Consider the following 72,089-nt stretch of genomic DNA (forward strand, 5'->3'; position numbering starts at 1 on the left):
TAAATAATATACAATTATATTATAATAAATAATAAATAATATACAAAATTATTCTGAAATTTTTTAAAAAGAAATTACATATGAATGCTAGAAACGAACAAAGAAAAATCAGAAAACCAAAGCTTTTTTCATCGACAACTGTGTATTTGTAACAAAATTAGCACAATTGCTAAAATGACTCATCTTTCATGTAAATAAATTCGTTTTTTTCTTTTCATGTAAATAGTATATCTTTTTTATTAAAAGATCAAAAGGAAGCAAAAAATAAATTAGATTCACTGAATGAAAAATCGTCATCAAAACGATCGAAATTCAATTTATTATGATGATAATGATATTTTTCGAGATAACAGAAGTAGTTTGTTTTTCAATCGATTGGATTGACGTGCACAATTGGTAATTTGATTTCTTGAACTTTTGAATCATTCTTTGTGGATCAATTCCAATACCGGGAGTAAGAAATTTGCGTCATTTGATTTGCGTAATTTGCAAAAATTCTGAAACTTGATACCATTTACGTATAATACGACGAAACAGAATAACTGTAAAAGTTTTTTTTATTTTTAAAACTTATTTGATTGATGAATCATGTTGTATTTTATTTTCTGAGAACGAACATTTTTTACTTTAAATAATTAAAATATATTATCATCAATTTTTATTAAATATCTAATTAAAGAGAATTTTTTTTATTTTTTTTTTGATTTTTTGTGATAAAAATAGAAAATGCAAGAAAAAAGAAATTTTTATTCATTAAAATAGCTATCCTTACTTAGTTTAATACAAGAAAAGATTATAAATAATTATCGATTTTTGCTGGATACTATAATTTTCTTCCTTAAATGTGACAAATAAATAAATTTACAAATGATTGTGATTCAAGTTTATTTTTATACGAAAAATCTTCATTTTTTTTTTACGTGGATACACGTAGATACGTGAGTTTATATACTTTTTCTATATAAGTATTCATAAGGGACGTAATAAGCTGGAGTGTACTAATTACGCTTCCTGTCGCTTCTATTATTCTTTTCTATTCGTTAATTTAATGACAGACGCGTAATAAGCATGTATAGATATGAATTACTCTTGTATATTAATTAAAGTCAAAGGTCTATTATGTCTACTATGTGTGTAACCTATGAGTTTTTTTTTATATATCTTGACATTTAGAAGTTCTATAAAGTTTATTAAAGAATATCATTGTCTTAAGCTATTTTAATCATTTTATGTATTTTATGGTTATTATTAATATACTATATCAGGATTTATCTTTTATATATACATTTAGATAATATTATAAATAAATTATATAGGAATAAAACTAATACAGTCTATTAAAATTAAGCAGCTAATTTTTTAAAAATTTGATATTAAAGGTTTCATATATTTTGATTAAAATTAAGAATTTTTCAAAAAGAGATCTATCAAATTATTTGGAATTGAAGAATTTAAAATTAATCCTTTAGGATCAGAATTTAAAATAAAATCAAATGCTGGATTCATTATTATGTTTCAATATAATTTGAATAATTTGAATAACTGAAGTAAATGATCTACTTCTACTGATTTAGATTTTTTTGGAAAAAAAAAAAAGAAAGAAAAGATTTGATATTGGATCATTAATGATGATATTTGATAGAACTAGATTTTATAATACATGATCTGTTAAAAATTTTAATCTTTTATGCTGAATACTTCGTATATAGACTTTTAAATTAAAAACAACTAGATAATAAATATATTATATTTTTCTATAAAATAATTCTTAAATTTTAATAATATTTTATTCTTGTAAATATTTTATTTACAAAAACATTTTAAAAATATCTTTTTATCTTTCATTATTAATCAATGAAAAATTGTTTTCTTTTTATTTGTAATTAAATTTTTAAAATCTTACCTTTTATCTATTATTTTTTTTTTCAAAAAAAAAAAAAGATGATCTTTATTTACGAGAAAAAAACGACGAAGATCAAGGATCAAGGAACGTATTATTGTATGCAAGTATAGAGTTATTAGATAGTGCTAGTTACAATAGTACGTAAACGAGATTATAACGAAATCTTATTGTCGCGCATATGTAAATTTACAAAGCATGCTTCGTGGAACAGGTATGTTGGGAAATTTCATTACGAACATTAAGCGTATTTTGTACTTCATTGCCTATCTAATCAGAAATATTGTAGCTTTAAATTTTGATACGTATTTATTGTCACGAATTTGGAGTTAACATTTGTTTACGAGTAAGATAAATTGTGATGAAAAAATTATAAAAATTATTAAATTCATTTTTTGAAAGAAATAAAAATATTCAAAATTCATTTTTTGAAAGAAATAAAAATATTCAAATATTCAAATATTATTAGAATTATATTTTGAATATTTGGATAAATACAAAATATATATAGAATATAAATAAAATGATATCACATATCTATAAATAGATTAATGTGCATAAAAATATTAAAAAATCAAAGTAGTTGAATTGCAAATAAATTCTAAATAGATTTGACAAAGAAGTTAAAATAAGAATTCTAAATAGATGAATACCTCTTTCTCGATTCCAATTTCTAATTTTTCGTATGACGTTAATCTTTTATGTTGGCTCCTTTCGATCCGTCATGGCCGATTATTCGTGACAAAAGTAGTTTGACGTCAAAGTTCAAGATTGAGCAATAAGAATTGTGAAATTCCACGGAATTTTCTCTAATTTGTACAAGTACTAAGTTTTATTTGTGTGAGTAATCTAATAGACAGGTATGTAAGTACATTATTGTTCAAAATTTTGGGTTTAAATGTTTATTGGCCAAGAGAATTTGTATATTTTTCCTTAATAATTCCAAATTGTAATATTTGAATTTAAAATTATAAAAGAAAAATCTATAATCTACAATTTATATATTTTTATCGGTTTACTAACAATATTAATCAATCACTATATCATAAAAATATGTTAAAATACTTTCTTCGATTTCTGTATCTGTGTATACATCAGCACTTGATGCGCTTGTACGATGTAAAATCCACTTGAAGAGTTTACAATACAGCTTGTGCACTCAATCTTGAGAAAATAATTATGAAAAAAAAAAACGAAATACGAAATATTTATTATATTCTACTTACTTATATACTACTTCAATAAAATAATAATCCTTTCATATTATTCTTTTTTAATTCTTTATAAATTAAATAAAAATTTCTAAAAATAGGAATTGTAGCATGATTATTATAATTTTTCTAATTTCCTAATAAATTATAAAATTCAATTTAGAATTTCTTCTGAATTAATAATGTTTTGTAGAATAGATTAATACTTATTTACAAGGAATTAGGATTAAGAAATTATATGCATTAAAAAATGAATATGATTTTAGTCAAAAAAAAAAATAAAAAAAATTATCTATTTACAAAAATATACAAGTATTATATTATATCTATCTACAAAAATATTATCAAGTATTAGTCTTCTTTGCACTATTCAATACTTATCTATTTTTCAAATCATTAAAAATAAATGAAATGATCAAATTATTTTGTTCATTTTGCATATCCTATTTTAGAAATTAGACTCAGCTTATTTTTTTCTTCAATTTACTATATTTTAATTTAATATAATTAATTTATTTATTACATTACTACATTATAATTTAATATACTTAATTTATTTAATCCATATTATTATAATGTGTTAATTGTAAAAAAAGCTAAATAATTTCAGAAGTTCTGATGCAGCAACTCGTATTCTACAATATTTTTCAATTTTCAAAATTTTAACGTCAGCAAAGAAGGAAACTAATCAAGCATACCAAGAGGAATTCCAATGTGCATCGATTCTATGCTTCAACAATCGAGAATATTAATTCGATCGATCGGTCAGTTGACACGTCTGTGTAAATTCGTCCGTGTATAAGTGGAATGATTTATATCTGTATACATGTTTGTCCATATACATGGCCACGTGTAACGTGACAGGTTTGTTCTTGGACTATTACTATGCACCGATCGTTACGACGTATGACATTATAGTGGTATCACGTGAGAGCATTCGTGAAGAGATGCGATCTCGAGAACCTCGAGCATGCACCGGAGTTCGATCCACTTCGAGTTAAGGGGATTGTACGAGGGAAACCGAGACGAAACCTTTCTGTACCTCGAGTACGAAAAGGTTTCACCAAGCCTGACGGTGATTTATTTAATTCGAATTCCAGGAGCAACATCTTTGAAAAGTTAATCGTTCAATGATTCGAATTAAAATCACTTTTCTTTCTCATCATTCAACATCAGAATCAGAATTCAATCATTTAACATCAGAATTCTATTATGGAATTTTGCTAAGGAAAATGACATGTTGTGATTTTTTTTGATTTATTATTCGTAGTTCGATTATCATGGATATTTTTTTTAATAATGTTGATTAATTAGTTTTTATCGAGTATGATTAACTGTGATTGCTGTTTTAGTGGATTAATAACTTTTTTGTTGAAGCGTTGAATGTATAATGAATATGAAGTATTCATAATAATATACATGGATAATTTAGTAGTTTTATATAAGTCGTAATATAATGTAATAGTATAATAAATTCTTATAATTTTCAAGAAATGGAATAATTGAAGAGTTTTATTTTAAAATTTATATATGTATATGTAGATAGCACATGTCAATTTAAAGGCATTCATTGTAAGTTTATTTTAAGACTGTACGTCTTACTTTGAAGGACGTCGAGGGAGGTTCAGATAAGATTGGGTTCTTCGACTTAAATATTTTTGTAATATTATTATTATTAATTAATATAATTGTCTTTTTTTTCAAGTAAAGCAAAAGATATGTATGTAAATATTAGTAGATAAGGTGGTTGCATGACAATATCTTCTTTAAAACTTGTTGATTTTAACAAGACTTTCGAGAGATGCTTTTAAAATGTTTGTAAAATATTATTAGATATATTTAAAATATTCATAAGGTGTCTTTATGTTATCTGACGAAATTATAGAGAAATTATGATTTTTTATAAATAGAAAGAAATTTTTTTAAATAAAAATATATATTTTATCATGGTTCATGTAGATTGCTACATAAACTACAAAAGAAAAAGTTGGTGTTACACTTTCTAATTTTTACAGAGAACAGTTTCAAAGTTAGATTTATTTTCCTGTACATTTATAATGAAAATGATTATATCATGGAATCTATCAAGGTTTTCACTATTTTATCTTTGACACATTAAAGCAATTCCTTTTATTTATTACGTGACGTAAAAGATAGGAAATCAACAAAAAAAAATTATTTATTCTTTTTCCTATTCTTACTCTCAATTACATTCATATTTATGAAGATATAATTACGAAACATTGAAAGATCATCGAATTTTAAAATTTTAAAAAAACAAGAATATTGTTAAACATATTTAAGAATATTGTTAAACATATTTCATTTTTGGTCTTTGAATATTTTTCTAGCCGACATTTAGAATTTAAATAATATAAAATAGCTTAATTTCTCGATTTAAGTTTGACATTTGTTTCACTTATGTAGGAGTAGCGAAGAATGTGGGTGGTGGTGAACGAATAGGTCACGTTTGCTTGATAATTTTTAAAGCAATAAGTTATATCGTTAAGAAAAAAGCGTCAATGTGTGATAATTTATGTTTTATGTTGATTATGCAAATTGACGGATAGTTTGGTTAATTCAAAATAAGGAGATATTGCATAAAAGATTCGATTCGTGTATTGTATTCGTTTTAGGAAATCTGTATGAAAAATTTGTATACTTAGTCTTGCTTAATACACATGATCACATAACATATAGTTTTCTACGTTTTTCCTTTGTTAAGCATAAAATATTTGCGCAAATAGAGAGCAGATAAGGCAATTATATAATTTCCATGAATTTTCGAAAGTTTCAAGAATGATGCATGTTATTTTCAATAGTATATGTTTATTGTTATTGTTTTGCTTTTAAATATGCCTGAAAATATATAAAGAGAATATTTAATATTTTAATAAATAAAAAATATAAAAAAAATAATGGAATTTATTTTTTTATTAATACAATTTAATACAAAATTTAATTCTGAGTAAACTTGAATGAGAGTTAATTTTAAAACTAAAAGTAGAAAAAGAAGAAACTAAAAAAAAGAATTAAAGAATTTTTAATTTTTAGAAAATAGAATTTCTTTGATTTGAAATAAATTAAAACAGGTTCTAATTTATTAATTTTAAAGAAAATTAAAATCAATAAGTTTTGAATGGAATTACATTTAATTTTTAGTAATGAGAATAATACTATTTATATATTTTTTTTTTCTTTTTGAATATAAGCATTCTAAAAACTTATAAAGATATAAACAATTTTTATACAACGAAATACTAACCTATATTCTTGAATTATTGATTAAAAAACGAGGAAATATTTTAAATTGTTTCAAAGATAACCTGATTAATCTCGTAAAATGAATCGTTTGTGAAATAATAGTAAATATCTATATTGCTAAAGAAAAAAGATTGACTACGATAAAAAAGAACAATGTTCTCACATACAACAAGCTACTATTTTCATGAGATCTCTGTAAGAGCTTTTCATGCCCTTCGCTGGTTCTCTTTATTGCTATGCAATGTAAAGTATGATAGCTTTTGTAATATGGAATTTACAAGGGCAAGATATTTCTAAAGATGATATCCTATTGTATTCACGGTGCAATTCACATGCGTGCAATAGTTACAACGATAAATAACGAGATTCATTATTTTCATATCATACCTATATAGTGGAATGATATATTACTACTACTGCCATCTGGTTTTCACAAAATTCGTTTTATATTACAATAATAATATTATAATTGCGAAATAATTTCTTGAATATTTATTACTTTCTTTTATTGAGAAACAAATATTATTATGAGAAACAATTATTATGAGAAACAAATAATTATGTTATTTTAATATTAATAATGATTTACATATATACATCGAATAAAAGATATAGTCGCTCAATTGTCATTGATTCATTTTTTAATTTTTTGCAAAATGATTAATTACGGATACTTAAATCGGATACTTAATTGAAATTGAATATTTGTTTAATTCGAATAATGAATTCATGAGTGGATAATTGTTAATTATGAATTATGATGTATAAGATTAAATGATTTATTTAAAAAAAACTTATAACATGAAACTTTAAGTTGTATGTTCTGAAATATCGATTGTGCAAAAAATTAAGGGTTTTGTTATGCCCTCTATGTTTTAAAGCGATAAGTTTAGGAACTATATTCGATTAAACTAGGTTGGTAAAGTCGATAAATTCGATAAATAGAAAAATTTTCTTATATTTTTTTTTTATATTCTTTCTTATATTTTCACATAAATAATATATTAATCAACTTATTAGAATTTTAGCATGATAATTTTACATATCGAATGATGTTATAGTTCGTAACAATGTATTCTGTAAACGTTAATAGATTTATGAAAATGTATATTATAAAGAAAATATAAATTTGAAATTTGAAAATAAAATATTATTTTATTTTATATTATAAAAATATTGGCTTTAATTATTCTTTTAAATTATAATTGTATAATATATATTTATGTTTTAAGTTTTGCTTACTGCGAAAACATTTCATGAAATAAATTAAAATAATTTTTTCAGAAAATTTCTTATTCGTATCTATATTTATACATCCATTAACTAAAAATTAAAACATCAAATGTTTTTTATGATTATAAAGTCAGGATGTTTTGTATTTTTTTAATTAAAAAATTTTTACGATACATATATTTTAATTTTTCGCGCGGTTTGAATTGAAAAAAGTCGTATTACTCCAACCAATAAGAAAGCTGCGTGGTGAACTTGCGCGATGAAACGTCATTCTCCCGCCGAAAATCGTGGCGACTGGACGTGTCAACCGGCTTAAAGTGTGTTATTTATTTGTTCAATAATTCTGTTAGTATTTTTTATAGTTTATAAAATGTTATTAATAGTGTTTAATCAATAATTCATTTAATCATTTATCATATCAAAATTAAATAATTTTTGTGAAATTTTTTGATGTTTCACAATGGTTATCTGGTTACCGGTATTTCGTATTATATAATTCTGAATCAGAATTTAATTCTGTTTTATTTTAATATAATTGTAATTTTATACATTTGTTTTATTGTTTTTTTTATTTATATAAATTATTATTTCATTGTTGAAAGTGATCGAAGAGATAATGGGTTAGCCACGCCATAGCAATTTACGCAGTTGACGAATTTTCTGCAAAAAAATCTGGTAATTTTATTTCTTTTACAAAATTTAAATGTATATAGAGTAGGTTTTTTAATATATTTTTTTATTCATATATTCATTTTTATGAAAATAGTGAATTTATTATAATCATTTAATTTTATTTCGTAAATTATTGAAATACGCATATTTCTTTTCTAAATGAATCCTTCTATGTGAGTCTTATCTATTTATATATTTGTTTCTTTCTGTTGTATGTTATGTTTAGCATCAAAACATTCTTTAGGACATTCCTTTCCAGGAAATTAGAAGTTTGTGTTCATATATGCTCGATATGTTATCGAATTGACAAACAAATCCCCTCTTCATTTTGAAATTATATAGACGAATCGCGGTATAGGGCACCATTTTGTAAATAATATATACGTACTGATGACAATGTGGTGATTTGTTTTTCTTGTTGTTTTTCTTCTTTTTACTGCGTAGTTATTTCTTCTAAAGCTATTTTTTTTTTGTATAATATTTCAATTAAGTTTATAATAATTCAATTAAATTTAATTTTTTTTATTATAGGTTATTAATTGTTGTGTTGAACAAGGCGGTAAAAACTTCATATTTGAAAGGTTTGTGATTGCATGCAATGCGGTCTTTCGAGTCAGTATTTGTTGCGTAATAGTATAAATTTTCAATATTTTTTAGAATATATAAAGTTTTAATTTAATTTAATTAGAATAATCATTTGCGAAATAGTCTGTGTTTGTTTACTGCTTATAAGTGAACGTGTTAATAATCTTTTTTCTTTTTTTTCATTTTTTTCATTTTCAATATTAGAGTTAGTGTATATTAAAAGAATAAATCATTCATCACAAGAGGATCATCCAGCAAAAAGGTAACTTTAATATTTTTTATCCTATTTAAATTTTTATTTTTTTTCCTTATCTAAATTTGTATTCAAAAAAATATTAAAATTAGAAATTTGAAATGTTTATACTTTAAGTTTTTGTTTTAAGATTTTAATTATTATTATTATAATTTTAGAAATTCAATCTTTAATATTATTAATATTATTAAATATAATTTCAATATAATTATTTAAAATATAATTTATAATAATTTCATTTATAATTATTTCAATTTTTTAATTTGCATTTTAAATTATATATGATGTAAAATATAAAATTATATAATGTTTTTATTGCAGATATTTCCTTCTTTTTACATCCTTTGTTTTATTTGATGACAACCTTTTTGATGACTTCTCCTAGGTCCATGATATTTGTAATTGTTCATCGCATCTAATGGTGAGTTGCATGTATTTTTTTTCCTCTGGTTATTTAATTATGTCGTAGGATGAAAGGTCCAAATCGACACGGATGACCAGTTGTATTATTTAAAATTTTCTATGAGCATAATGACCATAGGTATTTATTATACTTGTGAGTAATAACTTTTTCTATGCCTTATTTATTTAGTTAGGATAGGTCTTCTTGTACACGTTTTTAAATTATAATATTAATATATAATATTAATATATATGATTAATTCTGTACTATAAATGTAAATTTATAGTACTAATATGAAATTAGTAATTATTATTAGCAATATTGATAATTAATTTAATTATTGACAATTATAATAATTGCTACAATTATTTATAAAATTAAAGTAAACATGGATATTTATAAGAGATAAATATCAATGACATATTAATAAAATATAAATAATAAATATTGAAATAAATTAATTAAATATTTTATAATAACAAAATCAAATATTGTCTAAAATAATACTTGATACAAATAGTTATAAAATATAATTTCCATAATCATTATAATAAATAATTATTTTCATTTTCTTTTTCATAGTGATATCTTGAACAATTTAATTAAATCTTAGGATAATATATTATATTATATATTATATCTTAATTCTTCTGTATAAAAATTATTTTATTCTTTCCATGCAAAAATGTAAAATTAATGTGCAAGAAGACACTTTGTGACAGGTAGATTTTGGAATTAAAGTAACAAGTTTTTAATTCCTCTTTTTGAAATTATACTTTGATGAAGAAATCGCCTGAGATTATTCCTATTATATTTTTATTAAATTTTAATCTCTTTTCCATAAATATATTGCAGAATGTCAATTTTCTTTATTCATGTTAGAATTTTAATATTTAAATTAATAAAATCATAATAATTTAAAATAAAATGAAAATATATAAAATAAAAAATCATTAGCTCGTTAGATCTAAAGTAATAAACTAATACTCTTTTTAGCTTAGGATTTTCAGATTTAATCCTTTCCATGTCCATTGTCAGGACCTCATTCATATGCCCAGGTGTTATTTGGGTGAGGGAGAGACGATCGGCATGATGATCTTTGTTCATAAACTAATTAAAATTTTTCAGCAACTGATAATGCGTTAGTGTATCGTGCGCGACGTAATTTCCACATTGTACATGTGTGTGTGTGTGTGTATGTGGATAGGTTGTGTGGAATTACGTCGTATTGCGAATTATAAACAGTATAAGAATTATAAATAATAATTTTATAAATCTTATTGTCAAATAATGATATTTAATTTCGTATTATCTATTCTAGTATCTTTATTTCTTTAAAAATTATACATATTTTTCAAAATTATATTATTCGCAATTAAAATTATATACAAGTTTTTATCGCGTTGGTCACGCAATGGTCATTAATCATTGTCAGTCGATTTCAGAAAATTGGTACGTAAAATTAGAGTGTACGAGTAGTGTGCCAAGCTCAGGTGTCGGAGGCGTCCCGGGACGTTTCCCCTAGTGTAGGCTTTTGCGCCCGGGTATTATGCGTGAGAATCGTGGGTGTGCTGGTGTGCCTGTTTTGCCATTTTTTAAATATAGGATTAGGTAGGATAGGTAGTATAATTCTAGTATGTCTGTTAATTATAAGTAGGTAGTGCCGGGCAGGTTGTTACAGTCTCTGATCGGCTAGATGCGTTTTCGCGTGACCTGTTTCAGGGAATAAAATTTGAGAAATCGAGGATGAAGCTGAGACGAATGGAGGACAATGCCATTCGTCTCTGGTTTTGTTCATCGATTTTTCGAATTTCGCGGTCGCGGTTGTGATTTGCTTTCGAAACGAACGTTGCGCTCGAGATTCTGTGCATGTACGAAGAATGATCATTGCGATCGTTGATCGTCCATGTGCAATTAGTTTCCGTGATTTAGTACCTTTTTTTTTCTTTTTTTCTTTGATTTGCGATTAGTGAATCTCGAGCCTAAATTTAAGTTTCAGCGGGCATTGCGCCCGAAGGAGGAAGACTGAAGAGGCCCGACAAACTGTCACGAAGAGGGCTGCAACGAATGGGTTCTCATCTTTTGGATCTTGTCTGGATCCAAAGAATGGGAAGTCATTGTTATTACTTTGTCATTGTGCTCGTTTTAGTAATACGTAGTATATGTTGTATCGTCTTGGCCAATTTGCATGCTGGCCTATCATTTATCCAGTCATCATGGGCAAATCGCGGTTTTGCATTAGTGTTGCCATTGATTAATAACGGGTTGAATTAGAGTTGCGATAAAAGATCGCGTTTGCTATAGCGTTGCGTTGAAAAAAATATCGCGGTTGCTTTTAATTATTTTCATTATGAATTAATATATTTTTTATTTTTTTAAATATAAATTTGAATTTATTCTACATTTATCATATTTCATTAATTTTCTTGTATAGTCTGTATTCCTCTTCAGCTTTCAACGAAATGGATTACATCTCATCATCAGATAAATATTCTAATTTTTTTATTAGGTTAGGTTGGGTAGATTATAATAGGGTAGGTTGTAAAAAACATAGGATTTATAAACGATGTTTTGTTCTTCATTTTATTAAAAAAAATCTCGCCTTTCCTATTCTGTTTCCAAACCAATAGTTTTCCTATTTTTTAAGGCAATATGATCATCCTGTCATCCTTAACTTCCTCATTGTAAGCAAATACTTGATACTTGATAGCTACGTGATTTTATTCACTTGTTATCATTGATATATCCTGATTTGCATTTTTCTCTTGTCACATATGGTTTATCTCGTATCAAATTTTTTTAAAATTGTGTGTCGTCAATGTGAATGTAGATATGGTTATAAAGAGAATTTGTTATAAATGTTTAATATCAAAATGTTTAATTTTTATATAGGTAGGGAAAAGAGTTTTTTTAGAATAAGTAAAATATTAATGTTATATTTTTAATTTAAGTTTGTTTCAAGATTTTTTTACAGGGGAAGAAGATTTTGTATGATATTGATTAAAGAAAACGTTTTTAAAATTAACATGTACATGTACAATCAAGATACTACTTTATTAAATAAAGTAGTACATTGTAGAAAAGTAGATACTGTAGATAAATAGATGGATGTAGTGCTATTTTGGGAAGCTTATTTGGCTTATTTTTTTCTTTTTTTTTTTTTTTGCCCATGCTTTTTCTATCAATCATTTTTCATTTTCATGCCGATGGAAATGTAAAATATTGATAGAAAGTCTCTTGATTTAAATTTTATTTTCAAGTTTAGTCTTCCGTGCCCGTTTTTTTTACGGTTCCTTTTATTGCTTGTGTTGCAGAACGATGAAAAGTTTGAACGTTTTGCAAACATAATTTTCTATTGAAATCTAATTTTTTACATTCAAAAAATATTTTACATATAAATTAATGCTTCATATAACTTAACGAAATATATGCTCATGCAGATAGATAGAGATAGAGGAATTAGCGCCATCTTTAGAGTGCCGTAAATGAAACACATAGGCAAAGAGAAAAAAATAGTGGCAAAAAGGATAGAGATAAGGTAAGAATTGAACATGAGTACCATCTCTTGAAAGCGACAGACATCTCTTAGAAAGAAATATCTTTCTGAAAGCATTGAAAAGATGGCAACAGTACTTAATTCTTATCCTCTTTGGAGAAAAATCTTCTTCTGTGATTCATTTTCATTTTAGAATTGTTGACTTTTGTGTTACATTCCTTTTTTATGTTTTTATATTTATTTATTATTTATTTATTACAATACAAAATTTTTCTGTTCTTTTAGATTTAGTTAATTTTAATGTTATTTTTTTTAATTTTTAACTTTTTTTAAATTTCCTTAACTTTTAGATTAAATAATTCTTCTATACTGGAAATATTTTTATTCTTTTAGTTTATGAGAAATAGCAATTGAGTTTTATGTTACATTACTTTCTTATATTTGTATATTTATTTATTTTTTGTATACTTTCTTTTTATGTTTTATTTATTATTTATGTATTACAAGATTAAATTCTTTTCTTATATGTTACAACTTTGTTAGATTTAATTAATTATTATGCAATATATAAAAGAATAAACTGTTGCAATATATATAAGCAATGNGTGGGTCTCCAATTCGCAGCAACCTCCAAGCGGTGAGACTTGGGAAATCATTATTATTTAATATACAATATATAATCATGTCATTGTAATATCAATGATTCAATTATATATTTTATAAGAAATAATATGAGCTAATTGGCTGCGAGCGCGATTATAATTTTATATAAATTAAAAATTGTGTTTGGAAAATAACTAATGTTCTTTTTTTAATTCATAAATGTATGAAATTTGCATATAGATTTTTACTTTTTTAATAATTTAATTTTATGTATTTATTTATTTTGTGTCATACTAGATGGCGTAAGGAGTATTATAATCTTTTTTGAAGTCGGTATTTCAGAATATGTTGCACAAAGTTCCGTAAGATGTCACGTTTATTCTCTTTCTCGTGTTCTGCTATTATCTTGCTATTTGCTAACTAACGTTGCAATCTTATTCTATATCAAATCGGTAATGTTGAAAATGACAATAAAATGGAATGAATTTCTAGTTCCCAAGATATGGGACAAAAAATGCATTGTATGTTAGATCTATTCTTTACTTCATCTGTGCTTTTAGGCAATAATATTGTTTATACTTTATTCAAAAATTGTCATGTTGTTTTTTTATAATGTTTATACTAAGATTAAGTTTTATTTTTTTATTAAGTGTTGTTTGCATAGGTAATTGTGAAGAACAATATTGTACTATTGGTAACACAGAAGATTGTGTTGAGGAAAAAAAAGTTAATATTTATAAAGGTAATCATGAACAGAATGTTTAATAATTCTTATTTAATAATTTTCATACATTTTTTCTTTTAGTAGGTTTAAATAAACAATATAGTAAATATTATAATGCAATTGAAGAAGCAGAAAAACATTATAGAATTTGTAATAATATTAACAATAGTTGTTTCAAAAATGTTATTATAAATGATCTAAAACCTTTCAAGGAAAAAGGTATAAGTAAGGATTTAATAGATACTGCAAAAATTAGGTATGATAATAAAATATTAATAAATATAATAGTTTTCTATTTTATAAGAAATTTTTCTCTAAAAATTTTATAGAGGAACTTTTTATCAAATAATACAAGGAAAATTATATAGACAAAGAGATTGTATGTTTCCTTCAAGATGTGCTGGAATAGAATATTTTCTTTTAAAACTTGCTCCTGGATTAACAGATATGGACTTAGTTATAAATGTAAGAGATTATCCTCAATCAAGTAAACATTTTGGAGATCCATTACCTATTTTTTCATTTAGCAAGGTAAATATAATTGTTAAAATCTCTTTTTTAAAAAAGTTCTCTGTTTAGAATTGTTATTTTATAAATTGATACAATTTATCAATAATCATATATTATTATTTTTTGTAGACTTCACAATATTATGATATTACATATCCAGCATGGGCATTTTGGGAAGGTGGGCCTGCAATTTCTTTGTATCCTCGTGGTCTTGGAAGATGGGATGAACATTGTATATCTTTAGATAAAGCTAGTAATAACACATTGTGGGAGAAAAAGGAAAATAAAGTATTTTTTCGAGGTTCTAGAACAAGTTCAGAGCGTGATAATTTAGTATTATTAAGTCGTAAGAAGCCAAATTTAGTAGATGCTCAATATACAAAAAATCAAGCCTGGAAGTCTAATGAAGTAATTTTTAATTATTTATTTAATATTTGGTTTTTATTCTTTTGTGTCATTATATATGCAGGATAATTTTGTATGTTATATGTTTATAGGATACATTATATGCACCTCCAGCTTCTGAAGTTCCTTTAGAAGCACATTGTAAATACAAATACTTATTCAATTATCGTGGTGTTGCAGCATCATTCAGACATAAACATTTATTTTTATGTCGTTCTTTGGTATTCCATGTTGGAAATGAATGGAGTGAATTTTATTATAATGCAATGATTCCTTGGATACACTATATACCTGTGTCTAAAGATGCTAATCAAACAGTATTAGAGTAATTTATTATAGTTTTGTATTGTTGTATTATTTAATAATGTTTATTTAATAATGTTTAATAATGTCTTTTTATAAAAAGTTATTTTCATATATTTTTATATTTGCAGAGAAATAATACAATTTGCTATAGATAATGATGACATTTCAAAAAAAATTGCAAATCATGGGAGAGATTTCATATGGAATAATTTAAAAATATCTGATGTCACACAGTTTTGGAAAAAGCTTCTTAAAAAATATTCTAAACTTTTAAGATATAAAATTTCACTAGATAAAAATTTAATTAAAATTGAAAGGAAGGAAAGATCTTAATAAAATCTATTAAAATAAATATTTTATATAAATAATTTTATATATTTTTTTATTAAAATGTCTATTTGTAAAATATTAACTAATAAAAATAATTCAATAATAATTAGATATTTGCTTAATTCTTAAAATAAGCGTTAGTTAAAACGAATGTATGATTTTTTATTGATATACTGTACAATGTCAGGACGTAGCACAATGGCAAGTTTCAATATGAATCATTTTAATGCCCTGACAAAAGATTTAACACAAACAAAGGCCTTGTACATTACATTATATTATGTATGTTATATTTCTGCATTATATACTTTATAAATTTAAATTAGAATTATCATTCAATTATTATCACAATATAAAATTTTCATATGTATATTTAAAAAAAAAATTTATTTTTTATTATAAATTTATAACAAGTATTAAAAAACTGTACAAGGCTTTTTTGTGCTTTATGCATTCTTAAATCCTAGGTACATTCTTAAGTACTTATTTATTTATAACAAAATTCTGAAAACATTTCTTAGAATGTAAAGAAACATTGTAATGTCATTAATATTACTATAAAAATATATATACATTATGTATTGCAAATATTCTATATATTTTTATTGCAAGATTTAATATTTTTTTCAATTGATTTTATTCAATTTTTAAGTTAAACATTTAAAGAATATAGAATATAAAATATATAGAAAATATTATACATATGTAAAAAATATTTACAATACATAGTATACATACATTTTACAGTGAATGTATACATACTATATGTTGTTGCTTTTTATGTAATTTTGGTTTTAAAGCATAATATAGTGGAACCTCGATTAAGCAGAATCTCGATTATCCGATATCTTCTCTTTGTTTACGAGTACATTTAAAAATAAAAAAAAGTTGTTATCGAAAATTATTTTTAAAAGATTTTGCATTGAGAATGATTATTACTTCGATAATAATTTTCATTCTTAATGTAATTTTTGTTTACAAAAATTAATTTGAAACAAAAAAAATATTAAACAAAATAAATTTAAAACAAAAAATAATTCTCGATAATAATTTTCGAGAATTTTACTCTATGTATTTTGATATCAATTTTGTATCTTTTCAATTTTCAAATTTCTGTTTTTAAAATTATTTGTTCTATTGGATTTTTTTTTGTTTTTTTTTTTAAATTAATCGATAATTATTATACAATCATTATAATTAATATATAACAAATTTAATTATAAATATTCAAAACATAAAACGTAAAAATGAATTCTAAAAAAAAGCAATTTGTATAAAAAATGCATTTTTAATTATTTCCTTGGATTTCTTCGAATTGTTTGTGCCCAAAATTGTTATGATTAATTGAAGTCCTACTATATGAACAATTATTATTTTTAAAATAATAAATTTTTTTTTTTACATGTAATATTAAATCTCACATTTTATAATATAGTCAGGAATGAATGTGTAACTATTATCAACATTATTTATTACAATTCTATTGTGTAATGAAATAAAAATGAAGTAGAAAATTGTTTAAAAGAAAAAGTGTCACATAAATGAAAAAAAAGAAAATTATTATAATAATCGTTGTTAATTAATAAACAATAATAACAACAAATAATAAAAAATTATAAGAGAAAGCTGCATTTTACTACAATATGTATTTTCAAAAATTTTAAGGCACTTGTATGGAAGATAAATATTTTTTTGATGTAATCATTATTATGAATACTATAGATGTTTTCATTGATTTTTAATTTTTAAATCAATTATTTATTATTAACTTATGATTTAAGATTTTAAGATATTTTCATAATTTCTTGTTTCCTTACAAGTATTTATATTTTTGCAGGAAATAATGAAAACTCTATAATATTCATAATATTATCAGTCAACGAATCAATTGACTGTTATTTTTATTTGCTATGTCATGTTACAGCATATTTCAGTTCTGTTTTAAACCTAGTATATGTCCTGCATAGATACACAAAATAAGTGCCTTTAACATTAATGTTTATACAAATCACAATGTACGAATAAAGAATAAATAGGCAGTGTAAAAGGTATGATGACACAATATTGCATGCGACATAAAATATTATGTATAAACATATTTTACACGTTCTTGTTTTTAATTTACATATATACAGCATGTCTTTTAAGATATTTTGAATCGATTCGATTAACAACGAAACATAATATCGTTAAGTAAAAATCACATCTTATAAAACATGCTGCAGAGAATACTTAATAACTAGGATGAAGCAAATATTTGTTTTCAAATTAAATGCTTAATTTGCTTCAATTGGAATGATTGTTTCATGAGAGATTAAAAGTAACAACGAACAAAATCTCAAATCGTTAACTTGTTCATCGATATTGAAAAAAAAAAAAAAGTTACTATCCACGATTCGTGAGCGTCGATTAGCACATTGCCATTTTTTTTTTTGGCACTGTTTCCCTTCGTCTACGATACACTTTGAGGTCACACTTTCCTTCCGTTTTAATTGTCCGTTCAAATATTTTCTATCGGACCTTCGTTGATGATATCAACGCTTTACGATCTCCAACAACTAATTCATCTCTTTTTTTACGTAGTGGCAACAATCTTAGCGATGAATAAGGTCATCAAATTGAGCGGAAGATACCACAATATCGATGACGATGTGAAAACGTTTCCCGCCGCGGAGCCCATATCCTGATTGGAAGACGTAACTAGCTGCTCGTCCGTTTCGCCTGTCGAATTGTTTAAAATTCGTAGGAGGATCGACATTGAAAAAATATGTACAATATTATAAGAGAATCGTCGCCGATTGATGGATGGTTCACTTCAGCACCAAACACGCTTAACACGATTTATCTCGCGTGAAACAGCACTAGTTGAACAATCGTTTCTGTTGTTTGGAACTTATTAGTTACGCCATTAGATCGGCTTTTTCCTGAACGTTTCCCCTCGTGATCTCTGTGTCTCGATTTTTATGATATTTTCGCCTTGAAAATTTCTTGTCCCATTTTGTTGCCTCCTAACTCGAGTTTACGATTCAACGAGATTCCTCGAACGAACAAGTTTTCATTCCCGTCCGTTCACTTTTTCCCGTAACCGTGCGATTCAAAATACAGATTGTTGTCTTCTGGAAAAGTGAGGTTTTTTCAGGTTAATGGAATTTCGTTACTGTTATCGCGAAACATAGTTCCCGTGATCGTTCTTCTCGAAATTTCTCGGCATCGTTATTTATCATCGAAGCATTTGTTAATCTCAAGATTTTTGTGCTTTTATAAATTTTAATTATCATATGTCAATTTTCAAAATTTTTTTTTCAGAATTTAGTTATTTGAGAAAATATGTGAGAATATGTGTGATTTATGTTTGCGTTGTTCATCGTTGTTATCATCGAAGATTATGCGAGAATAAATTATATATATTATAATTTATATATATTATAATTTTAAATAAAAAGTGTGCTTTAACAAAAACAAAAGTGTAAAATAAAGATAAATAACACGAGTCTTGTGGATAGTTACTCATTTTGTTGATTATGATATTATATAATTTTGTAATGTTCTTTTTTTTTTTTTTTATGAATAAATTACGTAAATGTAAAAAAATGTAAATTTATCGAAAAGATCAAACGAAATTGTTGATTTTTTAAATATTTTCGTTATTAAAAGTAAAATCATTTGAAAGAAGAAACAACATGTGATAATTATATATATAGTAGTATCTGTGAGAAAATATATTTCTTTTATGCACAAAAATCTTCAGAAGATAATTAATAAGTACTCTTATTTAAAAATTTAAAAAAATAAGTTAAAATTTAAATTTTTTTTATCAAGCTAGAAATAATTGTTTTTGAATGATCTATTTTTTAAAATATAGAATTTTAATCTTTCAATCAGTTAATATTGTTCATTGAAAAAAGAAAACAACTTATATTTTTCTTTAAAGAGAGATATTACCTTACAATAATTGTAGAGCATTAAGGGGAACATTACTATAGTATAGATATTTAGCAACTTCCACATTTAGACTTTACCAAAACAGAATAAAAGAAAATGAGTGCAGAAAGAAAAGAAAATACAACATGCTCTGTACCAAAATGATTCTGTGTAGAGAAAGATTATTAGAACTAAAAATAGAACGATACTCGTGCAAATAAATTGTATGTAAAAGAGATAAATAAAATATACGTGCATTTTTGTGTGTACGATGTGTTTGTACGTGTACAAAAAAAAAAAAAGAAATGTCAAAAAAGGAAGAAATGAGATAGAGGTACAGGAAATCAAGAATGATTTTATTCATTTGAAAAGGTTAAAAAAAAAGGAAAGACGGGAATAGACAATTTTCTATGATAGATTAAGTTCCAAACAACGTAACCATCCTCCATATAACATAGTTTTTACCATGCACCTGTTTGCTTTATACGTTTGCGCAGAGATTCGTGCATGTGCGCATATTTTATGTGTTTCGTGCTGTGATACATCCTTCATAATTATATGCAAAAAGAAAATTCGTGCAACGCTATCAATGAATGGATATCATCATGCGTCACAGTGATTTTGATTTTACACAGATCTGTCAAATGAACTCTGTTTATACGATTTCGTATTTAAAATTTCACAGGTTTATATTCCGTATCACGCATAACTGATGAACAAATATTTGATTATTTGTTCATCATTGTAAACAGACAATTTGACGCTTAGAGCTGATGTTGACAGATCTGATTTAACTCGGTGAAATATTCTGTTCGTGAAATCATTGAAAGCTCAGTCGAAAGCAATATCAATTGATCGTTCCATATAGTTTTTAAGATTATAAAAAGCTTGAACTTGAAGATAGTATTATTTTTGCTTTACAAGCGATTGAAAATATTAGTGAAATCGAGAAAAAAAAAAAAAAACGTGCAGAAGCGAAATTCATATCTGATGAAAGAGACCATGGTGCGAATTATTTTCGTAAGTGAGCATTAGGAATATGATATACCTATGAATGTTTAAATTTGGAACAAGAACAGTGTGCGACGTATAAAATAGGTAGATAAAAAAAGAATAAAAAGCTACATAACATAACTATAAATAAACTATAAATAATTCGTAGATAAAATGCGATCACGTGAATAAGCAACAAAAAAAAAATACGAAAAAGAGAAATTTAATAGATATGGAAAGCTTGTGTTGTAATATTTATTATTTCCATCAAACTGAATCTGATGATGGTGACAGACGTTTTACATTATTTCTGTCACGTTAATCAGCATATCGAATGGAAAATTTCTATTCTTTCTTTGGTTTCTCTTTTTGTTTTGAATTTTTTTGCAGACACGTAAAACTTCATTTTTTCTGCCTGGCTAATAAATACTCTGGGCTTCGACAAGCATGTGAATATAATTTCGCGAATGATTCACTTGTATAATAATTTATTTGGAGAATAAGGATTATAGGATATGTATTTATGCGTAAGGACATAGCCTTAGGAAAACTTTCAGTGTTGTGGCAGAATTTGCAAATCGTATATTATTATTTTTCTTAATTTCCGTTCTATGTAATTTATTTAAAAAAGGTAATATTTCGATGCGATATTTAATTTGAATTTAAATAAATAAATTTAATTTTATTTTGGCAATTTGATAGAATTTTTAATTTTCAATCATGAAAGATTCCATGGAAGTTATCCTAAGGCTGATGAGGATAAAATCAAATGATAATTTTGCACATTGACAAAAATAAAGTAATCCAATTTTCAAAAATTAAACTGATATACATCAGATCGGTACATATACTGAAAAAAAATATTTGTTATAATAAAAATTGATTTTTCTTAAAGATTAATTAAAAATCTAAGCAATTTTATTTGCTTAAAGCTTTTAAAATGTCATTATTGTATAAAATAATAAAATATTGTATAATTTAATAACTTACAATTATATTAATATTTTTGTTGATGTGCAATTTAGATAATGGATTAATAAAAATGGATGAATAATGATGTATTAAAGCGATTTTATGTATTTGTTAGTAAATTAATATGCTGCATGGCATAATTGAAGATCCAATGATATTGATAATTCAATTATTTTTCGATTTCAATGTTAATATCTTCCACCATGAAATATCCCAAATTAAGATGACCACCATGTTTATAAATATTATACTCATCAAAGAATTTTGTGCAAGCTACATTATATCATTATTAATCATGTTGCGTTATAATGATCAATAGAACTCAAAATTTAATTATAATCATTTAATATCATTATATTTAAGTCATAATTTATGCTATGAGCGTGACTTTGTATTATAAGGCAATGAATTGAAACATAAATTACAAAATGTGTGGCATGTTGTATTAAAATTGGAGTAGCATGTGTAATAATAATTTTGGTCTCTTGTGGAAGAGCTGTTGAGAAAAGATTGTTTTTTATTTTACTTTAAACTATAATTTTCTAATATCTGTTTAACTTCTGTTTCGGATAAAATTTTATTTTAAATTATCAGATAACCCGATTATTATTGCATGCACAAATTTCTTCGATGATTATAAAAGCCCTAGGTATGTAATAGCCAGGTGTTCGAGACACCAAATACTGTATCCTCGCCTTTTCTGTATTCATATTTTACTTATTATCACTTAAAATTCGATTTTTCGTAGTGAGGTGAGATAAGTTCGAAGTTTCAAGTATCCACTTTTAGACAAATCACAGTACAATCTTAGCAATAATTTTGGAATACAAAAATTAAAAATATTTAAAAAGAATCTAAATACAAAATATTCTATATTTAAAATTTTCCTTATAAAAATAAAATATAATGAAATATAAATATTGCATTATATTAATATTTAGATATCTATATTTAATATTACTTTAAATGTATATTTTATGTACATAATATATGATAATACTCTGATTATAAAAAAAAGTGGATATGAAACTGCTATGAAACTGTATTATGGCGAGAAGTAAGAATCTGGTCTGACTCGAATGAAGCTTTAATACCTGCATCTAATATGATGTCTCCGACGTCGTTATTGTCACCATCAACGGAGTCCAGAATGAAGAAATTTCCGTCATTCAGAAACGTATTTATAGAATTTTCAGGAAACCATAGGCATTCGTTGCCATTACATTGGTTATTGAACCATCGAATGATTGAACCATTACCTAACGTTCCCTTATTGGCTGATCTACATCCGAACCACCAGTAAGCTGTCGACCTAGGGAATGCTGGATCAGCAACGTCCACCTAAACAGTATTTGAAACAATTTAATCGAAGGTACTTTTTTTTATTTTTAATTATTTATTTTATTTAGAAATAATTCTTAGGTTAACATGATCCAAAAGTTTTGATAATTTATTTTTCAATTATTCTGAATGTGTTAGTTTTATCATGTTGAGTTATGATTTCTATATCCCTCTTTTTTTTCACTCCTCCTTTTTACCTTTTATTAAAAACAATTTTCAATCTTTTTATCGTATAGTATAAAATTTTTTATTAGAAATTTAGAAAAAAAACAAAAATCATAAAATGTGAATGATCCAATTTGATTACTCACGGAAAACGTTCTATCGTTGAATCGATAATAAGCATCCCCTTTGAAGAAATACGTGTAACCACGATAGACTATCGAAGCATCAAGATTATCGGGGAGCCCTTCCCAATTCGAGATCAGTTTGGGATAAGTGTTCTTCACAGGTGGTTTCTGGGATGGATCAAACCTCCAGAATTTGCTGCCTTTGTAGAAGTAGAGTTTGCCATTTCCGGTCCAAACGGTCACAGTGTCGATGTTATCCGGAATTCCTGTAAAACCTTCGCTGATTTCTTTCGGATAGTCTCCATCCATTTTTTTACCTACGTATCTCCAATATTTCGAGCCCTGCAACAATATCATTTATTTCTTCTTTTATGTTTTATTTATATTCTCTGTTTTATTCTTGGTCTTATGTCTAAGATAACAGAGAAATTATCTAGTGAAAAATGATAGTTATATCAGTTATTGGTTTTTCACCTTGAAGAAGTAAGTCTTCCCATTTTTGTACGTGAACGCAGCGTCTATGTTCCCTGGCAATCCTTTCCATGAGTGTGAAATGAGCTTGGGATAGCCCACTGCTACACCATCCGAAGTTAATCTCCAGTAACGATCACCTGTAGTTCATTTAATCATTTATTACAAAATAAATGAACATTAGGATTTAGAAATTTTCTCGATATATTTTTTTTAGAATATAGATTTTTTGTATTTGGCCTCTCTGCTTATTATGATTTACTCATTTTTTTTTTCTATTGGAATTCAGAAATGGCATTGGAATTCATACAAAATTTAATTTTTCCCATTATTTATGATTTTTCGTGTAAATAATGAGATAACATTTCTATATAATAAGAAAAAGTTGAAGATAGAGTCATTTCAATGAATAAAATAAAATTTAGATAAATATAATTCTATTTTATAAATATATTAATGATCTTTAAACTTTATATATATATATATATAAAAAGATTATATTTCGTTTGTTATCATACCAATTCTGGCATATATACGTACCTTTGAACACGTACATATGTCCCTCCGCAGAATTGAACATGGTATCGACCTTTGAATTCGTACATAGTTCTGAATCCTCTTCGCTAGGTGATGCAGTGGTAGTTGGTTTTGGCCCGCTCGGAATTCCACCGTTATTTGACGTTTTCGTTCCATACAGTGCCTAAACCACACGAAAAATTCAAATTTAAACTCTTCTACTTTTTCATTATGCTATTTACAATTCATATATTTCTTCTCAACCAACCTTTCCATTCCAAAATGTATTATAAATGTATTCTTCTATTTTTTTTTCTCAAATTGAAGAAATTCTATCATTCTTCGTTTATGAAAAGTTGATTTTCATAACAAATGGATTTTGTATTACGATATTTACCTGGATACCCTGAATGTCGTCCTCGTCTAACCGGAAATAAGGTTCATAGCCGCGATAAAAGGGTGCCATTAAAGCAGATTTAACGTCGCTATGGCTCAGACCGAGAGAATGGCCAAACTCGTGAGCAGCTACTTGAAACAGATTCGTTCCACGGAAACTGTCGATGGTCCATTGTTCTGCGTCGTCGAAATGGGCATCACCGCCGTATACGGGGAAGTAAGCGTGAGCCAAAGTGCCACCAGGTCCATCGAAAGGATCTCCATCTCCGTGTTCGCCTTTCTCGAATCTAATTTCGATATGGACCTAATAAAAGTGGATCAAAAATTGTTATAATCTATAAAAAATTATTCCAACATCGAAGGATCTATAAGAATGTCAATTTTATTGAAATCTCTTGTTTTTTTAGACATTTCAATTTATTTTATGTAAATAATAAGACATTTTTTGATGTCTTATTACATAAAAATATCAATTTGATTAGCTTTTTATTTTTAAAATAAATCAATCCAAATTATAATTATCTTCATGATATTTAATATTATTTATGGATTATAACAATTTTATTGAATTTTATTGAATTCTATTGAATATTTATTTTTCAATTATTATAATTTTATAAGAAATTATTTCAACGTAAATCTCATTGATGTTAAAGTATTGCGATTAATATCGCACATAGTTTCATGAAAAATAAGCAATGATAAAATCATGTAAAATCATCATTGGTAACAATGTTTGCTATCATTTTCTAGGTTATCAGATTTTTAGCTATAAGTTTTTTATAAGATCATTTTTTTTTGTTTTTTTATTTCTTTTTCACTTCACGATTGTGAAATATCTCGACAAATATTATTCGCCTCACCTGGCCTGACTTCTTTTGGACGAAAACGAGATCCGTGTATTCCGACCATACTTTGAACGCCTTGTTCAACTCGGCATCAACTTTGTGTTGTGGCAAATTTCGCGGATATTTGCTGATCTTGTATGATAATTTCTTCACACGCCATCTAGAACCTGTAAATAAAATATTTCTTTTCTTTTTTTTCGATTTTTCTATCAACTATACCATTACATTAAAAATTCTGATTTATAATTATGAAAATTATAAATGCATAATATATATTTTCAGTTTGATAATAGTGCAGATATCGATCTAAAATTTGTTTTAAATTTCAAGATTAAATTAAATTTCTAAATAATGTAAGTATAAAATTAATAATGGAAAAAGAGGAGTGAATGATTGGATGTGCAACAAGTTTTCTTAGGATATCTATATAATTGAAAATAATAAAAACTTATGATTAACTTTTGAAAAATTAATTTGGTATCTACCATAAATATCTACCATAGTGATCTTCGATCGTTATTTAATATATATTTGCAAAGAAGATCTTGGCAGCTCTGTAATGTCTTTTTATGTAACGGTATTCTATGTGGTAATCATTTCACTACCGTTTTATTTGTCTCTTGTGCAACGATTTATTTTTAAATATAAGCATTCGTTTTGAATAAGATTTCAGTATGAAGTTTACATCGAAACGTTTCATTGATTTTCATCTATCTAGAAAGAATCATTGGAACGTGATTTTCCAGTGGGAATTTATTAGTAATCCATTTTTCCAATCAAGTATATTGATTCACCCCTTAATCACGACAACGTGTCTGAAACACGCATCGATGAACTTTGTACTTCTATATATCTAAGTTCTTTCATAGATCTTCTTTATGTTCTTATCTTATTTGCTATTAGAAGCAATTATGAAATGTATCACACTTTCATCACAAATGTGTTAGTGAGTTATCATTTTGAAAAATTGCAGAAATAATATTGTCTCGATCATTAAAAGTATTTAACAAAACAATCTATTGTTATAAAACAATTGTCATGAAAAAAGAGAAACAATCTTCTAGGAATCATTGAAAGTTAATTCTTTTTTAATTTCATATAATTATTGATAAATTTGATCAATATAACAATATATGTCATTATATCCAAAAATCTGCAATATTTCAAATATTTTCGAATTGTAATAAGCAACGATAAAAAAAAAAATAATCCATAAATTACAGAAGAAGCTCATTGTCAAATACATAGCCTTGTCATCACATCACCGATCTATTATCTTTGTCAAACATCACATCTAACAGCAAGGTCGATCAATTAAATACCTCCATCATTAAAGAGCGAAACTCGTCCAAGCTTATATCCTTCTTTGAATAAATGGATAGATTAAAAGTAGAGAAAATTTTAGATATTAAAAAAAAAAAAAAAAAAAAAAAAAAAATACTAATATTTCAATCTTTCATTCTTAAATATTTCATTCTTCTATTTTAATTTATTTCAAATTTCCTCCACATTTAATCTCTAATCTATTCGATTACCAAAACAAATTTCTTCGAACAATAAACTCTTCACAATCTAGTTTTGAAACGGTCCAATTTTCAGGCCTGATAAATTTCTATCATCATTTTGATCGTGATCGATCTAATGGGTCCAGGAGATCTGTTACGCGATAAAAATCCATAGGATACACGCATCGGTGATCTTGTCGCCACGAGTTCACTGAAACGAGGCACGTTTGTACGAGGTTCAAAGTCATGGTTAGGATCGATCGAATCTCGATAATTTTTAGGTAAATTGTATCCTTTACGTGTGATTGAATAAGTCAGAATCAAAGAGTGGATTATTTTCTTGCGAGAAGAAAGAGTTAATGAAAAGAAAATGAAAAGAAGTGTCTTATGGGTTATAGTTGATTGGATAACTGAAATCATGATTTTATGGAATTTTAAATTGTTAGAATGGTGGACAATAGAATGTTTGGACATATTATTGATTAATGATATATGGTATATTATTTTAATTTTATTGTATTTGTATGACATGCAAAATTCTATTGTATTTATTGGATTTTTTAAAATATTTTAATAAAAGGTAAATTTTTTTTTCTTGTAGGGATTTATATGTTAATTTTGAAGAAAATATAAATTGTTAAATTAACTTTATAAAAAATTAAATTTTACATCCGATATTTGGTTAATTGCATCGAAATTTTAATTATAAATTGAAAAATAAAGATTCATTTAATAAGTCGCATAAAAAACCTTCTCAGAATTGTATTTAGAACAATTTTGATGGATAAAAAATGCATTTAGAGTATCCAACAAAAGGCTACAGGTGCATATATATTTCATTTGAGGTGACTGATTCTATAATAAGGATAATGTGACAGGAAGTTAGAAGTAACATTGAATTGCGAATACGTTCCACTACTCGAATAATTACACGAATTTTTAATAATTGTTTCACTTATTTTGTGTAATAACTTTAAATGCAAATTTTAATTGTTTTGAATTCTGGTATCTTTGATAAATTTTTTTTAAATAAATTTATTTTAGAATATATGATCACTAAATTAATATATATTATTCAATTTTGGTATGTATTTGTCGAATGTGATTACAACTGAGATTTTGGATTTTATTACATGATTCGATTAGATAATTCGATTGTTGTATGTCATAAGATATTTTGATGAAGTTTGATTAGATTAGAATGATTAAATTCATGATTATTTTATAATCTATTTTTCTTTTCTTTGTAAAAGGAAGTTTTTTTTTTACTTTTCTATTTTTTTATTTTTCAATTCGGATATTTTTATCAATTGAAATTGATACGTTAAGTGAGTGAAAATTTTTGAATTGATAAAAGGATATTCATAGGCTTAAATTTTTCCATTTTATGGAATTAAATTGTAATTTGATTTACCTTGAAGAGCGTATCGTTTCGATCTTCCAAAGCCAGGACCAACTTTATCTTTAACACCACACCTTGGCAATGTCATTACTTTATATGTTTCTTCGTCGATATCACCTAAAAAAAAAAAACAATTTTTTCAATAATAATTACAAATATACAAATTTTTAACGTTACTTATAATTTAATTTTATCTTTAAATTTCTTTAATTTAAAAAAAAAATTATTTATCCACAATATAATATCTTATTAATTTTCATCCATTCATAACACATCGGATGATATTCTTTCATTAAAATTTTCCATTAATATTTCATTGATCTTAATATTCTAATATGCTCATTTCAATATATAATTTTCATTTTCTTATTAACCTAATGGAAGGCAATCTTTTTTAACTCATCGAATACATTTCTTTCATAATTCGTTTCCTATGAAATTCAGTTTATTGTAGGACTCGTAAAGTATTATCGATTCCTAAAACCATATTACTCGCTCTATTTACAATCATTCATGTGTGCGTTTCCTTGTATCGCGGTACATATGCATCAAGCGAACACATACATGCATAATAATGCAAAGTACATGATAAGTTAAATTATTCGTACATTCTAATTCTAAGTCCAATCTTAAGATGATCGATACTATGATTATAATCTATGCGATAATAAACTTATATTAAGTTCGAATAATTAATATCCATAATTGAAAAAAAATTGATCTCAATTGTAAGGATTCTTTTGTTTAAATTGATTTTATTTGAAATAAATAATTCGATTCGATTTTTAAATTTTAGTTTGAAAAGTCAATTGTAGATCTTTGTCTAGGATTTTAGATCTCTAAAGATCCACAGATCACAGTTTAAGAATTACGTATCGGTATAATTATCTCGATCTCGATCGTATGTAATCAATATTTTATTCGAAACGGTTTGAAAACGTTTGATTCGAGTTTTAGTTGTCACGCGATTGTGGAATTATTATTAATACTTTTCTACCTGGAAATTGTGATGTATTAACGATCGTGTAAAAATCGATTCAAATACGGTTACGAGCTATCGAGTTGTTCGATATTGATGTGAGCGTGTTTAGAATAGATTGAAGATGTACTGGAAATATCTTTGTTAAGTTATTGCATGATAAATGTCAGTTTTCTAGGTTTTGAATTTCAAATAATATTTTACATATTCTAGTTTTCTAAATATAGATTTCGAATATATTTTTTAATCCATAAATTTATTAAATAGATTTTTATAACTTATTATACAGATTTAAATTATTTAATAGATATGTATCGAGATATTTCTTTTTATGAAAATTTTTATAATTTTCAGAAAGAAGTTTCAATTTATTATTTTCTTCTTTGAATAAGTAATACATTCGATAATCTAAAAATGAATTTATTAACAATAAAAGAATATAATTGCTTTTTCTTTTTTGAAAAAATGGATATTTAATTAACAATTCATGAAAAGATTTATATGCTCAAAAGTATTTATTCGCAATAATTTTAATTGAATTAAAAAAAAAAAATTGAATTTACACAATATGTGTAAATGTTAAATATCCTTCATAAAATTAGAGCAATTATATTTATACTTTTTTCGAAGTGGATAATGCGTGGATTTCGAGTTATTTTTCTTTCAATACAAATTTGATCAAATTGATTCAATTGGCAAGAATTCCATATTTTTATAAAACTGAAGTCAGCAATGTTATATAATTGCAAGTGTGATTCTTTACTTTGCGATGAAAAAATTTTAATTTCAAAACAAATTATATAATAATCATTAATGCAGTTGATAAAATATTTTTCTTTCATCGGTTCAAAGTTTCAGCTTGAAATTAACTTATTCTTTTCATTGTGTATTTATTACATGATAAGTGAATATATTATTAACTGCATTTATTTTCCGTTTTATCGTTGATTATTAGTGTTATCACATCTGATTTAGCTTAATGATTTATATAACATTAATTTTTCTTTATTATAACATTCAGTATTTTTTTTTTCTTTTTTATTATCTAGATAATCGTAGATATTTTGAAACACAATTTTTAATAATTAGTTTTTGATGATGAAATTTTAATAGATACTTTTTTGTTACAGAAATATTAATATTTTTCATTAAAAACTAATGTTTGTAATAGAAAAATAAAAAGTATAATACATTATTGTATTATATTGAAATTTACTGACAAAACAATAGTGTAATTAGAAAAGTATTCGATATGACGATCATTTATGATACAATAGCTATAATTATAACTAGAGAGACTAGAATACGGTTGTTTTTTTGTACATTTTACATATTGCGTATACTAATTATAATATTTATCATTCTCAACACGTAACTAGTGCTGCATTATTGCAAGCTTTTCTTTCTTCTTGATAATTCAGTTTCAATTATGAAATGATAGATCGATCATAGAGATTAGCAAATGATCAAATCATTTTCAACCCATTTTTGTTCTTTATAAATTAATTTAACGAATATCAGGTGAATGAATAATTAAATAATTAAAATCAATTCATAATCCTACTAGATATTGAAAAATATCTTATGTATATATAATTCAAAATATAAATAATATATAAAGTATCGTTAGTTAACATTTTTTCTTTTTTTTCACGATGTTTTTTTTTAACCATTAATAAAGAGATTTCTTGCAAAAATTCGAAAACATACGATTGTGCAATAATTTCACAAATTCATGAGATTTGTCACTTTTGTTGAACAACTTTTTACGAAATATCTTCTTCCTCTTTCTAACATATTTCTTACGTGTGCACGAGTTGATTCACCGTGTTCAATATATAAGCACAAGGTTGATTATGTTAAGTATACATATAGTAAGAAATTCTAGTTTGATAGTGGCAGATGATTGCTGTCGATAAATACCGTTTCATCTCAAATAAATACCGCTATATAGGATGCAATTTAATAGTTAGATCATTCTTCCGTTCACCTTCGTTTTTTTATCCATATCCATCAATCCAGTACTGTTTTCAAAAATTAAATTTTTAATCATGATCTTTCAATAATATTTTGAAATCATAATTTTCTAATCATGTAACTTATTTAGATTAAATTGTAATTTATTTTCGCTAATCTTTATTTTATTAAATATCCATTTCAAAAATGGAAAATTTTCTTCGTTCGTATATGATTTATTTTATTTGTTATCGTGTCCTAAACTGGATACAAATGAATTATTACGAATGATCGAAGTGAAATCATTTCTCTACAGGAAATATGAGGTGACTTTTACCACGATTTCATAATAATCGACAAATTCGATAATTTTTGTGTCACAGATTACTCGTTCCGGTTGGAGATTTCATTATTCGATAGAAACCTTACCAAATCTTTCTTGGGCAACTCGTCGAAAAAGGTGTCTTTGTTTTTTTTGGTAAAAAATCAGTAGAAAAACATAATTGCGTTACAATTTTTATTATTATCTCTTCTTGTTGTAATATGTTTTTTAATATTTGTTATTCTTTGTTATTCGATGTGTGTTTTTAATTGCTTTTAATTTCAGAATTTTAATAATGTCTATCTAATCACTTTGAAATATAATTTATTAAGTAATTATCGGTAAAGAAAAGAATGATTGATCTTTAATAAATAAAATGTCTATTAGAAGTGATGATTAGGAAAATTTTTTTAAAATCGATTATAATAATTGTAAGTATTGATAATAACATTTTTAACATGATGCAGCTTGATATTATTATTTTAATTTCAATTAAATGGAACAAAAATCAAGTTTCAGTATTAAATAGACTATAGAATAATATTAAGTATTATTAATACGATACAATCGTTAATATTTGTTAAATCGAAATTTTTGATTCGATTTTTGATTATTATTATAAAATAAACATTCATACAAAATAAAATTTAATTTCGAAATATTAAAATTATTTAAAAATAAATCCATGATTAATAATTTCAATCAAATCGTAATTAGAAACAGGAAAATGTATTCGTAAGTGTGATCAAGTTACTGTATATCGTATGAGTCATTTTTTTAAGCGCCATTGATGAATCTGCTGCATTTCATCGAACTCAATGAATCATCTCTCAGCAGCATCATTGAGACTGCATTGTCTTTATTTTCAAACATAAGCTATTTCCGGTTCCTACGCGATTCTTTATGAAATAAATTCCTATTTTATTTTTTGCAAAAATAATTTATACTCCATTCATTCACTCTCCATTTTTATATATTTTTCAATTTTCAAATTAGCTATATTACAATACAATCTTTCTTAGAAATCTTCTCAATTGTTATTTTTCATTCCAAATAAAATACTCAAATCCAAACTTGTTACAAAAACAATTTCTTAAATTTATTGATGGAATTAAATCAATTACAAAAATATTTGATATTCAGTTATTAGAAATCTCTCTTATCAACGACGCACTCTCGGTTTTCTCGATTTTATCCAAGCCAATCATTGAAATTTGAACCGGAAATAATTTGTTTTTTCGTTCGTCACGTTGTCAACTCGACGTCAAGGTTTGTTTTAATAACCAGTTCTCGTTAAACGATTCTCGTCGTTTCAAGATATTGTTTGACGTTCGTTCCTCTATTTTTCCAAAAATTGTTGTTATCTTCTTTTTCTTTTCCCTCCTTTCTACCATCGATTTTTGTCCATGGAATCGAGCGTGTTTTCAATGCGAACGAACGATTTAACTGGCATCCAGTCTTTCAAGGTCTAGAAACGTTAAAAATCCGGTCTTTATTCGGAGCCGGTCAGACAAGTACGTGAAGGTGCAAGTGTATATTTTTTTCTACAATTTTCTTGGATATGAAAGGATAGAAATGTGTTGAAAGGATGGAGCTGTAATTTGCTTTGTTGCTCTCTTAAAATTGGCTTTTATTATTTTGATAAAATAGAGAGATGCTTTGGAGAATCTGTTATTTTTGCCTCTTTCTTCTTTAATATAATAAATGATAATTATGTTAGTTTTAATATAAATATGATTTATTTTTTTTAATGTTAATGAAGTTTTTCGTTCGAGTTAGAAACTTTATTTTTTTATATAATTTTAATTGTTTAGTTTTTTTTTTACAAATTATTTATTTGATGTAAAGTCAAATTAATTTTTTAATATTTGTCTTTTTTTAAGACTGACTTATTTGTCAAAAAATGTACGTAGGTTAACAGCTGATGTAGTATCTCTTTGCAAAATCATTATAATTTCAATGTTAGCTCTAACGTAATATATTTCTTTGAAGACAGTTTATCACCTCATTAAGATATGAAACTTCAACGACGTAATAATGTGATATCTCGCATTCATTATGTATTGCAATTTATATTTACAATTTCTTAACTATTTCTTTTTTTTCTTCTATTTTTTAAGATAAAAAACAATATAAAATTAAGTATTACTTTTAAAGTAGAGTAATTTTTTATAATTATTAATAAATATCATCAGATCAGGTTAGACAAATGATTCTAATCAAACAAGCATAATCAGTTAGCTCTATTTTCGATCATTTTTCTCTCATAAGTAAGTTTTATTTAACATTTCATTTCATTTAATAATATTATCAAAATTAAATTATATTGTATTATTTAATATTAGATTATAAATAATTATATTTTTCAAAATAAGAAAATATCTCATAAGGAATTAAAACTTTCAATATTTTTATTTTTTTCTACTTCATATAGATTCTTTTTTTTTTTCAAATTTTATACAAATTCTTCTTTCTTTCCCAATTATTTTAATTAAAAAAGTATTACAACATCTCGAACAACAATTCTCTTATATCTCTACTTTTTCTTAAACTTCCTGCATATTTTATTTTTCAATGAAATAAAAAATGAAATGAAATAAAAAAAATTCTCCCATCTCTTCAATTATCCATTTATCAACATTTCATTCATCTTCATTCTTTCTCACTTAACACATTTTATGCAACGATTCTTTTTTCTATCTCTATGAACCGGTCATTTCTAACCTAAGTTCGATCCATTATTCAACCGTGACCGAGTCATTCTTTTATGCCATTTTTTTTTTTTTTTTTTTTATCTCAGATCCTAATTACCCTCTGAGTGACTAACTGACTGATAATCAGAATCATTTTTTTTCTCTCGATTCAACTCGCGGTTGAATAATAATTATTCGTGCGAAACAGATATGACGTTCGCGTCTTTTGACGTATAGGAAACGACTTTTGGAATTGGACTCTGATATCACGCATACAAACGCGCCGCCATTCGCAACTATTTCATTACTACTTCCATTATTTTAGCAAATTTAATAGTTGTCACGAGGTTTACGGTGAGTCAGAGCAAACAGAGCAAACACCGAACGAATGCATCCGTTAAATATGTGATTCACGCATTCACGGCGACTATTATGCTCAATTACAGTTTAATATAATACGATCGCAAGGACATAAATAAAATTTAATTGATAATGAAGTGAACGAGATAATCTGTCGGTTGATTACTTTAAAGTGGATCATTCGAGGAATAAGAGAAAACTGGGTGGAGTATTATTATAGATTTTTTTTTTTTTTTAGATTATTCGATTCGATCAATTTTGCGAATTATTTTTAGATTATTCTTTAATTTTTCATTTTATTCTTGAATCATTTTTGGATTATATATTTGGATTGGTTTTCGAATTTAATTTTTAGTTATTCTTGGTTAATTTTATTGTAGAGTTTTTATTAAGCTTTTATCGTTTCTTTGTAAATTTTAATTGAATATAATTATTATAACGTTAAAAAATATGTTATAAAAATTAAAATACCAGACTTACCTGTTATATTCAATCCGGCAAAAGCTTGAAATTCCGAGATTGCTTTAGAGAGTGTTTCCTCGGATATGATTCCACCACTTGTTGGATTCATAGGTTGCAAATATCCAAATTGAGAGAGATAATTCTGTAACAGATGTAAATAGTAATTTTATTTAATAATTTTTTCTTTCTTTCTTTTTAATTTATAATTCATTATACGAAAAATATATGAATTTTGAATTGTTCTATTTGAAAATTTTTTACTGACATTTTAGTATTAAAAATATTATAAAAAGATTCGTGGTATCTCGATTGATGATCGCACCGCTAGATTTCGCACGCTGAAAAAATATAAATGGGACAGATGGTGATGTCCGAGGGGATTGACCCGACTAGTGACTATATTGTGCTATGATACAGTTATTTAACCACGACGACTAAAGGGAATTAATATTCTGGCGAATAAAGCGAGCCGCGTGTACGTGTTTCCGCTTTCCTTGTCTCTTATTTCTAAGCTGAATCATTGTGAATTTCGGTTTCATCAAACAGGTAGACAAAGTTTGTTAATTCATGAATCACAGCATGAAGAATGCAGCATGAATAATGAAGTTTATTTGTTAATTTTTACAAGAAATCATTGAAAAGTCGCGAATAATAATAATCGAAAGATGTGAAAATTATTCAATAAATTATTAACAAATTATTATTCTCGTGACGTTTTTTCAATTTTTCAATTTTTTTAAAAATGATAAATGGTATTGTTCAAAGAAATCCGTATTTCGAGTTTTAAAATAAAATAAGAAATATTATTCATCTGATGGATCTCTCTTTGTCAATCATTTCAAAGCTTAAGATTCTAGAAAACTATTTCTTTTAAATCTTCTTCAAATAATGAAATAGTATCTATTTCTAATTGAACACATTCCAATTAGAACGCTCGATAAACGTGCATTATTGCGCGTTCTTTTAAACCTCTTTATTGTTAGCTAAATAACATTAAATTCAACGCCGAACAAACGCCAATAAACCGTGAAACGAGCAATAAAACGTAATCCTAGCCTCGACTAGACTTCTCGTAAACGCGAAGTTATGCCGTGACTCACGATGCAGATAAAAGAGATATTCATTCGAATAATCGAAGTGCAGATTGCGTTTATGCTGCACTCGAACCATCACGCGGATTCGAAGTCGGGAGCGGAAGTCTTGTTAAACGATGATGATTCATCGAAATAAATTTTTTGTGCTTTTATTTTTAAAAAACTATATATATATATATTAATTCATAATTGAGAATTTTTAATGGGTGGATTTTAAAAAAAACGAATTTGGAAATTTGATACGATATTCCAGAATTTTTGTTATTCCGTGGAGATATCGTTTTGGACAGTACGTCGATGGTTCATTCCACGAATATCCATTTTTCTTTTTTTTGAAATTTGAGTTTTTGTATGCAATATATATAGTTCTTCATGTTGTATAAAAGTCACATTTATATCTGCTTTATGAATTTATGAAAATTATATTTTTATTTATCGCTTATCCTTGAATGTGTACGTACCATTGAATCTTTAAACCTGTTTTTCTCGAAGATATAAGAAAAGTGGACGTACAATATTTGTGGAGATGAACCATCGATAATATAAATTTTAACGTAGAAAAAATGAAATAATGCGCAATAAGAAAGAATTTTTTATAATCAATTTTTGCTGTTTTGTTTTATTAAATAATTGATAATTACAATAGATCTTCAATTAATCAGTCTCTTCTCTGATTAATGAAAATAATTTCATCAAAACATTTGTTAACATAATAATTTCATTTTTCTCATTATTGATGAAACGTTAATTGAAAAAAAACCGACTGGTTAACTTATACTTGAAATTTAAAGCAATTTTTTAAATGGCTACAGAAATTTAAAATCTGTATTATAAGACAAGATTATTCCATTCTTCGAGTATTATTTTTAACATGATGCATTCCTTTCTAAACACGTAAAAGGATTTCGTCCAGAATTCCACGAAATATGGCTTCAAGTGCATCGCTCGAGCTCCAGGGAACGTTTATGTAAATTAGTTCTGCTCTTATGGATCTAGACTCGTATGTAACGTATGTAAGATCGACGAAAATAAACATCGAGATTTGCATAAAGAAAGAGAGAGAGAGAGAGAGAAAAAAGGACTACTGTAATTTTATTTTTAAAAAATTGTGCGCATGCATGTTAATTTAAAAAGTATTTATACTTCGAAGAATTGAAAAAAAAAATACATTAACAAACATACAAAAAATTATTTCTCTCCACGTGTTTCTTAATTATTTACGATCAAACAGAAATCTGCTCCATATATTTCTCATCATCATCATCCATCCAATTATCTCTAATTACCAAGAATTCAATGGATAAAATACGTTGAGTCACGTTGAGGAAGATAGATAAGAAGAAGATAGAAATTCTCCAAAAATTCTTTGGAAATCGGAATAAAAATTCTTCCACGAAACCGTTTCTCGCTACGAATAAATTTCTTTCCTCGTAAATGGGAAGTTTTGACCACGATCCTCGACCAAAATTCCTCATCCACACCGATAGCCATCCGGTGTCAATGATTCAAACATGGATCACGGTTCCGTGGCTTACGAATCTCGTAATAAACCCGAGCTGGTTCCGAGAATAGAGTGATTTTTATGAATGAACGTGAGCTCGCGTACTCGCGAGAGCGCGTGTGTCACGCGTGAATGGCCACTCCTTCCAAAGCCCTCGTAACAGGATCGTATAATACATTGCTGTTCATAAGTCATTCTATGAGACACGTTCACAGAGATACGATCGAAGCTTTGAAACTACAAGAACCTCTAATTAATATATTCGCGAGATACTTTTGAAGGATTGATTGTATGGATAGAAAATGGAAAAAGAAAGTTGATGTACAAATTATATGAGAAAAATTTGATTACATTTATTTTATATTTATCAATATTTTAATAAATCTTTGTCGTTTGGGTAAAATTTATAAGTGTTAAAAAGAAATTAATGTAGATAAAATAATGTTTATATTTCATGGAAGCCCAATATAGAAAATCAAAAATAAAATATTCTAATGATTGAAAAAAAAAGTATTTCGAAATTTCAATTTTGAAATATCCGAAATATCGCGATATCGATGGACAAACAAATATTACATTTTATTATTATCAATAAATTAACGAGTATCCAATGATTTATGGACGTGAGTGTACATTTTCGATGTAGGCGAATGTACGAGTCAGGAAACTACTATTTCTGAATCATCATTCGTGCCTCTTCTTTCTTTTCTTCCTTTTTTTTTTTTTTTCTTTTTTCCTCGATTTCGATCGTGACTCGAACACTGGGCAAAATCGTTGGCGGAATCCAAGGATTTCGTATCGCCATTGACGAATACTGGCGGGTGTGGGTGGAAGTGAAGAGATCCCGCGAATGATCGCGAGTCGAGGCACGCGCATGATCGTCATCTCGTGATTTCGATTTGTGGTATTCGAGTATCGTGTTTGATATAATAATAGTTTTTATAAATTATGAAGAATTGGCCATTAAAATTAATTTTGGCACGATACCTTTCGAATGAATTTAAATTTTAAGTGCACTCGAAAATTTGAAAATAAGAAATGTGACTATAGAAACGTGCAGTATGCTCAAGAATATTAAAAATGATCAGAAATGTAAACAAAATATAAAAATTCTATTTCTTTATTCAAAATTTTCCATATATTCGTATATTATTTAGTTTTTGAAAATATGGTATTTTATATTAAAATTATCATATATCATAGGATATTTTGATTAATTCTTATTCGAATGAAATATTATTCGAATAAGAACTTGACATAGGAATTTTTTGAAGATAAGTTCTTAAAAATATGAAAGAAATTGAATTTTAAGAATGTAATGTAAATATAATCATACGTGATGTTGTACAATCTGTACGATAATTCATATACACGATAAGTTAACTATAATGTTCTTTCTGTTTTATGACGAACAAATTCTTCAAGGCAACGTGACGAATCGTGGGTGTGTTTAATCGCATTAGTACCCAACCACTCTGTTCTATCATTATAATTCTTCGATATCTCTTACGTACAAGGTACGATATTATTTTAATTTGTAAATTTGCTAACGATATTTTTTTTACAAACAATCTTCACAAAGACAAAATAATAAATCGAGATGTATTAAATCATTAGATCATATAATAAAGTGCCTTGGATCTTGAAATTTTGTCTTGATATAAAACATGAAGTGATTGTATATTTATTATATTTTTTACTTAATTAAATCAAAATTATATTTCTCATGATACATGTAAATATAATATTTTGATATACATCTTGTTTTGCAAGTTAATCAATTCTATAATCAGAATACAAGATATTCAATAACAACATGATAAAGAATAACAAATCCATCTTAATATTCCCAATGTCGAAACGACTAATTAAAATAATAATTAAAGAATCTTATCATTTTCGTCTTTGGCGATAAGAGCTTGAATTAGTTTCAAAGAAGATGTTAGATTAAAAAAAAAAAAAAAGAAAAGAAAAACAAGAAAAAGAGGAAAAATAAAAATCTAGAAGACATGTGTCGTAAATTATTGTGACATTGCATTATAATTACACGTGCGAGTACGTACACGTGAAGTAAAATCGAAGGAAAAGAACGCGATTGCGTGATTCTCACGGTCGAAACGAGGAAGAGAAGGAAAATGAAACGTCTAGAATTGCTCGAGAACATTTTTTCCATCTCACGTAGCTTGTTTCTGGGAAGATCTTCTTACTTCTTGGTGTCATTCGCTTCCTATTGGCGAGAGGATGAAATGTTGTAATCTAGTTTTATAAAATGGGAATAAATGGAAATATTATTGAGATAATCGAGATTGAGGAATAATAATAATTGAGGATAATTGAGGAATAATTGAGGAATAATTGAGGAATCGAGAAATTATCGAGATAATTCATATGGTTTCTCGACATTTTGGTTGACATAACGAGATCTTGATATTGATGAAGATGTTCAAAATTTTTATGATTTTCGTGTGTATGAAACAACTCTTGCAAGAATATTTTTTTCATAATTTCTTTAAAGGTACTTTAGTCGAGTTAAAATAAAATATCCTGAATATTATAATATATATTTATATTATAATATTATAATATTATAATATTATATATATATTTATAATATATTTGAGATGCTTCCATTTCCATTTCATTATAAGAACGAAAGATTAAAAGGAAGTTAAAAGATCAATGAATAGTCAAAAATGAAAGTTGTCAAGCTCTAACTAACACTTGCTTTTGGAATTTATGTATTTTCCTGGATGAAAATTCATGTTAGAAGACGATTTTCGAGCTTGTCGATTACAAGCCACGTAATCGTGGCCCTTTTCTCGAGGTTGGTTCACGATCCTTGCAAATCTGCAAATCGATAATCGTCATCGTTGACGTAATTACCTGTGGCTGGCCGTTCTCGGGTAAAGCACGAGACTTTATACCCTGCTACCTTGAGAAACGTGCAGGGTACACGATAATACAATTTCAAATTACAGACCAGCTCTGTTGCTAGTTTAATGTACAACCTTGAGAATTTTCGCTGGATCGACCATGTAGATTTTGCAACTTTCAGCTTTTTCTTTTTATTTCTTCGTGAATTTAATTTTTATGGAAATTCCTAATACAGTTAGAAAATTAAGCATTTTGTGGAATATAATTTGATTGATAATATAAATCTTCACAATTTTTTGTCTTAATTCAAATAATTGAATAATCTATTTCTATTATTCGAAGAGAAATTAGATTCCATTTTGAGATAGCTCAAATGCTAACCTTTTAGAATATATTGCATTAGATAGAATAATCAAATAATAATAATAGAATTTGAAATATTTGAAAAATAAATAGTTTAAAAATTAATCGAGCATTGTTATTAATGCTCATAGATTTATTCGAACTAATATTCGATATCTTCTTAAAATTAAAAACATATATGATTTTATATCATATTATAATATAATTATAACATAAAGAATTCACAAATTGAAGATACAAATGCATCCATAGACAGATTCTTTTAATTAGAATCATTCTATCAACACAATAGACAACTTGCAAAACTTGGTGAACGAAGCGATAACCGCAAAACCCGTCATTCGCCCCGACAAACCGCGCTTAAAGCTCCCGATCCACGTACAACCCACAAGATCGCATTCGTATCGCGTTCACCTGTCGAAAAGTTGACATTTTGATTGGGTCGAGTTATCAGGTATGACGCATGCCCCGTTTCCATGACCCGATTCCAAACTGGCACGGATTTCGTGTTACCACACGCCGTCTAATAATCGCTGTTTTCTGTTTCGTAATGATCCCTCTATCTATCCTGCCCATCTACCTTCAACACTATCGTTATGCGCGTGTTCATGTAAAAAAATGTATACGATAATGGAGTCGTATCAAAAAAAAAAAAAAAAAAAAAAACAATTGCAACCGGCCGACAACCTATTTACGTTGAGGTAATAACAACGGTTGAAGCCTATCGATCCCGGTAGCTGGACGCACCGTGAAATTTGTTGCCGGATGAGGAGATCGATTTTTAAGCGGAATTCCTGCGTAGGCAAAACCGCTTGATAAATTTAACGGCGGTGGAAGGAAGTGGGTAACTGGGTCGACCGATGTATCAACCAGTGACCTTTCCGATTAGAAGAGATAGAGGCTTAGACACCTTTGGCTGAAAGGCCAAACGTGAATGCAAATTTCCCGAGCATGAAAAACCGCGACTTTTAACTATCTTTTGGAAATCAGAGATTCGGGGAGGGTGTAGGGATTGGGGGATTTCGGTGGGGAGAGATCTTGAAGAGGAGTTGGAATCTTTTGGATCTTTGCGCATTAAACAAATAGAATGTTGGAGTTGTATATTTTACAATGACTGTTAAGAATCTCTCGAAATCACGCAAGAAGAAATTGATTTTTTTAATGGAGAGATCCAGCGATGGATAGCGATTCCACATTTTATTACTATGAACTTTTACTTTAAGTGGATCGATCGTTACGAACTTAGTTACAAGTTCAACATGAGAAGATTTTGTAGAATATTTTTATAAGATGAAAATTTAAATTTAATTTTATCAGATGAAAATTTAAATTTAAATTTAATTTTATCTTTGAAATTATTCGTCACGATATCGATGTAAGCAAATGAATTAATATTTATTTCCTTGCGTATTATTTATCGAAGTCAATACTAGTAGTACTTCATCGTGAAAAACTATGGACTTGTAAAGCATTTCTTGAAATCACGCAAAAATGGTATACATGATTCTTTTAGGACATAAATCTTGTAATATTTCTATCCCTTTTTCTTTGAATTTTTATTTCAATCGAAAATTCCAAATAAATAGAAACTTTTTATTTTTTTATTCTTCAAGTTGCAGAATGAATGTGTATAAATTAAAAAAAAAGTATATTTTTTTTTATCCATAAAATTCATTATATAAAATCTTATTTTAATGAAATAAAATATAACTATTTACTATGCAAAATGAATATCTGTTAAATACAATTATTAATTTTGATTGTTCATGTAATTCCGCCACGCAATTTACTCGATAATTGAGGGCACGAAGCAATGAAATGTCTCTTCTTGATAGTTAGGTTTGTCTACCAGGCGGGACTTTATCGCGACTTGTTATCACTGATAGGAAAGTATGCGTATACGTAAACTAAATGTAATATAACGCATAATGAAAAAAGAACAATGAAGGCTTTCATACAAATGTTACAAATATTTCATATTTTTCGTATTACGTATATATATATATATATATATATATATATATATAGTATCGTTTGATAGTGTAACGTACAAGTTATGATTTTAAATGATTTAAATAATGCATGTATTTTTTTGAAATTTTGAGCAGTGGTTTAAATTTATTAGGCATATATTTATAATTTTGCATGTAACTTATACAAATTTGCATTTTTCGTAGATTTTCAATACATAATATGACTATAAATTATACGTTTTAATTGCATGCATTGAGAATAATTATTTATTAATCATCGTTTAAATTTATGTAAATAATGATAAGTATCTTATTTTATGAATTCATTTTTACTGATTTTTGTTTCTAATTAAAATTTAGAAAGATATTTTCTTTAATTAAAATAAAATATATTACAGGATTAATTATATTACAAGATTCTATGGAATTATTTAATTTGTTAAATTGTTTTTCTACGAAAAAAAAGTGATTTATCATATTCTGCATGTGATTATTTTATATAGAAATTATATGAATTCTAAAAGTTAGCAAGTAAACATTATTTTTACTTATTTAATAGTTCAGGATTTGAAATTTTAGAATTTCTTAAAGTATGTGTGCTAATTAATTTCTTAACTAGAATAGTTATTCAATTAAATGTAATTTCTAATCACGAAATTAAGAAATGATACATGAGAAATTTAGCTCAGCTTTAGAAATATTTACATAAAATATAAGAAATTACATTTTTATTTAAATTTAACGACATTAAAAGAACGTGGAGTTTTTAGATGAATAAATTACAATGCTTGGAATATTTTTACATCCAATATCGACTAACCAAAACTCGTTTTCCTCAATTAAGATAGAATAGAAAAAAGTAGGATAAATTCTATTTAAAAATAGGTCAATTCAAAATCGTTATCTTATTTTACGAAAAATATCTTTTCAATTAAATGTAACAAAATTTTATTAAAATTTAAAATATTATAAATATATACATATAATTTAAAATTAGTAATTATATATCACTTTAAGAACAAAATACACAATTGAAAATAATTAGAGCGTTGGTTTCGTTTAAATTTTATCACGTGCAGAATGATTTTATCATCAGTTCAAACTTCATTGCACAGATTGTAGATTATTTTTTCTTTCCTTTCACAATTTTTCTTTCGCTTTATTCGATTTTTTTAAACATCCATGATAATGTAATATTTCAAACAAAATATAAAGTCCCTTCCCCTTCCCTCCCCCTTCTTTTCCGTTATTTGAAATACCTACGTTATTTATAATGATGGATGTTATTCAAAGTGCATGCTCATTATTAGATCGATTTATCGACGTACTTTTTTATTCGTTTTACATGAATGGCTAGGTCAACGACATTATTCCTTGTTATCGCATGTGCATGGGAAAGAACAGATACGACGTACCCTGATTTTCAGTTGCTTGTACAGATCGATACTATGAAAATCGAATGTATTCGCAGTTATATCCACATTTACAAGGCCGTTATTTTATTTCTTATTATTTATATTTCATTATATTACATTTTTTTTTCAATTAAAAATCATTTTCATCGTTAAAAAAATTATAATACATTAACACGATGAATTTACACGATGATTTAATTCTTTTTAGAATTTTTGTATATTTCTACAATTATTCTTTCTATTTTTTCTTTTCTATACTGCTTTTACGTTATATTATATTTTATCTAATTGTATATTTAATTATGACTTTTTCACAAAATCATTTATATCCGTTGGAAAATATTTGTTTATCTTCCTCCACTCGATCACAAATGTATCTAATCAATTCAAGTGCTCGTATTTCGTACGCAGTTTTAAAAATACAATTTCTTACTTTACGATGCGTCTTATTTTTAACCGGCAAGATCACCGCCATATTCTAGAATAATAATCAAAAATACATTTCTTGATCCCAAAAATAATGAGTTAAAAATAGACTTTTTTTTTTACCCAATTTATGCAATTTAACGTAAAACATGTAAAGTACCTAACGTGACCGGATATTTTTCTCTTCTTACACTTATATTTAACAAGAATAAAACGATCGTTGAATCTTACATGTTCTATACGTGACATGTAAAAGTGCCTTCTTTTTTTTTTTTTTCTTTTCTTTTTTTTTTTCCTCTCCGAGAACAACATCGCGTTTAACGGTGCAGCGGATGGGATCTGTTACTCGAGAGGAGAAGTGCAGAAGAGGTATCGAGTAGCGACCCCGACCTTGAAGAGGTCTTTGTCGACGCGCACGCCATCAGTATTCAACGCCTTCGCATCTTCTGCCGGCCGTTCCTTGAATACCAAACCGATCCCCGATCGTCCACCGTGCAGCTTTGTATCGCTGAACAATATATTTTCGCGTACTCTTGCTCGACTGCCATTGTACTAACATTTTTTTTCTCTTTCTTTCTTTTCTTTCCTTCTCTCTAAGAGACATCAACAATCGATATATCTTTTGCGCACTGCAATTCTGTCGAGCGAATGAGTATTGTTAAGTTAAGTCTTGGTACCGATTTTTCTTTCGGTGTGTCGGAATGAGAGTATGGAAAAGGATGAAATTAGATGGTGTATTAAGAGAGAGATTGATCTTTGGACGGTGGATCGTATTGATTGATTTTTAGAATTTTAGAAATTTTAGGTGGAAATTAATTTTGTTTTAGATAGGTAAATTACGTTTATCATTGAAAAGAGATTAATTTAACGGAGAATATTGAAGTAAAGAGGGATTTGAGATACAGAAATTTTAGAATTTTAAAGAAACTATTTATCCGTTATTACAAACGAAGATGGTAATGTCAAGTGTAAAATATTTGAAAAATTTGATTATCTATTCTTGAATCTTTTTTAGAAAATTGTGTAATTTTTCTTCAACTGATGTAGAGTTCAACGATCATCGTCTTTCATTCATTGTAAACATCATCACGTTGCCAGCGACAGGGAAACGTTGATTCGAACGATTGAATTGTATTGCGTGGAAAATGTAGCGATAAAAATAATTTTTAGAATCAATTTTAATATCTCGTGTGATAAGTTCTATATCTACAATAGGCAATATAGAATATCATAAATCAAAATTAAATTAAAACTCTGTAATCGATATATGTTATTTTGCTATATTTTCAAAATCAGTGAAATTGAAAGGAAAATTCTTTGAATATATTTATACACTTTGCATTATTCATCAACTAATCATCATTATTTCTATTTTAAAAAATAATTATATTAATTAACTCCAAATCGTATAATCGTATAATTAAAATTAGATATTCCTATCTTGTAAGATGTTAACGCATATAAGTGAATCCTAAAAAATTTCCTCCATCATTTCGCGTAACTAATTTCGGCGAAGCGCGCGTTTTTATTGCGCCAACGACACTGAATTTTAATAAGAGAAAAAAAAAAAAAATCAATACGACCTCGTAAAATCATACGGTGCCAATCCCGCAACAATCTTCCACGCGATACATTTTAATTCTGTGCACCGGCATATTAAAAAAACGAACGCCGCGTTTGGGATTATTCCTCAATCTGTTATCTCGAAACTATTCCGCGAACAGGTGCACGCAAGATTTTAAATTGGCCTTTTACCTAACCCTAATGGTTAGTTGGGTCGAGTAAGGTCAGTAAGGGTCAAATACCTGTGAATGCTCGATGATCCGAAATTTTTAATGAAAATTTTGTATATTATTATATTTTGTAAAATATAGGATACGAAAACTTGAATCGATTAAATGGTATTTCTTTCTGATAAGTGAATCGAGAGTTGCATTATAAATTGAGGCAAAAATCAGGCTTTTATAATATAATTTTTGATTACTTTTAAAAGAAGAAATTTAATATTACACAGAGTATTATGAGTGATTTAAAAATAATATTGAATAATTTGTATTTTATATTTTGATGAAATTTCTGATTCTGATATTTAGAATTTATCATATTTATCAATATATCATATTTATTTTCTTGTTCGAAAGATAGTTATAAAATCATTTATATTTGCTTCAAACTGAAAAAAAAATAAATAAATAAAAAGATATGAAGAAATACCATTTATCTTGATACTGTATACGATATAAGATATGAAATGTTAAAAGTTTATTAAATATATATATTACATTTTATTAAAATATTTATTAAAAATAAAACGTATTTTTTTTTAATAATAAAAGTTTATATTAAGGAATTTAAATAAATAGAATAAATAATAGAATAAATCCAATTAATTAAATAACTAAAATTTTTCTATTTTATATTCAACAATATTAGAATAATTCTCGAGAGACACGTAATCGAATCATAATGAGAACTATATGAGAACTCTATCTCTATATCTATAATAATAGATCTAAATTCCATTAAAAGTAAGCTCTTCAAGAATATTCTATTTTCTATCTAAAAAATAAAAATTCTTAAACAAATATAAAAATACTTTCAAGAGCAATTCTCTAGATTTTTACTCTAAAATAAATGTGTACCTATAATTGCAGTTGGAATTATACACGTAACCACGATTCACTCCTCTTCCTCTTTTCTCGGTCACCGGTGTTTATATATTTTAAAAGCTCGAGGTTGCCGACCTACGACCCCAGTTACGATATAAACGGTGTCGCAATCGGACGTCCAGAAAACAGGCGATAAAATAACAATGAATCACCAGTTCGGTTTACAAAAAAGTCGCTGATTCAACGACACCGGAAGTGTTGGGTCGTTTCGTATCGCGGAGGTCGATCAAGACGCGTATCGAATCTTTCTTTTCTCTCGAATCGATCACGTATCAAAGATCTCGGATTACGTCCATCAATGTCACGGGATGCAAATAAGAATTATCGTGATATATTGGTGACATCACATTAGAGAGATGATGTTCCATCGGATAATTAATCAAGTGTTTTCCAGACAAAATCTTTTAATGGAGAACCGTTTTACATTGATCGGGATTGTTCTCTTTGTTCTTCTTTTAATGGGATTGTTCCATTTCTGTAGGATTTTAGTAAGGAAGTTATGGAACGTTTTATGATGTAAGTAGAGTGATCATTTAATTGTAATAAAGTCTTGAATTATTACGCGATGTTTGAATATTAATGCGAGTTATTGTTATTTAGATTAGTTAGCTTCTTTATCTTTCTGGGTTAAAACTATTTCAAAACTAATTAGATACATATTATAATTTTTAACACTGCATAAGAAACATTGATTTACACTATAATCGACAATGTACAATATACACGATAATCGCAATTAATAATGGTATTATAAAATTAAAAAAGTTGAAATTAGTTTTAGGAGTGAATGAATTAAATATTATTTGAGAAAGATATCATAATCAAAATATAATCAAAATAAAGTTTTTATTGCGTAAAGAAGTATAAGATATAATAACAATGATTGGAATCATTAAAATATTTTGTCCTGAAATCTTTCTCTTTACAATTTTTAAATTTTCTCAATTTTTCCAAGTTTTTAATTTTCTAAAATTTAAAAATTAATTATAAGAATTAATTTTATATAAATATTTAAAATGCTTAAAAGTAATTTGTTGTAAAATAACGAAATATTAATTTGAAAATTTGATAATTATAAATTAATGAAAAGTTTATCAATTTATATTAAATTGAAAACTTCTTACGTTGATTTTAATTTATTAATGAGGAAGTTAACGTGTTGTGCAATAAAATATTTTTCTTATTTTTCGAAAACTTATCAGATAGTAAACAATTTTTTATTATAAAGGAAATAATAATTGACTAATAATAATTGTATTATTTGCATTCCTTTTTTCTCATCGTTAATCATTGCATTAATTTGACTCTCCATTGATTTCTAATGATGGCGTAAATGATACTAAATAAGATTTGTTAACAAGATTATTATTAAGATTGTAATTTTTGCATCTAATTGAAGAATTAAAAAAAAAAAAAAAAGAAATATTCTTAAAGTTTAAATAATAATAAAATTTTGATAAATATTCTGATTCTTATAAATATAGTTGAATCTGATTAAATAGATTCGAATTTTTTTATAAATTAATATTTTAAGAAAAAATTTTTGCATTATTATAGTATAGTCATATTTTTTTTTTAAAAGTTCGAATATTACTTTTTAATTCAATCAATTTTTTCAAATGTCAAAATATTTATAATTCCAACTTTATAGATATTTGTTCCAATATTCGAAATTATAATTTATTAACATTATAATTTAAATACTTCATAAATATTATACACAGTAATTCTTGCATTAATCTCAATAATCAAATTCTATAAAATTAATTATTTTTACTTCTAAATTTATCAATCTAATAATCTAATCATCAATATTAATAATTTCATATAATTTACAAGATATAAATATTAATATGTTCAAAGAAAATGCTAACGAATTCCAGGAATTAGAATTTTCTTCTCACCATTCTTCTCTCGATTACATTTATTATATTTCGAGCTCATTGCGTAACTTGAACGTGAATCACATGTATAAATGTGAAAATCGTGTGGTAAATTTATTTATTTGTTCAAAAATTTGATACGTGCATTATTTATGTAAATAAAATTTACAATAATTGACATTTATTGATTAAAGTCACTTTGTCGTCAAAATTACTATTACAAATTTCATATATATATTATGATATTAATATTCAATAAAGATATTTCTATATAATATGAAAAATGATGAATTATATTTTTATTTCTTTCATTGATATTTTGTAAAATTATTAGAATCAAAATATGAATTAATGATTGAAATATCAAAAAACTAATTGTAGAAAAAAAATCAATTTCTCTAAAAGTATGTTTATTTGATATTCCCGCAGGGGGGACTAACGAAACGAGCTTAAGTTTCGTCTTCGTGAGTCCTTTGGGGAGTTGCGACCCCACGTACCCGAGCAAATTCCTGTATGGGAATTGAAGATTGATTCTAATAGAGTTACGTAGAGTTAAATCTTACCTAGCAATAGACATTCGATTCTTAATTTCTAAAGAACGATTCAAAATTTCCAAAACTACGGAAATTTCGATATAATTCGAAACTCTCGATAATTTTCTTCCAAGATTTGGAAATTTTAATATCTTTTGGAAATTTCAAGAGTTTCGATAGCATTGTACATGATCAGGATCAAGTCAATCGAAAGAAATAGCGATATAGGCGAGATTATATAATTTAAATCCATTCGAAAATCATCAATGTGGAATAACATCGATAAAAATGGAACAAAGTATCAGATCGATATTTAAAAATCGTGAAGAGAATATCTTTATGACAATTCGTATTTATGTCTGTTTGAAATCGATGTGATTTAATAATCATTATCATTTTTCCTTTGGGTGGGAGTAAATTTTGCGCAACGATGCGATTATACTTCTGCGTCTAATTAATCATTCGAGACACGTCGAGTAATGATCAAGTGCGATTAGTAATTGTAATAAGCCGTTGCCAAGAGCATAGCTATCTTTGCATTGGTAAGCATCTTCCGCGAAGCCTGATAAGACACGGAAGATCGATTGATTGATTTTTATGATTTGATTAGTCTGTGCGTTTCTTCGCATTGCAAAATTCGAATCTTTTTGCTGTCATCAATATAATATTTTTTTTTTATCATTTGAAACATTGGTTTAAATTTTTTTTAAATTTTGCAAGCTTGTATTTCAGATTAGGTAGAGGTTGAGGAAAATTTTATTAAAGAGAGGATTTTTATTAAAGAGAGGATTAAATAGTTATTATAGCCTTTTCGAATGATGACTGAATTATCCTTGATTTACACGCTTCTCTGCAGAATGTTCAAGGTTGATTTATAATTTATAAGAAAACTTCATTTGTTGCATTCTAATAACGATGATGCTTTGTTAATCATTAATAATGAGAACTTGTTTTTATTTTAACAATGAAAAATTAAATATAATGGAAATATAAAAAAGAAATAAGGCATATTTTTTTTTTATTATTTTTTAATTGATTGATTATTTGTAAAATTTGAAAGGAAAAAGTAAATTGTGTATGAATAATTATTTCGTTAATTACACGAACCTTGATGCTTACATTACTATGATTATTTTTACATAACTAATATCGAGTTAAAAATCTAGCGACCATGTTTTTTTATTTATTTTTTTTTATATGATTTTATTTCATTATTTCAATTCTTTTTTCTTCTTTTTCTTTTTTTCTTTTTTTTTTTTTTTTAATTTTATAGATTTAGATTATGTTCAATTTGAAAATGATGATAATGATACTGAATATCATGATGTGTCGCATTCACGATGAGAGATTCTACTTCCGATTTGTGATACTATTTCTATTATTCAAATTATCATATCGTAAATTATCCTTTGTTCCATCAATGATGATATTGCACGTATTAAACGGTATTCAAGATCAAACGAGCAATGCATACATAATGATGCATTTCTATTTCTTTTTGTCGCGATGGAAGTAAGATAAGGTGTCCGTTACAAGCGAGAACATGTCTTCCTTGAACTCTCCGAAGAATCGATTGTTCAATTTTAATACTGAAAGTAGAATTCTGATGAGATTTTTTAATTGGTATGCGTAGCCAAGTATTAGATGAATGCGATTAGGATTCAGGAAGCAAATTTTGTGTTAAGTTTTTTCCTCTTCCTAATAGAGAAACACAGATTAAAACAGAAGCATTTAACTTTTTTCAGTTCGGAAAACAATTTTTTTTTTTTCCTAATGAAATTAAAATCGTAGTAAAATTTTTTCTAATTCTGTACAATCTCATTCCATAGAATTATAATCTTTCAATATGAATCATCTTCGTGTTAAACGTATAATTATATTTTTTTTTTAATAAAATTTTTTCCTCTTCGGTTTCAAAATTTAATCGTAAGTGTATAAAAATAACATAAAATTAATTAATAAAATTCATTCCAATCCCAATTACCTCGAAATTATAATTTTTCTATTACAATTCAATTTAGAGAACACGATTTTCTCTGATAAAATTTCTCCTTAAATCAATTCTAATTTCCTAAAATTAAAACCACCCACGAATCGAAAAATTTCAAAAAAGAAAGCACGTACAACCATTTGCGAGTCGATGACTAATCAAAACTTCATATAAACTTCCATTCACGAATATTTTCAGAGGTGTCGTTAATTAAGCTAATCGATTCGATCATATCTCATCTCAGCGTGCATGCATCTCGAAATCTTTCTCCTCTCTTCTCTCTCTTTCTCTCTCTCACTCTTTCTTTTTCTCTCTTTTTCTCTGTCAAACAGCAGACAGTGAGGGTACGTAAAAGAGCGAACGATCGGTGGTATGGAGCGACGATGAGAATATCTATGGAAACGATCGTTAATATTCCGATGACGGTCGGATCGTGTCCTGCCTGCGGATCGGCCACGACGAAGGCCAACATTCGCTATCCTAAGCCGTGTGTATTTCCGTGTCGAGGCACATACATTATTTACCATTTCCTAGTATGATCCGTCAGCGAGAGAAAGAGAGCCGAGAGAGAATCGATTAGTTGGCACCTTGCCCGATACCGAATCGATTTTTTTCCCTCGATCGACCCTTTGAAAAATCGGAACAAACAAAGAATCTGTAAGTTTTTTTTTTTTGTTTGATTGGTTTGAATGATTTATTTATTTATTTTTGAAGATTTTTGGATAATTTTTGGATGGTTGATTGATTTTGATCAGTGAGGTTTTTTAGTAGGTTAGATTATAACTTTATGTAATAATATATTTTTAATCTTTCGAGAACAAGTCTTTTTGTATGTAGATTTTGTCAACTAGATAGATAATATTATATTATAACTTTGTTTTCTCCAGGATTTGTCAATAATTGTAGATCGTGTATCGTGTTAGCTTTTTCTTCTGGACAATATCTATATAGATAATCTGATTGGATATTAATTGGTGCTTAGTATTCCAAGTTCTATTTCTTTGAATAGATAGATGACATTTTTATCTATATGATCGATGAATCACTAATTATACAATTATTTATCTTACTTTTATTTTAGATTTTTAATTCTTTATTTTACAGAAATAAAATTAAATAAAAATGAAGATAAAATAATATAAGGATAAATAATAAATTTTCTATCCAAATTTATCAAATTTGTTAGAGTTTAAAATTGATCAGAAAAAATAAATTCTATTACCTAAAATACAAGAAATATCCCATAACTTCACAAAAATTCTATAATATCCTTGTTTCACAATTATTTATAAAAAAAGATCGACGATCTCCATTACGTAGAATAATAAGCGACCGTTATTTCCTCGAATAATTAATTCCATTCTGGATTACGATAGCAATCTCTATACACGTAAGAATATACCTGGCGCCTCTAAAATTTTCTACTACAACATCGTGTCGCGAAAGTGTGTTCGATCATGCTTGTTTGACTTGGCACGTTGCCAGGAACATAAATTCGTGTCAATTACGTTCGTAGTACAAAGTATTACGTCGTACGTGTCGAGTGACGTATCACGGTTACACCGTCGTATAGTACTATAATAATTATTGAATAAATTAGCGGTATCAGGGGCAATAGCATTTCTTCCTGGATTATGTTTATACGGTCTAAATATGGAGGGAAGCTTGTCACGACAAGATTTTATAATTTTTGTGTCTTGTCGTTGAGATTAAAATTAATCGTGTTTTTAAAATATATATAAGAGGGAGGAATATTTAATATTTATTTTCGAAACATATTTTTTGAGATTATAAAGACACGTTATAATTAATAATATCCGAAAAGGTTAAGTACATGTATAAAAAAATAAATAATAATAAAAATAATAATTTATTTTAATTATAATAATTTATTTTAATTATAATAATTTATTTTAATTATATTCGATCGAAATTTGTGCGAATTTCATCGTTATATTGAAAAAATTGTTGCAAGTAATATAATTTTTTAACAAGGAAATTGGCAAGGGGGTTATAAAGAGTGAAATATGCGTATCATGATGCGTCTGATTGAAGTAAGTATGATTCCACTGCCTATGTTCCTGACTCTTACTACTTGCAACAATCGGTTAGCCTAGTTTTCCTTCGCGTCGCTGTAATTTGAATAAAAATAGATGTTTGACATTAGATTGTTTCGATCGAAATATCCGAAAAACTTCGCACGTGTTTCTTTTTCGATGAAATAATCGAAATAACGATAAATTTTTCATCACGCCAACAATACAATTCTAATAGTTATTCGTTTTTTTTCTTTAATAAGAATTATAAATATTATTTTTCCCTCTTATTTTTATTGATTAAAAATTAAGCAAGAAATGCTTGTAAAATAAACAAATATCGATTTGCATGGTTTCCCATATTCTTTTTTTTTTCATTTCATTCAACTAGTAAGCAACAAAAGGATCGTTTCACAATTTTATCGAAATTCCACCATTCATCCCTTTCACACGACAAACTTCCTTTGACAGGTTATTCAATTATCCTATATTGTATAATCAAACAAAGACAATCATAACATAGAGTTGGACATACATGTGAAATGACAATTTTGTCATTCTATGAAAGAATAACATCTTCTTGCAATATGAATGATATCGCATTTGTGATTCGATAAAAAATTATAAGATCATATCTTCTAAATTTTATGCAATGTTTCACTCGTTTACGTAAAATTCGTAAAATTTGCTTGCAAAATTCCATTTCATTTATCATTTATCTTAATAGTATCGTATAAAAAAATTTATTATCTAATAATTTGATAATGACTAATAATTGATTATACAGAAAGTCTTAAAAATTCCTAATTAAATCCTATAAATGTGCTGGGAATTTTATTATCAGAAATATTTCATCGTATCTTTTTTTTCTTATTAATCATTTAATCGTTTTATTTTTATTTTATACGGAAAACACGTGGTTTTACGAAATTTCGATTCGACAAGCTTCCTCCAATTAATCGGTGCATGCATCGATTAATTTTTAACAAAAATCAATGAAACGTAATTAAGAGCGTGAGATTCTTAACACGTTGCGAACCTTGGAGATAAACTTTCTCGCACTTATATTTATCGGGATAGATAATTATCGTTATCGTGTTTTTAGATTGCTTAAGCACGAAATCGTCTTCTTAAATCGTCTTCTTCGCGATTTCAATGACCGTCGTTCGGCCAAGGTGTTATTATCAGTCTTATCTTTGTTGTTAATTATGAAAAAAAATGCGAATCTTAATAGAGAAAATCTTTATTGGAATTGGATTGACGATATTGTTTGGAATTTTTGTAGTTAGATATAAGTGAAGTTTCATTGAAAAATAAATTTGGAAATTGAGGAGATTTTTTTTTGGATAGATTTATAGAACAATTTTACAGATAAATTATTTTTAATTGTATGTTATGTAGTATATAATCTATTGTGTCATTTTTTTTTTTGTAATATAGAACTTTCTATTTTCTTTTTCTGAGATATATTTCTTAATAAAAGAGGAGGAATATTTTTGGAATATTTTTATGATAGAAATATATATTGTCTATTGATATATATTTCTATCATATAAAAACATATAATTTCATAATAAAAATTACGTATTGTTTCATTAATCTAAATTATTAAAGGAAATAAAATACATGATATTTTTGTAGAATAAAATTATCTTATCTTGCACTTTCAAACTGTATCTTCTTAGGAAATTTTGTTTAAAAAGTAGATAGTCAATATTAACATTCGATGCTTTAACATTAATATCGACTTAAGAATGAGAAGTTCAAATTGTTCTATCATCACTCGAAATTTAATAATTGTTCCTTTGTTTTTAGATTCTTGTTACAATTTTATTATTATTTGTAATTATTTGAAAATATAGGAAAAATGTTATATAAAATTTGTCTATGAATCTTGTTATCAAGTTATAGGCAAGTATTGAATGCAGTTTGAATGTAGCTTCGAATTCTGCATCAGGAATATGAAAGGTCAATCATTTTTAATTTATCTTTAAATTTCCCTATGAAAAATGTTTATGATAATGATATCTTCATGAATGACAATAAAAAACTTGAAATTAATGTGTACACTATAATCAGCCAATATATTCAAGCAATATCAATTACACAAAAACATTTATCATAAATCCATTTATTAGCTATCAGTACATACATACATCAACTAATAAATGTACACATTTGTTCATTCACTGTGATCAACATCGTGGATCAAAAAGAAACGAATTTAATCACTCGTTCAACAATGTTAGAAAAGAAAAAACTAGGATAAACTCTGTAAAAGAGGCAACAAAAGAACTTCAAAACTTTGGATTGGAGTTGCAGAAAATTTCGAATTTCCTGTTGAAACGGGTATATAGCATTAGCACAGTACTATGAATCGAAGGTTAGGAACGAGTCATCGCGCCAACCTGAACTTTGTCAGCGAAGGTAGCCAAGTGACGTCACATTGTCCTTATGTCATTACGTAGGAAACCGGTCTCTGCTTTTCCTCTTTTATACATCGAGTTCCTTCGAGGATACCTCGAATAGATAGATAAAATTATTCATGATATTCCTTCGGTTCTGGTTAGCATAGTTTCTATCCGACTTCATACGGTTCGTGATGTTGTTGCATATGATATTGTGCAATTGTACAATTGGAGACAATGAGGAAGAATTCATTGAATGAATTCGTTGGAAATAGTTTTGTTTGGGGAAAGATAAGTTGCAAGTGAGAATATTGTTATTTGGATATACGTGATATTAAATATTGATAAGATAAAATAATGGTAGTGACATGAAAAAGTGTGAAAGACAATAATAATTTTACAAGAATTGTTGAATTTTGAAATTAATCGTAGAAATAATGATAATTAAATAGATATCTTGAATAGGATTGAATAGACAATGTTTAAAAGAATTTTTCTACTGATTATAGCGATAAGATAAAATTGACTTTGGTGAGTATTAGCAAAAAGTATAGCAATAATAAACAATAATAAAATAATTGAAATTAATTAAAATAAAAGATCATGCATCGATGCATCAAAAGAAAATAATAGTAACGAAAAATATTCAAACAAATTTTATCAACAATTCAAAATTCAAATTCGTTTAAATTCTAAGAAAACGTCAAAGAACATTGTTCAAACGAAATAAAATTGTAAAAAGAATATAAAAAAAAAAAGAACGAACAACGAAGAAAATTTTCTAAATGCAATATTCTAATAAACTAGGAAAATTGTTTCTAATCTAAGTCGTGCTCGAGATATGAGCCTGGTCTCGATCGTAATCTGTATATCAGTATCGTAGAGATAAAACGTTTCCTCCAGAATGTTATTCGCGTTTGTCAAAAGAAAACGGTGTATACGACCATTACTCATTCACGCGTGACACACACGTATCGTGACAGATTTCGCGCGAATCAATTTTCCCGATTCGAATAATCGTTTCCATTCAGATATTTTCCTCTCGATCTCCAACAGCTGGAACTTGTTGCATTCCCTCGAAACGTGTCATTTTCCACGAACAATCGTGAAAATTCGCTTCCGATCGCATGATATCAACGATTGTGTAACATGATTTTACTCATCACTGGCCATTGTCATTCGAATAGAGAATTTTTGCGATACTTTACTGAATTTAATGAATTGAATCGCATAGAGAATTCTCTGTATTTCGTATGATTGTATCGTATGATTAATATTCACCATGAATTTTTGTGAGTACAAATAAGAATTATAGGTTATTTTGTATATTTTGTTATCTTTATAGGTGAGCAAACAATCTACTAATTATTTTAGAGATACTAGATACTAGATACACTTTTAACGAAAGATTTTATTAAAACTTCATCACTGAGCCAAATTGATACAGATTTCTTTATCAACCTTGTGAAGAGTAATATAATGTTACATACTCACATGTCAATACCTACCATCGTACTTATCAAACTAATCATTAAATCAACAACGTACAATTATTACTTCCTAGATCTCTTCTAAAATCGTTCTAAAAATCTACATCACAAACTTTACCTTTTAAATTCTAATCGTTCTCTTAAAAAGCGAGAGAGAGAGAGAGAGAGAGAGAGAGAGAGAAAGAAAAAAGAAAAAGCGAAAATTGCTCATAATAAATGCTTACCATTGCCGCGGTCTGCGATATGCCAACCTTCTCCTCCTCCTCGGCCCGCGAAACGACGAACAGTGTCGCCAACAGGGCACAACTTCCGGCACATCTTTTCCAGCTTAAAGTACCATTCCACCTGGCCATCATCCCGTCAATCAATTATTCCAAGTAAACCCAAAAAAAACAACTGCTGCGTTGCCTATCAGGCGATCACCAGATGAAATCTATCCTCACAAAGACTCGGCCCTCGGAACGTCCCTTCACCCCTCTGACACTGACTGCACACACGTGTTCCGTAGATCGTCCAGCTCTGATCGCAGAATCAGACTCACGTGATTCTCTCGATCCTTCACCCAGATTCTTCCTCCTCCTTTAAAAAGAACTATCTTCCTCCCCTCGAAACGATTCGACCACTCTCTCCCCCAACTTCCGGGCGAGAAATTTCCGCGCGGGAAAACGATCGAGATCGGCCTGTTCCCAAGCCTCGTCCCAACTCCCGCCTCGTAGCGGCTCGCCAGGTGGACAGGGTCAGTGTGAAACGTCGTTGCCACGACACTATCGATTTCGCGTGTTCCCCAACCTGCTCGCAGCCACCTCTTTCTCCCCCAAAGAATCCCTCGTGAGTAGTCCTCGTACTCGTATAGCGGACACGCAGAGGCACGCACAGCTCTTCGAGAACCGAACGTCTCCTCTTCGATCTCCTCCTCCTCCTCCTTCTCCTTCTCCTCCTTCTTCTCCTCCTCTTCTTCGAAATTATCCAAAGATATCGAGAGATCACGAAAATTCTTGAAGAAGGGAGAAGCGATCGAAGGGATCGAGACACCGCGCGGAACAGGAGACGAACGAAAAGAGAGAGAGAGAGAGAGAGAGTGAGTGAGAGAGAGAAAAAAAGCGAAGAGAGGAAACACGGAGAGGAAAGGAACGCGGCCGTACGGGGAACTGGTACCGGAGTCTACCGCCACTCTGAATTACAATCAGTCTGCCACTGACTTTTATTGAGGCCTCCCACCACGCGGCTGCTGACTACCACCATCACCGGCCGAGCAGTAGAATGCAAGCACACGTCTGCTCGGTTTCGCGACGGATCGTTTTATCTTTCTCCCCTTCGTTTCCTCTCGAGTTTTTTTTTTCTTTTTTTTTTTTTTGATATCTGTTGGACACGGTATGGGATCGCGTTGGACGAGGAGGATAGATAAAGGGATATAGGGTTTAGGGTTAGATTGGACGTGATCAGGTGTTTTTTTTTTTTTTTTTTTTTTTCATATATCGAATGGACGTACTGTCGAGGAGTAGTCCAGGGGTAGGATGAGGAGAGTAGATAGGGAAGGGAAGTGGAGGAGATGTTGTGACATCGTTCGGGACATGTGTGTAATGGGTAAGCGTGATCCGACTACGGTGTTCGTAGGAATAGAGGAGTGGCTAGGAAATATCCTTGCGATTGGGAATCGCGGCGATGACGAGTTTGAGTTGGGTCAGGGATCCGATGCGGGATCTTTGGATGCGTGCAAAGCGTGATTGCGGTTTCGGAGGGAAGGGTATTGGTTTTTTTCTTTTTGCTCGTTTGTGAAGTGTCTATTGTTCGTGGTAGCACGTGATTGTGATTCGAGTAACGATAGTTCAATTTCGGTAGTAGAATATAGTGTTATATAGTGTTTCGAGATTTGAAATTTAATAAATATAGTTTTTAAAATTCGTTTATTGAATTTTTGCTTATGATATCGAGAATATGATTATTTCTTTAGATTGATTAGAAATAATAGTAAGTTTATTTTTGTTTTACAAAGATTTATCGATAAGGTTTCGATTTGTTTTCTTTTGTTTTAATTTTTGATTGATCTTTCGTCTTGAAATTTGAAATTAATTTATGTTTTTCGTTTCAAACAGAATTATAATTTAATTATTGTTAGAAATTGACAACTAGAACAAATCAATATTCCTAGCTAAGTTATTGGACGGAGCATTAATTAATATTACTAATTAAAATATCGTTTATTATTCGTAAACGCGAATAGAGACATCTCGAAAGCCAGCCAAGTGGTTCCATTCTTTTAACCGGAAATGCTTTTGAAATAAAAAGTATATGCGGAACTGTCTGATTCATTGTCAAAAAAGAGAATCATCAGGTTGCATATAATAATCTTGTGGCTGAATAATTTCATCAATAATTTAAATGTTATTAAGAAAATTTTAATCTCTGAAAGGAATAATCAAAATTTTATTAAAATACGCCGATCGTTTAAAACACTTTTGTCTTTGTGCAAGTTGCAGTTTGATATTTATCTTGATCGATCGCAGAATACGATATGCATTTCCGTATTCCATAATAGCGCAAGGCACACCATTGTCCCTTTTCTTTTGTTAAGAAAGAAAAACGATTTTCCATTTGCAATCGTGTCGATCGTTATGTTTTCTTTTTTCTTTTTCGCATAACTGCAATAACACTGTGACATAATGACAATTATTAATTTTTTAACAAGTTTATAATTTCTCTTGCAACAATTTCTATTTTATTTGAACATTTCAATTTTCCTTCCTTAGCTTTTTCAATTTCTTTTTCAATTTTCGAATTATCTCATTATAATTATATTTTCATAAATCAGTCTGAATGAAATATTCAAAAACTTATTGAACGCTTCATCAATTTAAAGAATATTGTTACACTCCTGTACAAGTTTTCCTTAAAAAATTACGTTGTTTCTTCCGCTAGCAATGGTACAAATGTGCATTACGCACACGGTACTCATGAATAAATGATTCGACGATGCCAAGTTATCCGAAACGTTTCTGAAAATAATTTTCGAGGCAAACAATATGATTTAAGGTAACCCTCACTTGTAACAAACTTGATTTCTTTTCCTATTCTAGTTTCATATTATAATAAAATTTCCTGAATTTTGCCTCTTTTCTCGTTTCCCCCTCCCCTCTCATCCTGCTTTCACGTTTCTTCCAATCGAGGTGATATAATTTATGCAAACCTTGTGAAACATGGAGTTGTTGTAATATTCAATTGAATGGACACGATGCACGGTGGTTTTGCTTTGTCGCGTAATATTCACGCAAAACAGTGATCTCCTGGTGAGCACACTTTCGAAAACCTGTTTTTTAAACAACTCCTTTACTTGATTTCGTTACACGATTCCTATGCTTTTACTTGGATAACGAGATCTATTTGTTTGTTTAAAAAATTCTTTTCTAAATTAGAAGAATATACGTAATACATTAATTAACTTGTGCCTGATAGGTTAGGTAAAATTGTAAAAATATGAGAAAAGATGGTAGAAATATAGAGATAGAAATAAATAAAATTAAATTAAACGATTGATCAAATTATTATTCGAAACGTAATATTTCCTTTTATCTTTTACTTGTCAGAATCATACAGATTTTTGTTCATGATATAAATGTAATTCGATTACTCTTGATTATCCTTGAATCCTTCCTGACAAATCATTTTTGAACTTTTACACTCATCGACAACTACACAATGGAAGAAAGAAAACATTGATCCTTTGGTTGATCAATCGTTTAAAAACCTTGTATTTCGAAGACTGCATTATAATCATCCAAGATTGGAACAAAGAGCAATCGAATTTCATTATACGAAGATCAGAACAATGGGTGTCGACGAATCCTGGACGAATTTCATTGGTGTAGGTCCGATCGAGGAAATTATACAGGAGAATCTGTGAATCATCCAGCTTTTCGACCCTTCTTTCCATTCTCGAAAATTTCTTCTTAGCCCTTGCTCGATCCTCAATCGGGTTTGTCGAACGAATTCCGAATGCAAATCAATTTTAGCCTTAAGAGTAATCGTCTTACAAATTCGATTCAATTCGAATATTTCGAATGATAATGCACGGATCCTTCAAAATGTATAAATCAATAGAAAATTGATGATTAGATGATTAGAAATATAGTCATATATTAGTCATACTTGATTATATATTAATTTGTTCTACAAGAAGAGAGTGTAAGTCGAAAGAGACGTGAGTAGAGTAGTAGATATCTATGTGGAAAGATAAGTTTTAGATAATTGTTAAAAGTTGTTAAGTGAGGTTTTGTAAAAAATGATAGCAAGAGGTGCAAGTTAAAATACGAGAATAGTGTTTACTTTTTGCAAAATTAATATAATAAATTTAAATTATTTTTAAATTTATAGCAATAATATATGGGATCATTCAAAATGTATAAATTGACAAGAAGTTTTTGCAAAATATAAATTTAAATTTCTTTTTTTTCTTTTTTAGTAAGAAACTTATTAATTATAATATTTCGTTATATTTGAAGATGATAATAGAAATAATTAATATTCACAAGTGCGTGATTTAAATAGTTGCAATAACTATCATCGATTGATTGTGTGCAAATTAATCGAAGGAAATTTATTCTGTTACTTACTTTGTTTTACTCATTCTTAGTGACTCATTTCTAGAACATTATGATAATTGTCAATCTAATGATATTTTTTTTCTAATCTTTGATTGATTAGATAAAGTTTATATTAAGAACTATTATTGGTAGAAATTTTCTAAATATTTCGTATTTTGATATATAGATTCAAAAATTTCTGTGTGTGTATATTGTATATTTAATTACGCGTGATAAAATTGCGAATTATTGTCGATTGACTAGCCGGTAAATCGTTGTTATTAGCACGAAATTGATTAATACATACATTTTTGGCTTATCATGTTTGCAACACGTGCTGTCTTTTTTTTTTTTTTTTCATAGAGATTATTTCATGGAACAATTTGTTATATATTAAAAAGTATTCGATTCTTCTTTTTTTTCTGGAAACTCGAAGAATTGTTTTAGAAGGAAATGAGATAAGTCTGTTACAATTATCAAGTCTCTTTTCAATTAAAAAATTTTAATGAAACAAAACAAAGTAAATAATGGAATCGTGGAAATATATTGAATTGTTAGAGAATCAAGGGAGAATGATTTTTTTGATGTAAAATAATGTAAAATTTTAAGATTTATTTTTACGTTATAACAAACTTGGACTAATATTTTTAAATTGGAAAACTATATCCCACAAGAAATTTGATACATTCTAAATTTCCAAATCGATTCAACTTTCAAACAATACTCAAGATAACGCATTTAAAATTACTTCAACAAAAATCCTCAAACTATCATCACAGATCTATCAAAATATCACATTAAAAATTATATTATACATTAACAAAATAATTATATTCTATTCTTAGAAATCGATTTATCCGTTAATTCGCTTCTTTCTTGAAGTTCCTCGATACAACCTCGATTCGGCTGCATTTAAATAGGCTTAGGGCCGAATTAATGCAAATGCATTCGACGATATTATCGTCGGGTCAACTGTAGGGTCAGGAAAAAAAGAGGTACACGTCTTTACCCCTTTCGGTTGAAATAAAACGTCGAACAGACCACTGCACTGCCCCTCTCTCTCTCTCTCTCTCTCTCTCTCTTTCTCTCTCTTTCTCTCCAATCTGCGATCCCTCTCCTATTTTCATTCAAAATAGCTCCCTTCTTTCGTTTTCGTCGATTCACATTTGGCTCACGTCCAACTCGAATGGAAAGACTTTCATTCATCGTCAGTGGAGCTACTCGATCGCGACCTGGTTTTCTGTTTCGAAAAATCGGATACATGGAAATGGGTTCTTGGAAAATTTGCGCGGAACGATAGAGCATGAATCGGATAATAATAATCGTTTCGATACAATTTCAATAATTTCCACGTGTTTCGTGCATGTTTCTCGCGTGTTTTGTTTACGTTCTCGACACGTGTACGAGTTTAAGAGAAATATCTCGAGGAACGAAATTGTAAGAATTTCAAATGGTGATTCGATTCGAATTTTATTATTTACATTTGTGCGATGATGGAGGAAGAAAAATTTTCAGGACGAGATTATGATGGAACGAGGAATATGAAAAATAGAAGGTGGATAAAGGCAAATTTTGCAGGAAAATTAAAAATTTGCGATAACGATGATTGTATTTAATGATTTTTTATATTTTTTGACGTATCGTAAGCGAATAAGAGAAATTGATTCATTTGTTAAGAATTCATTTATTAAAGAATTGATTCCTTTCAAAATCATCTTAATACTATGCCATTCATTTCATTAAAATCTTTAAACATAATAGTCTTGTATGTTAGTACGTACAAGAAAAATATTAAATCAAATCCAGATAAATTTATTCAAATTAAAAATCATCCAAAGGATAAAAATTAATTAATAAAAGGATACTGATTTATCAAAGGTTCATAGATGTAGAATTTAAAATTCATTTTGTGGTTTAGGTTTGGATAATAAGATCCTTTGTTTCGTTACGATTTACTTTGATTCACAATGTACCGAGAAATGGATCTGCTTCCAAAGAAACGGTCAATTTCTCGAAGGAATTTATTATGGGGATTTTATCACGTTACCGATGCACCAGCACGTGTCGAGGCGCTTCTCATTTGCGATTTTTGTATTTCTCAGCCAGTCAGATAGATGATTTGAATACGTTTCTCGTGAAATCATTTTATTATTTCCATCTTTCTTTATTTGTTCTCTTTGCGTCGATGAATGTTCGAAGAAGTCACGCGTGGATAAGATAAAATGAAAATAATTACAAATTTATGGTTCGTTTGCGATAAATTAATTGTGATTGTGAGATTCTAAAAAATATTTGATTATCGTGTGCAGACCAATTTTGCAATTTGTTATTAAGGGTGAATCATCATAGTGGCACGAATTTTCTATTTTTTTTTTTTCTAAATATTATATTAATCTTTCAATTTTCTTTTTATAAAGAATAATATATAGTATTATTTTTCTTAAAGTAATTTTTCTTTTCTTTTCTAATTTATTTATTTCAACAATATTTGCATTTCAATTTTATATTATTCTTTATAATATTATACAATCATACCATTATCTTTTACAATCTCTTACAAATCTAATTCCAAACACATTCCAAGATTAAAAAAAGAAGAATCAAATTTTATCTCTATTCGTCTTTACAAATTCAATTATTTTATCTCTATCTAATTTAATAGTTTCAAATGAAAGTGAGTGTATCTACGGTCACAGATGCTTTATCCATTTACAATTTTAAATAATATCCTCTCCCATGTATTCTAATTCCATTCTAATTCCATGTACATCAAAGAAATTAAAAATTAAAAAAGGAAGAAGAGAAAAAAAATCCTCATTCACCTCCATCAATTCACCTTAAAATTCTTCTCCCCGCTTGATTTAATAATCTGAGCGGACAGTGACACTATATCCACGGCCACCAGACACTTTATCTACTTTAGACGGTCGAAGAACCTGGCACGAGCGAAGTTAGAAAAGATTTATCCCCCATCGGGTCACCCGCCTTCCAGCCAACAACATTCCTCGAAAGGAGCGTATATTCGTTATAAAGTGACGGTACGAGCAAGAACTTTCCTTTCCTTCGCCGATACGAAGAATTTTGCAAGAAAAAGGAACAATTCGATCGTGCTGGGATCCACGAAACGCATCACCTGGCCGCGCCTAAAGAAACCATCCGGTCAATCCTCTCTCCATTTCGTTGCCACCCTCTAATTCTAATATCGTCTATCGATCCTGTCGACTCATTCCTCCCTCTCGAGTTTATCGTTCCTCTTCACCTTTTCTCTCGTGACAACGACTCGAAAAAGTCGACAGGGAATGTCTTTTGTACGATGAAAAATGGTGCAATGGTGATTTTATTAGGATGGAATAGAGTAAATGAAATATATTCTCAACTTGTGATTCTTATAAAATCTTAATTTAGTGAGATGTTTAAAGGTGTTAAATAATGATTAATGTAATTTTCGAAAGAGTTTAAATTAAAGAAAGAGTACAATTATTTGTAGTTTGGAATATTATTTGCTTTGGAATATCATTTTTTTTCTATTTATTATATTTATTATATTTATTATATTTATATTGTTGCGACGTGGATATGTGAACTTTAATCATAACTTTGTCCATTATCACATATCCAAAATTTTATTGGATAATAAGTATAATAGATTTTTAATTATTTCCAAATGTTTCTTTCGTCTCGTGTTACTTTCATCCTTACTTTCTCTTTTGTATCTTACATTTTGTATATTCTGGAAGTCAAATAATCCGATTCATTGTATTCATCGATTATGAGAAACGTCTGCGATCTGTCTGTCAGCTATAATGAATCAACATCCTTCTTTGAGGGAAGTTTCATATAATTATCCGGTTTCATTAGTTACACCGCAATGTATCGACGTCAGTTCATCATTTTTGTGATTATATTGGTTTTGTGAATCATTGAGCAATCGCAATTGTGGGTTCTTAATAATTTTTTTTTATTATGATGCATATTTATTGTTTATCTTTTTCCAAGAAATTATTGTCTCATACTTTTTTTGTAGTATCTCGTTTATTTATCGATTATCAGATAAATAATAAATAATCTTCACATCTCCTAAATGCCATAATAATAGGAGAAATAGTGGAGGATTATATTTAATTAATTTTTTGTTTATAATAATAAACTTTCTTCAAAGTTTATTTAATCGATGATTGTATATTGATTTCTGCAATTCATCTACTCGATATGGTGACTAATATGAACATAGTCATTGACGATATAAAAATGATAACAGTTTATTACCATTTTATTAGGAAACATAAAAAAAAGCAAATATTGCAAAAATTTATTACTCATATTATATCTCGGCAATTAGAATAATAATAATAAAAAAACGTCATAAATATACAACAACCAAGCGTCCATTATATTTCCTTTGTTCAATTAATAAATAATTTCGTACTCGATTCTTCATACACTCAGCATCCTTCTAACTCTACATATTTCTTCGTTTATTCAATCGTATTATCGCTTCTTCGTCATTAGATATTTTCATTAATCACGATTCGCGAAAAATTTCGCATTCTTCCAAGAAGACCCCCCATAACTCGAGGAATCTATTCTAGCTAATTCCCTCAATAAATTTCAATCGAGTATTCTATGAATATCATTACAAATTGACCTTCGTGTTCGATGCATAATCGAATTTCATACTTGTTGCACGGTGAAAAAAAAAAAAAAGAACGAGGGGAGCAATGGATCGCTGATTCATCCATCAACGATTATGGCATCGATTCTTCCGGTTTCGCGAGCGACTCACGAAAGGAAGTTCACATGCCTTCGATTTCCCTTTCCTTTCGACAAAATTCAATCGCGGTTAAAACCACAGGCACGTGCAGTCTCGTTTGTTTCATAGAGATCACGATCTTTCTTCAAAAGAGGAAAATTTTTTTCGGATGGGAAGGAACGCGTGAAAATAGAAAGAAAAAGTTACGTTGTAAGAATTACGTTCTTACAGTCAGAAAAGAATGATGAAGAATGGGAAGAAATTTTTAAATTTGATATTAGGAAAATAAAAGTATTAATTTGATTTTCATATTTTTGTCTTTTTAAATATTGAGCATTTTCTATTCTTCTAATTTTTATGATTAAATTCTTTTTCTTAATTTTTTCAATATTTTATCTAATTTTTTTTTCTTTTTTTTTCGCTTTATTCATCAGCTTATCATAAAAATAATAATATTTTTTAGATAGAAATTCTTTGATATAATAAAAATTGCAAGGAAAACAAAATGTGAAGATCGATAAAAAAATAATGTGAAATATAAATATATTTCTATATAAATGTATAAATAACTATGTTTAGGTTTATAAAATTAAATACGATGAAATATCAATCGACAATTTATAATAATAAATTATATTATTATAAAATCATAAACATTTTTCGAAACCAAATCTCATTGTTACAATTCCAAGTAGAATAATTTATTTCAAGAAAAATATGCACAATATTGAATATCTTTTATTCTTCTAACTTTTGTGTTTTTATGATTAATTTCTTTTAATATCTTATCTAATCTTTTTTTTTTTTTTTTTTTATTCCATTGGCATTTAAGAGAAATACATGCATGAACAAGGACTTATCGTAACGAAAAATCTAATCTAGAGCCATAATTGCAGGAAATTTGTTACAATTATATAATACAATTAAATAATTAATTTTCTAATAGACAATCCATTTTACTCCAGTCAACGATGTCAATTCGTTTCCATTCCTCTTCTTCTTGGATTTTACGTCGTATAACTCGATGGAAAATTCCCATCGACTCGTCTCTTTAAGTTGACAAGGGAAAATCAATTAGCTCGTTTCGAGATTGGATAATTTCCACGTTTTTCTTCCACGTTACGGTAAAAAAATGGAGTTTTGTCTCCAGAGTTACGTGCACGTTTCCATGTAATCCTTTTATAATGTCGATTAATTGATTACACGAGTTACGTGAATTTAGTTCTCAATCTGTGGTATTGTTTGGTTGAAATTATGAAAGATGAGGAGGAACGATATGAATTGTTTGTCTCGAAAAATCGCTTTTTAGATACAGATAATTCTTTTGTTTAAAATTTTCTTATTTTTTATTTTTTAAATTTTATAAATTAATAAATTTTGGAATATTCAAAAAAAGATTCTCATTCTTTGAAAATTAACATTGATTTGAATCTGCTTTAAAAGTACTTCAAACTCTTGGAGACTTGGAAAAATAAAGAATTAGAAATAATCATGATATATTATAGAACTTAAGATTCGGATATATATTCGAAAGAAAGGCTGTAAGATTTTACAAGCTTACGATACTTGATTCGATATAAAATAAAATAGAATGTAACATTTGGATGATAACATGATTTGACGATAGATAAAAAATTTCTCTCATCTCTTCGACGCCATCTTTTATCTGCTACCTTAAATTAAACTATTTAAACTCGAGTAAAAAATTTATCTTATTCGAACAAGATTTTCGTCCTACTTCTTCGTCCAAATAAACGTTTCCTCGTTATCATCGCGATCTCCGTCCTTCCCTATCGTGACATTTCGCCCAGACCGCTAATAAATAATTCCTATGCAAGGATCGGCCGCGTGCAATTATGCGCAAGGTTTGCAGGATGCATCGTACATACATTTTCTCTTCCAGGTTCGATTGAAATGCATCGCGATGAATGATCCGCAAAGGCCGACATACCCGGCCGACAAGATCTGTACTGGCCTACAATGGCGAATTTTTTCCGATAACGAATGCACCTTGCCTTCGTTGCATCGTCGAAAATGCGTCACCTTTTAGCATCGTCTTCTCACAACTTGAGACCGAGTGACTCACAATACCAATAAGTTTCGTTCCTTTTTTCCTTCCTCTTCGTTTCGTTTCCTTTGTCTCCTCTTTCCTCTCCTTTTATTTTTCTTTATTGTACTCGTGGAAGATTTTATTTTTTTTACGGAATCGGTGACGATATCCAGGGATACTGCTCGAATCTCTGGATGCGTGGATCGTTCAGGAATCTGAAACTAGATTGTAAGGATCAATGATTCAGTCTGAAATCACGACTTGATTCTTATCGATGCTGAATAATCGTTTGAGGCTTTTGATTATTTAGAACTGATATTGATGATTTTAATCGTATTAACATCAGGATGTACGAGAGAAGTTGCGCAGTACGATAATTACGTTGGATAATTTTAGATACAGATAATTCTTTTGTTTAAAATTTTCTTATTTTTTATTTTTTAAATTTTATAAATTAATAAATTTTGGAATATTTAAAAGAAGATTCTCATTCTTTGAAAATTAACGGAAGTTAGATTTAATATGTGTTTCTTCAGTCATGGATACGTGTATACTTACGTAACAAAGATAATTGTGATCGTTAAATCAGCAATTTTCATAGATTATAGAAAAATATCGATCCACACCGAATACTTTTCATAGTATTGTTCTTTTTCTCGTTTCTTCCTTTCAGAAAATTTTATTTCTGGTAAATATGATCGATCACGAATGATTCATTCATTCATTAAATAATTTTCCAATTTAGACATTTTTTTAATTTTTTTTTTTTATTATAATACGTACAGATTCTTCTGTAAAATGAATTCTAATATTGTTGTGTCAATCAATCTCGATTTATCGGTTCATAAAGTTTATGATAATAAGTTGTCAATTTCGAAATTGATGATAATAAATATAATAATTATGTAAAGTGGAATGGAAACTGTTCTTCACATTGTGCAAGAAACACTTAAATATCTTGAAGTTATTCATACATTCATGAATACAATTTATGCAATAGAAACTTACTTGTCTGGAATAGAATCTAATGCATGCAAAATTATTAACAAGTTGCTACGTTGTACAAACAATAACGACATTGTTCCTTCCATCTGTATCTCTTAACTCGTCTCTAAAAGGAATAGGAAATGAGAAAAATGGACAGGAAACAAGGGAGAAATAAATGTGTAAATAAGCAGAGCAATGGATAAGTGGAGAAATGGGGCGAATGATAGATACAATAATAAGAAAAGTGGGTGTAAAGTAGAAGAAAATTGTCTGCAATTCAACGAAATTCTTCCAGGATACAATTTATCCACGCTGGTTAAAATACGATTCACAGAATTTTCATCTTTTATATTTCATTTTCCAAAACTTTCCTTTATTAAAAAAAAAAAAAAAAAAAGAAATCATTTATCACAAATACACACATCTGACATTTCTACATAATTATCCAAATAATAAATTACATTTTTAACATCACAAATTTCTTCTTCTCCACACTATCGAAAATTTAAATATGTGTAAAAGAATGTGTAAAATCTATCTAGAATGCACAATACAAAAAGAAATATTCATAAAAGGATTCACATCATCACGCGCTCAAGCGCATAATCCTCATCTCATCGTAATCATAATCATTTAGTATTAATAACTATCGAGAAGTTTAAAAAAGCCGAGTGGAAATGTGTTTCTAGATCGATCGATTCGATAAAACACGATCACCCAGGCACGTGCCTGCGTTCGCTCGCTTCACGGATTTACGAGGCGAACGGGATGACGGAAGTGGATGGAACAACTGGTAGAGGAAGTCGTTCGACTCGCCTCGATCATGCGCGCGCTCTCAATGTAACCTGTCCCACTCAGGATTCACTATGCGTGCTGTGCAGATGAATTAACGATCGCCTCACCCTGAAGTCGGATCGATCCGACAATTAGATTCGAAATTTTCGAAAATCTGAGGCCTCCGTGCGTAATACGTGCCTCTCGATTTCTCAAGGTCGATCGTTGCGATAATGAAAACGTCGTTCCCTGCGAAGGTTTCGCCAATTGTTGTTTTCAGAAGAGAACAATGATCCTGCGATCTTTTCGCATTTTTCTTGGTTTTTCCTCTCTTGAATTTTAATTGGTATTTATTCGCTTCTGAATGGATCTTAAGGTGCGAATGCCTGTAAGGTTTTCGATAATAAAAAAATAAAAGAATAATAAAAAAAAGAAAGAATCGGGAATTTTTAACGAGAAATTTTTTTTTCTTCTCTAGAGAAACTTGTTATTCCGTGTCTAATAAAATAATAGGTATCTAGTAGTTCTATTTTAGTCAACGGCCATTGATGTGTCAGGTTTAAACTATTTTATCTTGATGTCATGAAAATAAATAGGTATACGTAATAATGTTTCTATCTCGATAAAATATATATTATTAATTTTGTAGAAGAATTCTTATGTTATTTGTTTTTTCTTACGTTATATTTATTCGATAATTCTTAGATTTTATATCAAATATTTTATACTAGTATTTGTTATTGTTATTATTTAAAAGATAAAGTGATAAGATATAAGATAAATTGAGTTGTTAAACATTTAATGAATGCATATCTGATTTTTATTTTATGGATACGCGTTATGTTTTTTTTTCTTTTTTTTTTTTTTTTTTTTTTCTATACATTATGGTAACTCTATTGTTCGAATGTATAATAGTAGTGGCCTAGATAGTCGTAGTCAATAATATTTGTTCACCTGCCGTTACCGTGACGAAG

General features: G+C 27.6%; 2 protein-coding genes across 7 annotated transcripts; one reads left to right on the forward strand and one right to left on the reverse strand.

Moving 5' to 3' along the window:
• Window positions 1-13,668: 13,668 nt before the first annotated feature.
• On the forward strand, window positions 13,669-15,898 carry LOC122710882 (O-glucosyltransferase rumi homolog). Of its 3 annotated transcripts, none has more exons than XM_043929090.1 (6): window positions 13,669-14,362; window positions 14,426-14,600; window positions 14,674-14,875; window positions 14,984-15,262; window positions 15,352-15,584; window positions 15,694-15,898. In XM_043929090.1, the coding sequence occupies exons 1-6, from the start codon at window positions 14,233-14,235 to the stop codon at window positions 15,896-15,898; spliced, it is 1,224 nt and encodes a 407-aa protein (XP_043785025.1). In that variant the 5' UTR covers window positions 13,669-14,232. The 3 variants fall into 3 exon arrangements, with proteins under 3 accessions (XP_043785025.1, XP_043785026.1, XP_043785027.1); XM_043929091.1 differs by having other exon boundaries at window positions 15,352-15,576; window positions 15,694-15,845; XM_043929092.1 differs by having other exon boundaries at window positions 15,352-15,597; window positions 15,694-15,830.
• Window positions 15,899-17,481: 1,583 nt separating this feature from the next.
• LOC122710880 (matrix metalloproteinase-14) lies at window positions 17,482-59,141 on the reverse strand. Of its 4 annotated transcripts, none has more exons than XM_043929084.1 (10): window positions 58,202-59,141; window positions 35,341-35,464; window positions 28,563-28,667; window positions 25,659-25,810; window positions 24,797-25,099; window positions 24,424-24,583; window positions 23,887-24,023; window positions 23,434-23,754; window positions 22,876-23,122; window positions 17,482-18,616 (listed from the first exon to the last, which is right to left on the reverse strand). In XM_043929084.1, the coding sequence occupies exons 1-10, from the start codon at window positions 58,331-58,333 to the stop codon at window positions 18,471-18,473; spliced, it is 1,827 nt and encodes a 608-aa protein (XP_043785019.1). In that variant the 5' UTR covers window positions 58,334-59,141; the 3' UTR covers window positions 17,482-18,470. The 4 variants fall into 4 exon arrangements, with proteins under 4 accessions (XP_043785019.1, XP_043785021.1, XP_043785022.1 ...); XM_043929086.1 differs by having other exon boundaries at window positions 17,483-18,616; window positions 23,041-23,122; XM_043929087.1 differs by having other exon boundaries at window positions 18,474-19,011; window positions 23,041-23,122.
• Window positions 59,142-72,089: the final 12,948 nt, after the last annotated feature.

Source organism: Apis laboriosa, unplaced genomic scaffold (assembly GCF_014066325.1).
Source record: "Apis laboriosa isolate Shangri-la unplaced genomic scaffold, ASM1406632v1 scaffold15_cov152, whole genome shotgun sequence".
Taxonomy (NCBI): domain Eukaryota; kingdom Metazoa; phylum Arthropoda; class Insecta; order Hymenoptera; family Apidae; genus Apis; species Apis laboriosa.

Bases quoted from the DNA above. Each gene is read 5' to 3' on its own strand.
- LOC122710882 (XM_043929090.1), top strand. From the start codon at position 14,233: ATGTTTATACTAAGATTAAGTTTTATTTTTTTATTAAGTGTTGTTTGC. The intron at 14,876-14,983 runs GTAAATATAATT...TATTTTTTGTAG, and splicing joins CTATTTTTTCATTTAGCAAG to ACTTCACAATATTATGATAT. The intron at 15,585-15,693 runs GTAATTTATTAT...TTATATTTGCAG, and splicing joins GCTAATCAAACAGTATTAGA to AGAAATAATACAATTTGCTA.
- LOC122710880 (XM_043929084.1), bottom strand. From the start codon at position 58,333: ATGATGGCCAGGTGGAATGGTACTTTAAGCTGGAAAAGATGTGCCGGA. The intron at 24,584-24,796 runs GTAAATATCGTA...CGTGTGGTTTAG, and splicing joins ACGACATTCAGGGTATCCAG to GCACTGTATGGAACGAAAAC. The intron at 23,755-23,886 runs GTGAAAAACCAA...ATATTGTTGCAG, and splicing joins GGAAGACTTACTTCTTCAAG to GGCTCGAAATATTGGAGATA.